The 69285-nt window shown below is 51.7% G+C and overlaps 4 protein-coding genes, 1 non-coding gene and 1 pseudogene across 7 annotated transcripts; 3 read left to right on the top strand and 3 right to left on the bottom strand.

Annotated features, from left to right (window-relative positions):
- Positions 1–445: 445 nt before the first annotated feature.
- Positions 446–6397, top strand: NLRP6 (NLR family pyrin domain containing 6). Its single transcript, XM_075546165.1, has 8 exons — positions 446–474; positions 1182–1462; positions 1821–1859; positions 2044–3814; positions 4606–4701; positions 5467–5637; positions 5719–5886; positions 6259–6397. Exons 1-8 carry the CDS (start codon positions 446–448, stop codon positions 6395–6397), a joined length of 2694 nt encoding a protein of 897 aa, XP_075402280.1.
- A 2492-nt stretch (positions 6398–8889) lies between these two features.
- PGGHG (protein-glucosylgalactosylhydroxylysine glucosidase) lies at positions 8890–14348 on the top strand. Of its 3 annotated transcripts, XM_075545117.1 has the most exons (14): positions 8890–9034; positions 9580–9855; positions 10166–10376; positions 10670–11105; positions 11605–11724; positions 11982–12113; positions 12280–12391; positions 12474–12546; positions 12734–12870; positions 13037–13170; positions 13263–13358; positions 13453–13550; positions 13623–13834; positions 13913–14348. In XM_075545117.1, exons 2-14 carry the CDS (start codon positions 9597–9599, stop codon positions 14068–14070), a joined length of 2178 nt encoding a protein of 725 aa, XP_075401232.1. In that variant the 5' UTR covers positions 8890–9034; positions 9580–9596; the 3' UTR covers positions 14071–14348. The 3 variants fall into 3 exon arrangements, with proteins under 3 accessions (XP_075401232.1, XP_075401234.1, XP_075401233.1); XM_075545119.1 differs by lacking the exon at positions 9580–9855 and having other exon boundaries at positions 8891–9034; XM_075545118.1 differs by lacking the exon at positions 8890–9034 and having other exon boundaries at positions 9584–9719.
- Positions 14349–15176: 828 nt separating this feature from the next.
- Positions 15177–16411, bottom strand: IFITM5 (interferon induced transmembrane protein 5). The gene is given in 6 exon segments (XM_075546173.1): positions 15177–15511; positions 15513–15547; positions 15832–15881; positions 15884–15962; positions 16109–16140; positions 16327–16411. Coding segments are annotated over 6 exon segments (453 nt in total). The 3' UTR covers positions 15177–15339.
- A 6394-nt stretch (positions 16412–22805) lies between these two features.
- Positions 22806–24171, bottom strand: LOC142444325 (interferon-induced transmembrane protein 1-like). The gene is made up of 2 exons (XM_075545120.1): positions 23797–24171; positions 22806–23128 (listed from the first exon to the last, which is right to left on the bottom strand). The coding sequence occupies exons 1-2, from the start codon at positions 23983–23985 to the stop codon at positions 22940–22942; spliced, it is 378 nt and encodes a 125-aa protein (XP_075401235.1). The 5' UTR covers positions 23986–24171; the 3' UTR covers positions 22806–22939.
- A 20231-nt stretch (positions 24172–44402) lies between these two features.
- LOC142446195 (alpha-enolase-like) lies at positions 44403–46226 on the top strand (annotated as a pseudogene).
- Positions 46227–49408: 3182 nt separating this feature from the next.
- On the bottom strand, positions 49409–49540 carry LOC142447673 (small nucleolar RNA SNORA42/SNORA80 family). Its single transcript, XR_012784336.1, has one exon. It is a non-coding gene; the product is annotated as a small nucleolar RNA SNORA42/SNORA80 family (small nucleolar RNA).
- Between the last annotated feature and the right edge of the window lie 19745 nt (positions 49541–69285).

The following is a 69285-nucleotide window of genomic DNA, read 5'->3' on the forward strand; positions in this document are numbered from 1 at the left end:
GAGCCCCCCTTGTGGTTGCTCCATCCCCAGGGGGAAGCACTCCTTTCTCTGACAAGACCACACATGTCCCCCGTTATTCTCAGTGCTTCCACCAGCTGGAAAGCCCCTCCTCTACCCTGTCATCAGAGCTTTGAAGGCCTTGTTCTGGGCCAGCCACCTCCTCCAGGTAGCACTGTCTACCCACAGCCACACCTATGGGTTCCCAGGGAACTTTAACCAAGTAGAGGAATCTATAAATCATCAAAGGTCACCACTGGCGCTCTGAGGAGTGGGTGGAGCCTGAGCCCTGGGCCAGTTTGAGAGACTGGGCACTTTGCTAGGTGGCTGGCAGGAAACCCAGGCCTGAGGCAGGACAGAGCTGCATGGCCTCCAGGCCAGCCCAGCAAGTGGCTGGTGTGTCCCACCTGGCCTCTGGCCCTGAGTGCTGACCACAGAGCAGGTCCCCATGGAGGAGCCTACGGCCTCTAGCTCCCGGTGAGTGCCCCCCAAGGAGATGCCTCCTGGACTATTTGGGTGTTCTTGGGCTTGGGCTCCTCCTCCCCCCAAGGACCCCTCAGTTTACACCCTTGGTCCATGGTCTCCCCAAGAACTTTGAAGGCCCTTCCCCAGGCTCAGCCCAAGGAAAGTTCTACTCCGGGTGCAGAGTCAAAGCCCTGGGCCTGGGCCCCCAGGCTGGACCCACCCAGGGAAGGTGAAGGAGGCGACAGAGCTTGTGGAGAGTGAGGGAGGAGCAGAGCTCTTGGAGGTGCCCTTAGCAGTGGTTCTCAGCCTTCCTAATGCTGAGACCCTTTCAGTTCCTCATGTGGTGCTGACCCCAACCATCAAATTATTTTTGTTGCTACTTCATAACTGTAATTTTGGTGTTATGAATCGGGCGACTCCTGACCCCCAAATGGGGTCGCGACCCACAGGTTGAGAACCACTGCCTTAGGAGTTGATTTGACAGGCAAGTATGTGGAAGGGAGAAAGCAAAGGGGAAGTCTCTGGGGAAACTGGTCAGTCCTGGGTCAACGACCAACGGAGGGGGACCCCCTTCAACCCCCAAGAAGAGGTAGTGATGTTGCCGGCATGGCTGGGCCAGAGGCCGGAGGGTGCTCCCAGGATTCCTGGCAAAGCAGACTCTCCAGACAGACCCAGGGGCGGGTAGCCGGTTGTCCTGCTGACGCGGTTACTTTCCCCAGAGCGGAGCACCGCGCTGCGGTGGCCCGCGACCTGCTCCTGGCAGCACTGGAGGACCTGAGCCAGGAGCAGCTGAAGCGCTTCCGCCACAAGCTGCGGCACGCCAGCGAGGGCAGCCGCAGCATCCCGTGGAGCCGTCTGGAGCGAGCCGACGCCCTGGACTTGCTTGAACGGTTGGTTGAGTTCTACGGGCCAGAGCCTGCGCTGGAGGTGGCCCGCAAGGCCCTGAAGCGGTCAGACGTGCGTGATGTGGCCACTCGACTCAAGGAGCAGCGGCTACAGCGTGAGCACCGGTGGGGGCTGGGGGTGGGCAGGTGGACCCGGCGCAGCTGGCCGCCCACACCTCCTTTCCACTCTCTGGGAAGTGCGGTTGCAAACTCCCAGGGGCTGGGTGGGCCTTGAGGGCTCCTAGGTAGGCGCCCTGAGGTTGTTGGGGTTACGAATTGGGCTGCCATCCGCATGGTCAGCAGTTCGAAGCCACCAGCAGCTCCGAGGGAGAACTACTGGGCTCTTTATTCCGGTAAACAGTTACAGTCTTCGAAATCCACTGGGGGGTCACGCCCTGGTGAGTCAACAGTGACATCCGTGTCACGCCCCCTCCCCGAGCGCCAGGCAAGGCCTCACAGCACTCTCCCTTCCAGGCCTCGGCCCGGGCCCCGGGGCAGAGCTCTCTGTGTCTGGTAGGTACGGCCTAGCCCATCAGGGTGGCAGGGCCAGACTCCATCGGGGAGTCCGGACAGCTTGTCTCAGGGCGGAGGCTGGGGAGACTGAGCTGACAGCGGGGCGGGGAGTGGGATTCAGCGACTGACCCGGTGCTCCTGCCCTCCCCCCACCCCTCCCCCGCCCCCTGCCCCTGCTTCCCAGAATACAAGAGGACTTACAGGGCACATGTGCTGCTGCTGCACGCCAAGGTGAAGGAGAGGAACGCCCGCTCTGTCAAGATCACCAAGCGCTTCACCAAGCTCCTCATCGCGCCCGAGAGCACGGAGGCCGACGCCTACACCGAGGCCCACGAGCTGCTGCCGCCTGAGGAGCCCGTGCCCAGGCGCGCGCGCCGCTCCAACACCGACACCTTCAACCGGCTGTTCGGCCGCGATGACGAGGGTGAGCGGCCCCTGACCGTAGTGCTGCAGGGCCCGGCGGGCATCGGCAAGACCATGGCGGCCAAGAAGATCCTGTACGACTGGGCGGCGGGCAAGCTGTACCACGGCCAGGTTGACTTCGCCTTCTTCCTGTGCTGCCACGAGCTGCTCGAGCAAGCCTGTGCGCGCAGCTTGGGCGACCTGGTCCTGGAGCAGTGCCGGGACCGTCGCGCGCCCGTGCGCCAGATCCTGGCGCAACCCGAGCGGCTGCTGTTCATCCTGGACGGCGCGGATGAGCTCCTGGCGGCTGGGTCCGCCGAGGCGGCTGGGTCCACCGAGGCGGCGCCCTGCACCGACCCCTTCGAGGCGGTGAGCGGCGCGCGGCTGCTGGGGGCCCTGCTGAGCAAGGCGCTGCTGCCCCCGGCCCGCCTGCTGGTGACGACGCGCGCTGCCCTGCCTGCGCAGCTGCAGGGCCACCTGCGCTCGCCGCAGTGCGCCGAGGTGCGGGGCTTCTCGGACAAGGACAAGAAGAAGTACTTCTACAAGTTCTTCCCGGACGAGCGCACGGCCGAGCGCACCTACCGCTTCGTGAAGGAGAACGAGACGCTGTTCGCGCTGTGCTTCGTGCCCTTCGTGAGCTGGATCGTGTGCTCCGTGCTGCGCCAGCAGCTGGAGCGCGGCCAGGACCTCTCGCGCACCTCCAAGACCACCACGTCCGTCTACCTGCTCTTCCTCATCAGCCTGCTGAGCTCGGCGCCCCCCGCCAAGGAGGCCGGGCTGCAGGGCGAGCTGCGCAAGCTGTGCCGCCTAGCCCGCGAGGGCGTCCTGGGACGCCGCGCACAGTTCACCGAGCAGGACCTGGCGCGCCAGGAGCTGCGCGGCTCCAAAGTGCAGGGACTGTTCCTCAGCCAGAAGGAGATGCCGGGCTTGCTGGAGGCCGAGGTCGCCTACCAGTTCACCGACCACAGCTTCCAGGAGTTCTTCGCCGCGCTGTCTTACCTGCTGGAGGAGGACGCGGGCCGCGAGGTCCCGGCCAGCAGCGTCGCGGAGCTCCTACGCGGCGACGCGGAGCTGCGCGGCCACCTGACGCTCACCACGCGCTTCCTTTTCGGGCTGCTGAGCGAGGAGCGCATGGGCGACATCGAGCGCCACTTCGGCTGCGTTGTCTCCAAGCGGGTGAAGCAAGACGCCTTGCAGTGGGTGCTGGGGCAGGGCCGCCCCGCGGCGACGCCCGAGGGCGCCGAGGGGCTGCAGGGGCCAGAGGAGCCTGAAGAGGAGGAGGAGGACGAGGAGGCCAACTACCCGCTGGAGTTACTGTACTGCCTCTATGAGACGCAGGAGGCTGAGTTCGTGCACCAGGCCCTGCACGGCCTGCCTGAGCTGACGCTGGAGCGCGTGCGACTCAGCCGCACCGACGTGGCCGTCCTGAGCTACTGCGTGCAGCACTGCCCGCGCGGCCAGGCCTTGCGGCTGCGGGGGTGTGGGCTGAGCGTGGTGCGGGAGAAGAAGAGGAAGAGCCTGGTGAAGCGACTTCAGAACAGCCTGGGCGGCAGGTGAGTCCACTGGGCAGGGCGGGCAGGGGCTGCTGAGCGCCCACCTGGGCCTTGGAGTGTGTACACACTCGAGGGACCGCCCCGAGGGCTGGCGGGACCCCAGGGCTGCCTTTGCCCGGTCCCTTACCAAGCGGCCCAGCTCGGGCAGATTAGCTTGGGGGATTAGCGGATAAACTTTGTTGATTTCCTAATCTGCTGCATTAGCTTGTCTCACAAGCTGTCACCACACCAAGGACAGTGAAGTGTTTGCTGCAGATTAGTCAGCACGTGTAAAACTGTGTTTACCTTGCTCTTTCCCCAGGGGCTCTCCTGTGCCTACCCCTCCAGCCAGGGCTTTGGCCCCTCCCCCTTCTCCACCCTGCCTTTTGAGAGCATGGAGTTGGGAGGGTGGGGTGCCTGGCCTATCTGGCCCTTCCCTCTACCCACAGCAGGCTTAGCTGCTGGTGTCCCAGCTGGCCTGGGACCACTGACCCCAGAAACACCCCATTCTCCTCCAGTAGACTCTCAGTACCCCACGGCAAGGCCCCAGCCCTTTCTAACCTGAGCAGGTGTGCAACATGTGAGAGGATGGTGTGAGCTCGTGGCCAAGGCGGAGAGAGACAGACCCACATGTGCTGTGGAGAGCAGAAAATGCATCTTTCTGGGTCCTGGTTGGGGACGGTGGGGGTGGGGGGGCAGTGACAGGGCATTCCAGGATCAAGTAAAGTGTCCTGGCTCCCCCTGGGGCACAGTCCTTTCTTGGAGGGAAGGACTGGGAGGGAGCCGCCCGATCACCTCCCTCTCTCCCCCAGGAATTCTCAATCCGGCCAGAAACAACGGCAAGTCTCCCTGCTGAGGCCGCTGTGTGAGGCCATGGTTGACCAGCACTGTGGTCTGGGCAGCCTGATGTGAGTGACCATGCCCCAGCCAGGGCCTCCCAGGGAGGGGACTCGGAGCTGGGGACAGCCACGCCTTCTAGGGAGGGGTAAGCTTAGTGTGTTGCACTCCTCAAGGTGAGGCTGCTATGTGCAAGGGGTTCCTCTGGGTTCTTGGAAACAATGGTGGAAGGTGTTCAGTGGGAAGGGTCCCAGCCCAATGGCCTGGGACCTCGGGTGCCACTGTGCAAGTCAGCCACCTTCCCCCAGCCTCCAGTTCCCCTTCGGTAAAGTGGGGCCAGAGACACCATGTCTGAGAGCCGGGTCCACAGTTCAGACACTGGGCCAAGCACACAGGGGTCCCTGTGCTGCATGGCCAGTCCAGCCCCGCTTGCCGACTCACAGAGACCCTAGGGATTGATGACAGGAGCCTGAGGGCTTCCAACTTCAGCTGCTAACTGGAAGGTCAGCAGTTCAAGCCCCTGAGCCCTTCCATGCAGACCCCAGCCCGCCAGCCATGGGGACCGAGGGGGAAGTCCTGAATGAAGTCGACAGCAAAGGGACGGGTTAGGTGTCAACCCCTAAGGGTGTGGACAGCAGGTCTGTGTGGGCCGACAAAAGGCCAGCAGTCCAGTGTCCTGGAGGAGGAGGGGACTCGGACTCCAGGGTGGCGGGGCCTCCGTGGGTCCAGGGCAGCAGGTGTGGGGCAGCATGGGCCTCAAAGACTGGGGCAGGGTGTGCAGTTGGGGAGTCATGAAGTGTCAGGGCCACAGACGAGCCCCATGCTCTGGCTCCCAGGCTATCCCGTTGCAAGCTCCCAGACTCGGTCTGCAGGGACCTGGCCGAGGCCCTGCGGCTGGCCCCCGCCCTGACCGAGTTGGACCTCCAGCACAACAGTCTCAGCGAAACGGGCCTGAAGGTGCTGTGTGAAGGGCTAGCCTGGCCCAAGTGCCAAGTGCAGACACTCAGGTGAGGCCCTGCTGGGAGAGGTGGGAGCTGGGGGATCCCGGAAAGGGCCCCTCAGCCCCTCCTGAGACTGGCTCCTTGTAGGGTGCAGCAGCCCGGCCTTCAGGAAGGCCTGCAGTACGTGGTCAGCTTGCTCCAGCAGAGCTCGGCACTGGCCACACTGGACCTCTGCGGCTGCCAACTGCCAGAAGCCACTGTGAAGTACCTGTGTGCCACCCTGCAGCACCCGGCATGCAGCCTGCAAACCCTCAGGTACTGGCAGGGGCCATGTGTTGGGGATGCTACCTTCCACACTGGGGAACTGGGGACCCCGAAGGACCACGCTGAAACCAGCTGTTAGGCTAGCCACAGAGGTCCAGCCTCTGAAACCCAAGCCCCTAACGGGTCGGCCATCTCTCCACTGGGCCCTTTGGTCACAGCCTCAGCAATAGGTCCCTCCTCTGCTTCCCAGGCCTTGGTTCTCCACCCCACCCCTGCCCTCCCCTCATCTCTGCCTTCTGCTCTCCCATGGGATGTGGCCCCCTCCTCGAGCCTGGGCTCTGGGCCCCTCACCCTCCCTGCCCCCCACATGGCTGCCCAGGCCTGCGCCCCTTGACCACCCCTCTGTCCTCTGCTTGGCTGCAGCCTGGACTCCATGGAGCTGAGTGAGGACTCCCTGCAGGAGCTGCGGGCTGTGAAGGCGGCAAAGCCGAGTCTGGTCATCACACACGCTGGGCTAGACGACCTCCCAGAGCCCGTCAAGAGTGTCAGCAGTGCCTTCTGAGGGCCTGGAGCTTACCACTCACTGGGCAGCGAGGCTTCTCACAGCCCCAAAGAGGTCTTGGCTGGGAGACAGAGACATGGATGCGCAGGTGGGAGGCTCAGGCAGACGTGGCTCTCCCCAGCCGGACTTTCTCCCCCCCTGGGGGGCCTCCCGGCCATTGTCTGTTGAAGGATGGGGGTGTGGGTCCCTTTAATGGGCACCTCCACCGGTCTGCTCCAACACAGTGACTCCTCCGTGCGCTGACCTCACCCCATTCACCCTGTGACTGCAGTCCCCACAACTCCACCCCTGGCCTCAGTGTGGTCAGCAGGCAGCTCATGATCTCCCCCGCGGAAATCAGGCTCTGGCCTGAGGTTGGACCTGTGAGCAGCAAGGAGCCTTCAACCTCCCTCCTCGCCCTCATGAAAGTCAAGCTGAAGGAGAGCAGGGGAGAAGGTGGGCAGGGGCCCCAGCCCCAGTCACTGATAATAAAGGCCTGGAAATCCACTTCAGTCTGATAAGACATCTGGCAGGCACTCCTCATCTGTCTTTTGCCCCCAGATTCGACCAGGGTGAAAGCCATTGTCTCCACCATGCTCAGGGAGATCTAGGATGGTCCTTGAGTCTGCTGGCCCCTGTTGGGGGGGCTTCAGGCAGGGCAGTTCTTCCACTTACTGGGGGGATTTCCCTTCACAATCACCTTTCTAAATTCACCCATTCATGCAACCCACAAAACAGACAACATTTCTGCCCTCCTGGGCTGTGTGATCCATAAACATGTGCCACATGCATGATAGCACACATGATAGAATAAGTACCTATGTGATACCTAAGTAAGTACATGAAGAAATAGACCCTATGAGACTATAAGTACCTGTGTCGTGTATGAGCATGTGACACATGCTTGGGAACCCACATGGCACATATACAACACAAACAGGTATATGTAATGAAATGCTTAAAATAATAAGTACATGCATATGTGATACATAAGAAGGCTAATGTATAAATGTACCATCTCTCGCTGCCATCAAGTCAGTGCTGCCCCCTTGTGGGTGCCGGAGACTGTAACTGTTGACAGGACTAGAAGCCCTGTCTCCAGCCGAGCTGTTAGTGGTTTCAACTTGTAACCACTACGCTACCAGAGCTCTTTAGGAGGCAACGCCCGTACAAATGGAATACACAGACACATGTGCTACAGCCCAGAATAAAGTACATGCATGAGACACACACTCTGAATGTATATGTGTGACACCCAGACATGCAACACAATAAGTACGCATGTGACACCCTGGCATAAGTGATGCAAGCATATGATGCACTACATATGAGGCATGGACACATACAATACACATATGTGATACAGACACATAATTCAACATAAAGGCATGTGGTGCACAGACAGGCACGTGTGCTACATATTAAGTATACTGGACATATGTGATCCGATATAACTGCGATACACAAAACACATGATACACTACATACACAGGTGACACAATGCACACATGATTCAATTAGCACACACCTGATGATCAGCCACACTGACAATACACGTGTGCTACAGACCCATGAGACACAGTAAACACACACCACAAGACACAAATGGCACAATAAGTACACACCTGATACACAAACACGTGCAGCAGACACACGGGAAAGTGACACAGTAAGCACATGTGTGCTCCACAAAGAACCGGTCCAGCTTACAGTGGAAGTGTGATGAGGAGGTGGGGAAGCAGTGGGAACCAGAGGGCCTCCGCGTGGAGTGGGTCTGGGGCCGGATGAAGAAGGACATCTGAGACAGAAATGATGAGCAAGCTTGAGAGCCCCCGAGGCCAGTGTCCAGCACATGCATAGGATATGGGGGTGGGGGGGAGTGGGGGGCTCTTCCTGCAAGAGCTGGGCCCTGCAGAGGAGGCTGGTGTGGGAGGAGTAGGAGATGAAGGCAGCGCTCCAAGGCAGGGGCAGGAGGAGCTTGCTCTGCTGGACCGGACCCTCTGGTCACCTAGGCGTGAGTCTGCCTGAGAGCCGTAGCAGGGCGGGATTGGGGCAGAATGGACTCTGGCTGCAGAGGGAGCAGCTGGAGCTGCTGGGTGGGACTGATGCAGGACAGAGAGGGATGGTCTGAGGGCTGAGTGGAGGGCACCAGGGTTAGAGGTGAGGGGTGGGGTGGAACAGGGAGGAACAGGGAGGGTTTCCTGGGGGCTGGGTCGACTGGTGCTTCTGATTAGGGGTGAACAATAGTGAAGACAAAGCAGGCTGTGATTTGGGGCACCGTCAGAGGGCCCGAGGTTGCCCTCAAATTCCACCAGTAGAGTCACCTAACGAGCTTAAAGGTCACCCATCACCTCCCACCAGTTCTGGCCACAACATGCACCAGGTCCAACTGCCTGCCTCTCAGGCCTTCCCACTGTGGACCTTACACCCCCCCCCACCCCACCCCCCTCGGCAGCCTGTGCAGACATCCGGGTCTAGCCCTGCCCACTTCTTTCCCGGGGCCGCCTTCCGGGGGCGGGCACCTCAGGCCCTTCCTGGTGAAGTGAGTTAGCCGCCACCCTCTTCTCTCGATTCAGGCTCTGGATGGGCAGGGGTGTTTCCTGGCCCCTGGTCACCCCAGCCTCCCTCCCGGTGTCCACAGCAGGAGGCCAGCTGCGGGTGAGTCCCAGTCTCTGCCCTAGCCTGGCCTCCACCCTGAGTGACTCCAGCCCAGGGTCTCTCCCTTCTGTGGCCTGGTCCCTGTTACTCAAGAAAACCATAAACCTACCCCAGTCCCCAAGCCTGGCCCCCATCTGTCTCCCATCTGACCCTCCAGCCTTCCCTCCAACAGCAAGGCTGAAGGGTGGGGGATCAGGGCTCCTGGGCACAGCTTGAAGAGCCGTCAGAGGACCCCCAAAGGGGCTCACTCAGGGCCCTGCAGTGGGAGCTTGGGCAACAAGCAGAAAGCCTCAGTTCATCCTGGAGGTCAAGACCAGGAGGTTTGAGCAGTTCTTGGGGCTCAGGGTGGAAGCCAGGAAGCCTCTGGAAAGGGCCCCGGGGGCTGCAAGGTGTCTCCTGGGTCGGTGGGGGTAGAGAATGTGCTCAGGCTCTACTGTGTTGGAGACATCAGTCAGGTCTGAGGTGGATTTATTTGGGGGGTGGTCCATGGGTGCTGGAAGGGGAGGCCCAGTGGACTGGGGGTTCTGAGCCAGACCCTTCTGCAGGCCAGCTCCCTCCCTCCATGGATGGCACAGGAGAGGATGCCACCACATTCACTGCACGCGCTCTGCCCAGTGACCCCCGACTCTGGGCCCCGGTGACCAGCACGGACCTGGGCACACGCGTGTACCATGAAGTGCTGCATGTGAGCGGCGTGTACAATGGGGCTGGTGGGGACACGCACCGGGCCATTCTGCCTTGCCCCCTTAATGTCAGGCTGGAGGCCCCTGCAGAGCCAGGGGAGCAGCTGGATGAGACCTTCACCCTGGACACCAACACAGGTGGCCACTTCCTGCCCGTCCTCCTCCCCCTCTTAAGGGACTCCCATCCCAATACCTCCCAACTTTACCCACAGGGTCTCAGGACCCCAACTCTCAAGACAAAGGCAATTCTGAAGGCCCAGCTGGGGTGGGGCACGTGGGTCTAGTTCCCTTTCCCCTCTGTTCATTCTGGTCAGGTCCTGTGTGCAGCCCTCCGAACAGGGAAACTGAGTCTCAGAGGGATCGGAGTGGCAGTCAGGGGTAGGGGTGGCTGGCCCTGGTCTCCTGACCATCCACTTCTCCCCAGATGACCAAGGCCCCCACCCCACAGGCTCCTTTCTGCACACAGTGGAGTCGGCCAGCTTCCGAGCCTCACAGCGCATCTACATGCACCGCACGCTGCCCCGTGTCCTGGCCTTCAGCGTGTCCATTGAGCGAGTGGCTGCTGGGAGCCAGCCTGTCACAGTGTGCCTACGGGCAGCTTTCTCCCCAGACAGCCCAGACCTGGACCTGCACCTGGGCCCAGACTTTCTTGGAGCTCGGTCAGGGGGCAGGGGGCGGGGGGAGCACGGAGAGGTTGTAAGGGGCAGCAGGGCAGTAAGGGGGGAGCTCAGGGCAAGATGAGTGGGGAGAGCCCAGTGACAATGTAGGGGGCGCAGACATGTGGAGGGGACTTAAGAGGGTGCAGTGGGAGGGTTAGGGTGAGAGTGAGGAGCTACAGGGAATGCTCGGAGGATGGGGGGCAGGGGACAGAGGAGGGGGCTTGAGTGGGGTGGTGAAGGGGTCAGCCTGAGGGCAGAGGACCCTGTCCCTGACCCACCACCCATGCCCGTAGGTGCCTGTATGGGCGCACGCTCACCCCGGAGCAGCCTGGGGGGGCCCAGCAGGAGGTGCACATGATGTGGACGCCTGTGCCCGAGGCCCTGACCCTGGAGGAAGACGAAGAAGACAGGGTCTGGGAGTTCCTGACCACTGTGGGTGGCAGCCAGACAGAGGCCCGGGCTTTGCTTCAGGAGGCTCTGCGGCTGCGGGATGGGGGCCTGCTGTACAGGACCCATGCACAGGCCTGGGCCGGGCTCTGGGCAGGCTGCGGCCTGGATGTGGCAGGGCCCCTGCGGCTGCGCCAGGCCCTGCGAGGTGCCCTCTACTACCTGCTCAGCGCACTGCCCCAGCCCGGTGCCCCAGCGCCCATCTGCCATGGCCTCAGCCCTGGGGGCCTCTCCAACGGTAGCCGTGGCCAGTGCTACTGGGGCCACGTCTTCTGGGACCAGGTGAGCACCTTGTACCCCGACTGGGCAGGCAGAAAGCAGAAGGTTCCGGGGCCCAGACAGCTGACCTACCAGGCTGGGAGCCAGGTGGGGCCTCTCACATATCCAGGGGTGGGGCTCTCCTGAGAGCAGACTCCTCAGGACCTGGGGAGAGAGTCTGGTGCAGGGACCAGGGGAGCAGGGGTAATAAGGGCAACATCTGATAGGCAGAGGCACAAGACTGGGTGACCACTAGACTGGAACCTGGGTTACACCAACCCAGCGAGTTGACACTCTGGCCCCTCAGACTGCTTCAGGGAGAGTCCTCACCCCTCCTGGGTTCTGGCTGCACCCTGGGCAGATTCAGCTGCTAAGAGTAGCAGGAACAGTCTGGGTGGGTGTTAGGAAGCAGCTGGGAAAGCAAAGGTGGTGGGAGCTTGCTGCCCCTCCCTGCATGCACACTGACATTCAGCCAGGGCAGGTGGGGGTCCTTCCAGACTAAGGGCCCTCGGCCTGCCCTCAGGATCTCTGGATGTTCCCGAATGTCCTGGTGTTCCACCCTGAGGCTGCCAGGGCCATCCTGGAGTACCGCATCCGCACGCTGCCCGGGGCCCTGCAGAATGCCCTCAGCCTGGGCTACCAGGTGACAGGGGCAGGGCTGGGGGGCAGTATCACCACTAAGGGAGGAGGTGGGACCACAGCCCTCCCCTGCCCTCAGACCACCACCGTGTGGTGTAACTGGCACATGGGGGTGCTGGCAGGTAAGGATGCTGCACTCAGCACTTCAGCCTGCATGAGGGGCTCAGAGACGGGAGAACCCCCCTCCATCCAGCAAGTGGGGTGGTGATCCAGCAAGTCAGGTAGGGTGGGCCGCCCACTCAGGCTGGCGCCACTCTGCAGGGAGCCAAGTTTGCCTGGGAGAGTGCGGGCTCTGGCCTGGAGGTCTGTCCTGAAGACATTTATGGAGTCCAGGAGGTGCATGTCAATGGGGCTGTTGTGTTGGCCTTTGAACTGTACTACCACGCCACTCAGGTGAGCTGCCACCATGCTGCCCCCGAGGCTCAGCCTCCTGTGATATGACCAGGGCTTTCTGCTCCGTTTGGGGACGTGGGGGAAGGGAGCACTTGGGGAGTTCCGTGAATTGTGGCTGGAGCCCCAGGCCCTGGACCCCCGACCACTCTTGTCCCCCTGCCCCCAGGATAAGCAGCTCTTCCAGGATGCTGGGGGCTGGGAGCTGGTCAGTGCTGTGGCCGAGTTCTGGTGCAGCCGAGTGGAGTGGGTCCCTGAGGAGGACAAGTTCCACCTGAGGGGTGAGGGACATGGGCGAGGAGGTGGGCTCCAAGGTCGACTCCCCAGGCTCACCCTGAGGCCCTCTTGCGCTCCTGTGCCCAGGAGTCATGCCTCCGGATGAATTCCACTCAGGCGTTAACAACTCTGTGTACAGCAACGTCCTGGTCCAGAACAGGTCAGGCCCTGGGCCAACCTCCACCTGCCCCTTTACGAGGGCCCACCTCAACCTGCCCACCCCACAACAGCCCACCACCACCTGACACCCCCCCCAATGGCCCCCCTCCCCCTGCCCACCCCATAACGGCCCACCACCACCTGCTCCCCTCATGAAGGCCCCCCATTTAGATCTGTCTTCCCTTCAGCCTACGCTTTGCTGTCTCTCTGGCCGAGGACCTGGGTCTGCCTATCCCCGACCGATGGCTGATGGTGGCCAACAAAATCAAGGTGCCCTTTGACCCAGAGAGGAACTTCCACCCCGAGTTTGATGGGTACCAGCTTGGTGAGTAGACTCCGAGCCTCCCGACACCAGAGAAGGTGCAACTGAATCTCCCAGTGGCCTTGAGTCCTTTCTGAACGCCCCCTCCTCCCAGAACATCCCTGGTTCCTATCAGCAGCACCTGCCTGCCAGTGCCCCACTATCAGCCACCCCCACCCCTGCTTTGCAGGTGAGGAGGTGAAGCAGGCAGACGTTGTACTCCTGGGCTACCCTGTCCCCTTCTCCCTGAGCCCCAGTATCCGGAGGAGGAACCTGGAGGTGTATGAGGCTGTGACATCCCCCCAGGGCCCTGCCATGACCTGGGTGAGGAGGCTGGGGGTAGAAGCTGGATTCCCCCTCCCCGAGCAGCAGCCTCAGTCTGTGTCCTTTGTCCTGTGTCCTCCCAACACACACAGAGCATGTTTGCGGTGGGCTGGCTGGAGCTGAAGGAGCCGGCTCGGGGACAGCAGCTCCTGGAGAGGAGTTTCGCCAATATCACAGAGCCCTTCAAGGTAGGAGTGTGGGCCCAGTGGGGTCCCAGCCTGGCAGGTCCCCCAGCCTCAGGAGGTGCTGCCCTGGCTGGGCCTCACCAACGTGGCCTCACAGGTGTGGACCGAGAATGCCGACGGGTCTGGAGCCGTGAACTTCCTGACGGGCATCGGGGGCTTTCTGCAGGCGGCCCTCTTTGGGTTCACGGGACTCAGGTGGGTACAGTGGCAGCCAAGTGGTCTCCCTGCCCCAGCTGCACCCCCTCACAGAAACCCCCTTGTCCCCAGGTTCACCAGGGCAGGGCTAGCCTTTGACCCTGTGTGTCCGACGGAGGTTTCTGGTGTTTTCGTCTCTGGCCTCTGCTACCAGGGTAGCAGGCTTGACTTCTCCTTCTCCGAGGGCTGTGTGACACTCGAGGTCACGGCTCGCACTGGGCCCTGGGCGCCACCCCTGGAGGCCGAGCTGAGCCCAACCCAGGCTCGGCTAGCCCTGCCCCCAGGTAGGTGGCTCCCTGTCCCCAAACTGGCCTCTGGGTGGGTGGCCCCAGGGCTTGGCCCCATGTTCCTCTCTCCTCCAGGCCACAAGGTCTCCTTTCCTCGATCCGCTGGCCGGATACAAAGATGTTCCTGCAGCTGCCCTGCTCCAGGAGGGGAGGCTCCGGCTGGGATTCCAGGAGGCCCCATTGGAGATACCAGGGTGCCTCCACCCCAGGCCCTCTCCCAGGTGCTGCCCTGAGAAGTTTCTGGGAATCCCTGTGCTCATCCCCTGCCCCTGTCTTTCCCAGAGCCCCCTGGCCTGCCAAGCCCACTCCAGCCCTCCTGCCTTGTCCCTGCTCCGTCAGCCACCTGACCCTCCAGGCTGGTGGTGTATCTGTCCAACACCTTGCCCTCCCCAAGGGCTGCTTCTCATATTCCCCGCCCCCGCCCCTCCAAGGAATCAACCAGCAAAGTGGGACGTGGGAAGTGGGTCCGTGTGGGGGCATCCCTCAGACTGGTACAGCCGGCTTCACCATAGCAGGTCGTTGGTGTCATGCTTTCTGGGGTCAGGCCAGCCCCTCGGCTGGGGCTGCATCCTGAGAGGCCAGGGGCCGGGGATACAGGAAAGGAGGCACCCTGGGTGTGGTGCTCAGTGGTGGCTGAGGCCTCACACGGGGGTGGGGGGGCAGGGACATGTTTGACCCCCTCTGCCAGGCTCTGTCAGTTGTAGGGGCCAGGGGGACACATAGGAGGACATGCACTCACGCCTCGGATGCTGAGAAATGCCCCCTCTCCCCGACCCCCTCCTCCCTATCTGCCTCTGCATGTGTGTGAGAGACACAGAGACAGGAGAGTGGGAGACAGAGCTGTATGCCTCCAGTGTGTGCTTGGGAGGAGTGGATGTGGGCATGAGTGGACACAAGCCTGGAGGTCAACACATGTGTAATCCCCTTCTTTTCCCTGGCCCCCACCCTGCGCCTGCTTCCCTCAAGCACCCTGCAGGGCCCGGCTGTGGGGCTGGGTTTCTCCAAATGGAAGGTCCTCTGCCCTGGAGATGGTGGTCCAGGGTGCAGGCCTATGCACACAGTTACCTGCCACACAAAGACACTGGTGTACTTGTATGCACAGGGACAGGAATGCAGCCCATGGAATCAGCCCCTTCCCGGACCCCACCCCTGTTCTGGAGGGGACACCACTAGCTGCATCTAGCCCAGCAAGTGGTCTACACCTGAGCTCCTAGCAGCTGCCCAGCGCTTGGGGGACTCCCCACCAAAGGCAGCGCTGGAGGCTCCCCTCCTTCACGCAGCCAGGAAGGACACGCTTTGCAGAGCCAGGCTTTTAATTCTGACATGAGCCTGAAGGGAGGGGAAGGAAGGCACTACAGTTAGGGACCCTAGGGTGAGCAGAGGCCATAGGTCCAAATGGGTGGGTCTTCAGCATGGGGGTAGGGAGCTGACCGAGTAGTGACTGGTGCCAACCCAAGGCTTCAAGGTGAGTCATTGGGGCCACAGGACCCCTGGCGGGAGGCTCAGTTGTAGTCTGCATCCTCGTCAGACTTGGTGCTAAAGAAGGCGGCAGAGTCCTTGGCTAGCTGAGATAGGTGCAGGGCACCTGCCACCACCAGGGCCAGCAGCAGCAGCAGCAGAGGCATCAGTGTCCACACGGTGGCCAGGATGTTGTAGCACTTGGCCGTGGAGCCCAGCTTCCAGGTCCCCAGCCACCTTCTGGTCCTGGGCCTGTGGACAGGCACTGTGGGCTGGAGACCTGGGCATCTCTGCCTCCCCACCCTGGCAGCCTGATGGAGGACCGTGGCCTCAGGGACACACAGGGTTCCCCAGCCCAGGTCCTCTCTGAGTGAGAGTTGAGACACACACATACCCCAGGACCCTAGGAGTCGGAGAGATACCAGCATAATCAAAGGCCTGGTGTGGAAGATGCCCCCTGGGCTTCACCCCCTCACCCAGGCATTGGCTGGGGAAGCTCCGTGGAGCCTCCCCCACCGGGGCCCCCAGCACCTCACTTTGACAGAGCAGGGCAGAGCCAGGAAGCCCAAGCAGCACAGGTTAAGACGGACCAGGTCAGGTGGTCTGCTGGTGGAGAGTGCAGCGCCCCCAGCGCAAGGGCTACGTGGGCAGTGCCATCCCATGGGGCCTGGGAGTCTTTGCGAAGCTATGCCTATCAATGGGTTCTGGGGCAGTCTCCTCATCGATGCCAGCTTCCAGGGTGGGCACTCTGGTCGGCTCTTATAGGCCCAGCCAATCCTCTGTCGCCACCTACTACATATAACAACAAATTACAGTCTGGAACCTCGGAGGCTCTGCATCAAAGGCTGGAGGGGAAGGGGCATGCAGAGGCTGCAGACCTCCCAGCTGAGCCTGCTCCCCTGCCCCACTCCACTCCACCAGGGAAACCCGGGCCAAAAGCTCCACTTCCAGCCTGTGTGCCGCAGCCTCCCCATCCCCTCCCTCAGGCCAAGAGTTCCCCGGCCCTTCAGAGTCCAGGCTGGGCCCCTCACCTATGGAGGAGTGAGGCACCTCCCAGAAGGGGTGTTCAGGCCTTGTCCAGACCGCAAGCTCCTGCATGAGCCCCACTGTCCCCATGGTCCCCAGCACCAAGTGTGAGACCCAGCCCCACACCCCACTGGTTCCTCCCTGAGACCTTGAACTTCACCTTCCCCTTCTGTAAAACTGGTAGCAATGTGACCACTTGTCCATGCAACCACTGGCTGGGCACCAGCCCTGCAGGCCCTTCAAGCACAGCGGCTGGGGCTCCTGGCGAAGAGCAGAAAGACCCAGCCCGGAGCACAAGCCCCCGAGTCTACAAGAAGGAAAGCAGCTTGTTCTCAAACAACCAGAATGCCACATGTCCGCAAAGGCAGTGAGAGTGGACCCTTCCAGCCCTGCAGTGGAGGTGGCCCGCCCACCGGTCCTCATCCCCGTCTTCAGTGTCGGTGTGGAGGGAGGCTGCCTTGGGCTCTTGGAGCTGAGGTGGCCCCAAGACTCCAACGTGTATCAGAGACGTGGAGAGGGGCACATTTCTTAAGTTGGTTCTGAGAGAAGGGGGTGTCCTCCTCCTTAAGTTGATCTATTTTATTCTATTTTTAAGAGAACAGTTGTTATCTTACACAGGACAAGGGGAAGACAAAGACAAATGTATCCAGATGGGGAGGCCACGCCTGTAGGGGAAGAGGATTGGTGGCAGATCAATACACCCCAGTGACAGATGGATCGGACCGTGGCTGGGTCAAGTACATTGTATTGGACAGAGGGTTTGCAAGGGTGGTTCAGGACCCTCTGACCAGGGCAGTCAGGATATGACCTTACGATTGGTGCTCAGTGCCGCCGTGGAGTCGCGTCTGAGTCACAGCAGCCCCAGGTCCCAGAGCAGCACGACACGGCGCCTCTCCACAATGAGACCCTCGCACTCCAATTTCCATTAGGGCACACCCAAGCAAATCCAGGGCTGGCCGGCTTCTCCTGAACTGGCGAGGGGACCCAGAGGCACCTGCTGTCTGCCGGAGGGCAGAACGATGCTGCTGCTGCTAGGGGTCTGAGAGGTTGGAGACAGATAGAATTTAGGCAGGAATGTGGAGTTGAAAAAGATTTTATTGAGCCCCCAGGCGCTTCTGAGGCCCAAGACCCAGTCCCGAGAGTCGGTGAGGTGGTGGGAGATATATAGGGCTCAAGCTAAGGAAGTATACGTTGACAGAAGGAAGGGAGAGATTTTATTGCTTGCAGTTGCAGGGCCTTGAGTCAGGGTGCGACCTGTGGGAAGTCATCTCGTTGTTGGCAAACCTGCTCTCTGGAGTGCTGGGAAAGGGGCTACACAAACCCGCCCTGGAGAGATAAGCTCTTTGGGGTGTTGGGGCAGGAGTTGCATAGTTCAATAGGTCATCCATCTTCCCAAGAGGCTGGGAATGGGGGTTTGGAGTTTTCAACTTCCTGAGGAGCCAGAGAGGAGGTGGGGGCTGCCCGGTCCTGGCTTGGCCCAAACAAGGTCTTTGTGGGACTCCCAAACGGAGCCGCTCTCCCACAGCCCTCCTGTCGCAAAGAGAACATGACCCTCTCCTGATGTCCCATTGCCCAGTCTACCCAGTCAGGCAAGAGTTTAGCTGCTCAGGACCAAAGCCTCTTCATATACACACACCCCACACCTAGCCTGTCTACACAGCCTGTTGGCACCCCCTTCTGTGTGCATACTGACAAGCCCTCTCTAACCCTCCCCACTGTGCCCCGCCTTCCCTTCCAAGACCACCAGAACCCTCCTGAGTTCTGCAGCTGAGTGACTGATAACGAGACAGGTCACCCCCATCTTCTACGTGGCTCTGTGCCAGGGGTAACCCGCCTGGGCTGAGGCAGTTGCTGTAGCCTGCACAGTGTGTGGCATGGCTGCTGGGGTGTGGGTCTCACAATCCCATTCCATGAGGGAGGTTGGTCTGTTAGCCAGGCTCTTGTGTGGGCCCTGTGTGAGGTAGCAGAAGAAACTGGTTTTCCCTGCAGGCCCAGAAGACTGGTCCACTGGAGGGACAGCCCTGAGGCTAGCAGACTTGGGTGGTGAGGACCCAGGCCACGGCCACCCAACACTGGCCACACTTCAGAGGCTGGGCCCTTGGAGGAGCCTCGACACTGAGTGAGGCATGTCAGCGCAGGTAGCTACTGAGAGCCTTCTCTGCCCACCCTCCCAGCAACTGGCATGGCATCCTCCGTCCCTGCGGGGCCATCTCAGGTCTGTAGCAGTCCAGCCCTGACCCACACTGACTGGCCTCTTGAAGAGAGCCTGGGGGCAGCCCCACAGGGCTTCTCCTTGCTGGGAAGCTCAGGGGACTGGGTCTTACCCCAACCCTTGCAACCAGCTCAGGCCTCAGCGGGGCTCTCTCACCATCTCACCTCTCTGAGTCTCTTTGCCCTTGGCCTGTCCTTCTCTGCTCCTGGTGGCTTAGAACCAGCCTCTGGGCAGCCTCGCCACAGTCCTCGGTGGGGTGAAGATTGGCCCAAGATTGCCACACCTCTTGTCCACCACCCCAGACGCCATTTCTCTGCCTTCCTGGGCCACATGGTGCCCATATACAGATGGCCAGGTGTCCTGCTTGCGGCTCTGCCTCTCCAGGGTCCTAAGACCACCCCTGAGGGATGCAGTCAGTGTACTGCAGCCGGCCCCCACCCCCATGTCCTCCTGCACCCACCTACTGATTGACCCTCAAGAACTAGGGCTGGGTTGCCAAGGAGATCCCCTGCAGCCCTGGGACCCCAGGGCTGACGGGAGCAGAGGCAGCAGCAGGAGAAAGATGGGGTCAGTGCACTGGCCGGTCAGTCCTACATGTTCTGCTCCCAGCCATGGGCACGCGAACTCTGTGGGTCTGAAGGATCCTGGCCATGGTGACAGTTCTGCACAGAGCAGGGCCCTTGGTGGCCCACGTCTGCCTCTGCCAGGGCAAAGGCCAGGTCTAATACCACCCAGGTATCGGTGCTGAGTAACCACAGGGCTAGCCGTGAACACCACTAGACCCTATTCTGACACCATGACTGACCATCTTGGGCCCCTAATGGATCTGTGCCCATTCCTGCTTTGGCCGCACTGCCCCGCACCCCCCTGCCCCCCGCATCACCCATGCTTCCTGTCCTTGGGGCGTTGGGCTCCCTGTCTTTGGGGCTCCGGCCCAATGAATGGTCATTTGCTCTTGGAGGCTGAGCACGGGACTCTACAGGGCCTGCAGACCACCAGTTCTCGTGTTCCAGGCTGCAAGAGACGCCAAATCGCAAACATAATTTAAGGAGAACCTTTGCTCCATCTCGAACAGGACAAAGACGCCTCCTTGGATGAGGAAGGCCATTAGCAGGAGGTCCCAATGGCATCCAAGGACTCACAGCCACATGGCCACTTCAACAGGACATGGAGAATACAGGCCACGGTCGTGCCTGCAGAGAGTCAGCAGAGCACAGTCACAGTTGGGGCTACGGGAGCGGGAGGAGAGGCAGCTGGGGACAGGGGCATAAGTCACACAGAAGAGCTTCAAGATGGGTCAAGAGCCTGCTGGCTAAGGCAGGCAGGACAGGACTCATGACTGGCTCGTCCCCCAGTACTGAGACTCCATAAGGACACACCCAGGCAAGCCCCTAAGAGCGACTAGACACTGCCCCTCCCTGGGCTGGCTGGGGGAGGAAGGTAAGCCACTTTCCCCTGCACTCTGCCCTAGGCCAGGACTGCCCACATCCCAGTCAATGGTCAGAGACCATTCCACGGACGCTGAAGATCTACAAAGGGCTCAGCGTGTGGATTTGGGCCTTTCAGTATCTTCCTTTGCCCTCTGCCAAGGGGGTGCTCAGAACTGAAGCTCCGAGAGGCTGTGGGGCCCTGGAACCATGACCATCTGTGTCACTCAGCAGGTCCATGTGACCTCGCTCTGCCCAGTGCAGAGAGAAGACCCTAGAAACCCGCGGGGTGCCAGAGGCCAGCTTTCCCCAGGAAGCAAGGGGGGCGCATTGGCACGTGCTCCCACGTGCCATGCAAGGATGGCCCAGCCTGGCTCCCGTCTCCAAGCTGCTAGGATGGGGCAGCTTTACCTACGAGTCAGGGTTCAGAGGTTAGCGCAGGGCTTGCTGTGGGCCACTCTCTGAATATGCCTCCCAGCAAAGCTGAAGAGGGACACTGCCACAAATCCAGCCTCAGCCGCGTGGGCACGCCCAACGCGAGGTGCTGTGTCTGCACGTGGACATGCGGGGGCAGTACAGGTTCAGGCAAAACACTGACCAGCCAGGGAGCAGGTCTGAGGTCCCCTCTGCTTCCTTGGGGGAGACCAGAGGATGCTGTTACCACCTTGAGCTAATGGCCTCCCTCAGAGGGGACATCAGACCTGCCTCCCAAGGGCCTGGTCAGAGCAGCTCATGTGCACAGGCACCAGGACCAGCAGGGGCAAGGCCTCAATGGCCAGGGAGGAGCTTGCCCTCCTGCCTGGCGGCCATCTGGGCCCTCCCAGTGTGGTGGATGGGGGCTCCAATACTCCTCCTGGAGAGCAGCTGGGGAGATGGGGCCAGCTCCCTGAAACTGTTCCACTGTGCCAGAGAGGTCAGGGATTGGTGTCACCAGGGCAGGAGCTGGTAAATCCCCTGCCCCTCCCCTCCCCACACTGAGACACCTTACACTGTACAAAGGATAGTGCCAGGGAGAACTGGCAGGCCCTGACCATGAGGGATAACACCACAATGGGATTGGGTGGTGCCATGATTACTGCCCCCTTCCCACCATGGAGTGCTGCAGGCTGGGCGCTGCCTGAAGAGGTTAAAGGTAGGGTCAGGGTGTGCTTCACATGCTCCCCCAATAAACTGGGGAAACACATGGTGGCAAAGGACCTGCCATTGGGCACCCAGATACGCCAGAACTCCCCAAAGGCTCCACCCCAGAGCACATCCTACCAGTGGCCGCCAGGGGACGTTGCTTCTCTGCTCACCAAACAGTGAGCCCTTGCTTTCCTCCCCACTGCAGGCCCAGGAGTGCCTCTGGGCAGCCAACCCACCAGACCTGGAGCTGGGATAGGGTGAATGGTCCCACTGGGCAAGGGGTCACAGATGTGCCCTGGAATTCCGCCCCAGAGACAAGCCTGGAGCTTGCACAGACTGGATCTGCTGTCCATTGCCCGCACTCAGACACATCCAGCTCCCTCAAACCTGGAGATCAGCCAGGAGGCCTGTCATGGGGAGGGTCCCCATGGGCTAGGGTCCCCAGATATCTGACCACCTCCCCCGGGAGCCTGCCCTCCAATCTGCTGATACTGAAGGAGGCTGAGGCCCCTTTGCCTGTTTGCCTGCGCCCCACCCAGCAGGCCAGCTCCCCACCCTTTGCCCTATCACCTCAAGTTCTGCCAAAGGGACCTGCAACAAGCAACAACACACAATCACACCATGTCCTCCATGAGCTGAGACTTGCCTCCAGGAAATAGTCCCTCAACCCCAGGGTTTCTCAGGATCAGGGTCATGTGGAGGTTGGATTTCAGAGCACTGACCACAGCCTCCACTGACCCCTTCTGACCACTCACCACCACCAGCAGCAGCGCGGCCAGAGACCCAGGCTAGAGGATGGCCAGCTACCAGAGAGCCAGCTACCAGAGTCCAGGGAGAAGCGGCACAGCCCTCAGGGACTGACCCGGGAGGTCCCCTGACTGCAACTGGATGCCTGGGTCGGAGGGCCCTGGACCGAGCTTGTGAGCATTTCTGTCCAACATGATGCGCTCGACCCAGTCATGCCCCAGTCTGTAGCCCCGCCTGTAACTGGGGTGCACTGATCTGCCTCCAATCCTGCTGTGTGACAGCTTCCTTTGTCCTCTGGGTCCTTGTGAAGCCTGGGGACCTCTGCCCACCTTGGACACCGTTACCACAGTGAGCTAATGGTCTCCCTCAGCTTTGCCCTGTCTAAGGCTTACCGGGTGTTCTCCTTGAATTATATTTGAGATTTGGGGTCCTTTTTGTACCCTAAAACAGGCCTCAGCCCCTCCGGTTCTGACCACTGAGGGTGGTGGTCTCCACCAGGCCCTGCCTGCCCCTCACAGGACAGGAAGAGCAGTTGTGTCCTCAGGAGGCAGCAGGTCACCGGGGGCAGTGAGGGGCAGGCACAGGCAGTTCTCTGCACCTCCAGACACAGGGTCCCCATGCCCTTGGGGTGGGGCTGGAATTCCTCCTCCCGGAGTCCAGGTGGCTACCACCAGCTGAGACCAGGGGTGGGTCTTAGGGTCAGGGGGTTCTGCACCCAGGACCACTCCCAACAAGCCTACTACTCTACATCAGACCTCAGGGTTGGAGGGACACCCACCACCACCGCACCACCCCAACTCCCACAGGACCCAATCAGCTGAGCCCCTCCTGAGGCCAGCACCACCCAGACCTGAGGGTGTGCCCTGCTCTCTCAGCCAGCCTAGCAGTAGGGCAGGATGAGGGCAGCCAGGCTCACCACCAGGTGGGCTGGGGACTCGGATCAGGAGCACTCCCCTGGCCATGTCACTGCACCTTTACACACCAGGGCGCTTTATTGAGCTTGCTGAGAGATGGAGATACATGCACAGGAGCGGCAGCAGGCAGGCCAGGGGTCAGGTCGTCCAGCAGGACAGGGCTAAGGGCTCGGGACACTGCATCATGCAGCAGCTAGTAGCCATGCCGACCCATCATCTGTGACAGGCTGTGTAGGCTGATCACCGTGCCCATGGCAAGAAGAACGATGAGCCCGATGGTCAGCAAGAGGCCGATGACCAGGGCACAGATGTTCAGGCACTTGGCGGTGGACGCGTAGCTCTGGGCCCCAATCATGTCGCCCACCATCTTCCGGTCCCTGGACTGGGGGAGACAAGATGTGGAGGTTACCTGGGAGGGACCTGCTGGGATTCTGGAGCTGATGGTGGCACCCAGGAAGCCCCCCCCCCCGGTCCTCTGCCCTAAATGCAGCCTCCCCAGGCTTTCCCCTCCATGGGGACCCCCACTGCACCCTGGAGCCCCAGCAGGACAGTTCTACCCCTACTCCTCCCAGCCCTTCAGTGCCAGCCTGGAGCTATGGGCTTGTCTCCCTCTGCTGAGGTCCTAGTGCTGCCCCACCACCGCCACCGCCCCACCACCCAGGTCCCCGAGTGAGAGTACTGGGTGTTAAACCAGGTGAGCACCTGTCCGATGTCTCTCTCAGGTTGGGAGGAGGGAGAATGCCTTGGGGAAGAGACTAAGTTTGGCCAACCTCAGGCAGGCAGGTGACCACAGACAGGAGCTGAGGGGCCCTTCCCAAGACCCACGCACACAGGAGCCAGACAGGCAACACAGAAGTCTGCAGTATGCCGCACACACAGATGCACACACGCAGTCACACGCAGGGCATCTACACACGGGACACACGCAGGCTGCACACACACACACGGGGACACACAGTCTGTTGCTTGCCCCTGCCACCTGCGTCCAGGGCACCGTGAAGACATGCTGGGTCCCCAGTGGAGAAGCTGCTCCCACACCCACGCCCGCACCTTCACGGAGTAGGCGTAAGCCACGAAGCCCAGGCAGCACCAGTTGAGGAAGAGCGTGTTGAAGAGGGACCAGACAACGTGGTCAGGCACGCAGGTGTCGCTGCTGCGGATGTTGATCACGGTGGACTGCATGGGGGCGGCGTTGTAGGGGGGCCCCAGCACAGCCACCTCGTGCTCCTCCTTGACCATCTTCGGGGGTAGGTAGCTGGCTCCTGTGCGTGTGTAGAAGCCGTGGGATCCGAAGGCCAGTGGTTAAGGAGGCCCAGATGCTGGTGATAGCTCCCAGCACCCTCCCTTTCCAGAGTCAGTTGCAGTTTTCCTAAGTTTCTGTTTTGTACACTGACAAGTTGACCAGGAACTGAACAAATTCCTGAGGCTAAAATTACTCCCAGGGAGGGTGAGAGGAGGGGCTGAGGGGTGGGGGCAGGGTAAGAGGAGGGGCTGAGGGCTGGGGGCAGGCCAGGATCCTGGGTCAGGAAGTTGTCTAACTGTCTCCAGATGCCTATTTAACTGTGAGTGAACCCTGGGCACATGTTGTTGGACTGGAGGTCACCCTAGTCCACTTCTCATCATCTGCAGGCCTCTGCAAATGGATGCCAGAGGGAGCTGGACCCTTAAAGACACTGAGCCCCTAGAGAGAGGTCAGCCCTAGGCCAGGGACCCCATCTCCCTCTTGGGTCCACGTCTCTTTAGGGCCCACCTCCTCAGGGCACCTGGAGGGAGTGGGCCTGTCAGCGTCCCTGTCCAGGGACTGAGAGCACGGCAGAAGCTGGGGGACAAAGGGAAGTAGATTAGGGCGACCTCCCAAGCCCACAGTCACCTGGCTCAGGTCTCTTCTGCTTAAACCTACTGTCCTTCCCTGGGGCCAGAGGCCATGCTTCAGGTGGGCTCTCGGGTATCCTAACTCCAAGTCAGGCTCATATGACCAAGGCTGGCTTCCCCGCAGGAGCCTCCAGCCTGCTCACAACGTTCCCAGGAGGAGCTGTGGGGAGAGGGAGGGCAGAGCAGGGGAGCACAGGTATGTGGTGGTGTGCTCTGTGAACCTTAGGAAGGTGTATCAGCTCACAGCCAGGTCAGCCGCACCTAGCCACCAAGAGGGCCAGATTGTTGCTGTGTTGTCTGCGCCTTAGGTTTACAGTTGGTGTTAGGGTTACGGTTACATTTAGGTTTGGGGTGTGAGTTAGGTTTAGACATAGGGTTGGTTTAAGGTTTGGTTTGGTGTTTTTGTTAGGAATGGAGTTAGGGTGAGGGTTAAGGTTAAGCATAGGGTTAGGCTTACATTTCGGTTTAGGGCTAGGCTTAGGGTTATGGTTATGGTTAGGGTTAGACTGAGGGTTAGGTTTAAGATTCGGTATAGGTTTAGGTGTAGGGTTTAGGGTTAGCGTTATGTTTAGTTTCAAGTTTAGGGTTAGGGTTAGACATAGGGTGATTGTTAGTGTTAGGGTTATGTTTAGGATTTGGGTTAGGGTTAGGGATAGACTGAGGTTTAGGGTTAAGATTAGGGTTTTGGTTAGGGCAGATTTTAACATTGGTAAAGTGGGACACCAGCGGGACACCATTGATAAAACTCATATCCTGGCGAAATAGCCACATGGCAGCTGAAAACCATATACCCTAGATTGTCGTGCATTCTTTCCAAAAATCGGAATTTTTAAAAAAATGCCGCAGGACACGGGACAAATTGTTAGAAATCGGGACTGTCCTGCCAAAAGTGGGATGTCTGGTCATCAAGAGGGGGCTCTGGGAGCTTGGGATCCTGACTGGAGTTGATGTGAGCAGAGCAGGGTGCTGAGGGAGAGAACTTGCTACTGCCCCACCTGTCATGGGTGCAATCAGAGAGAGCCAGGGACCAAGCCTGGGGGAGAGTGAAGTCTTGGTGCTCTGCAGTTGTTGATTCCCATGGATTTATCTTCTGCCTGGTTTTCTGCTTCTATTCATTGGCCTCACAGCCAATCCAATGGGACACTGGGAGAGCCTGAAAGCTGCACCTCCAGAGTGGGCAGCCCATCTGAGCCCCCTCCTGGGCTTGTCCTTCCTACCTGCTTGGTAGATGGGAGAATGTCGTGGAGCAAGCACAAACCTGGGGGGGGGGAGGGGTTATCCCCTTGCAGCCTGCTGGAGCCAAGGACATGAGCTGAGTTTCTCCGGAGGAGCATCCCTGGGCAAGCCCAGCGCAGTCTGTGTCTGTTTCGCTGTGTTACCAGGGCTTGTTGGTGAGGCAACATTATTGCACAATAGCTTGGTAAAACCACATGGTGTTTAAGAGATACAGGATAGAGGTGTCACAGCAGGGAAAACATCTTAGAAGAACAGGGGGGATCTGCTATTTATAGCAGTAGCTACATTAAATGTCATCAAGACTACAGTTTCAAGGCACAGACACAGAAAAGGAATGGATTCAAAAATGGATAAAACAGCAATCATAGTGCAGGAATTTAACACAAATCTCTCAGAAGTCGATAAAACCAACCTCATAGAATAAAGACATTTTTAAATTGGTAAGAAGCAGTATATTTGAACAAAACAATAATGTGATTGATCTGCTTGCTTTTATCTGTGGCAGTTTCATAATTTCCTGTTAACTTGAGGAAGGGGTGGGGTCTAGCCTGTCAATCAGGTCCTAGTTAATGAGGCCTCTGTGTGGGCATGGACTTCTCCTGAGGATTCTGAGAACTCCTGGCTTGCTCAGTGGAGGCGGGGCACACACTCTTTTTGGTTCACATTCCTGTTGACAAGTCACATGGAGCTGCGCTGATGGAGCCAGAGCCCTGGAGCTGGAGGAGCCACGTGGAGACCCACGCCAGCACTGAGATGCTTCCACCGCTGGATCTACGAGACTTCCCACCCACTGGCCTGTGATCTTCCAGCATTTGGTGTCATTGCATGTTTTGCGTAAGTCTAAAGAGGAATTTATAGACTGGTATTGGGCTGGTAAGGGCTAATATCAGACTTATGGACTTGATCTGGACTAGGCTAGGATGTTTTCTCAATATACAATTGCTCTTTTAGATAAAACTCTTTCTTATACAAATATGAGTGTGTATGAATTTGTTTCTCTAGTCAATCCAAACACATTAGCCAACAGTGAATTTTGTGGTAAATATACCAAATTTTGTTGGGTGTGTTAATAGTATAAATGTATGATATGTTTTAGATGCTTACAGAATGCTTATGAGGGCATATTTGCTAGTTGGTAAATCTAAATTTTAAATGATCTGAATAAATCATGGGATGTTCTATGATTGGAGTGGTACTTCTGTAGAAATCTATGACGAAAGATAACCAAATATATAACAATATATACATATATATGTTTAGTCATTTTATTGGGAGCTCATACAACTCATCACAATCCATCCATCCATCCATCCATCCATCCGTCCATCCATTGTGTCAAGTACATTTGTACATTTGTTGCCATCATCATTCTCAAAACATTTTCTTTTCTACATGAGGCCTTGGTATCAGCTCCTCTTTTTTTTCCCTCCCTCCTGACTGCCCCTCCTTCACGAATCCTTGATAATTTATAAATTATTATTATTTTGTCATGTCTTACACTGTCCAACGTCTCCCTTCACCCACTCTTCTGTTGTCTGTCTCCCAAGGAAGGAGTTATATGTAGATCCTTGTAATCAGCTCCCATAACAATATAGTTCTACACATCCAGTTGTTGATTGAAAAATCAAGAAAAATTATGAAATGTAGAGCTCCAAGCAAACGGAATATAAGCAAGATGTGCATAAGTGAAAGAAGAAAGTGATTAGGTAAAAATTAATCAATAATGAGATTTGAAGTTTCACAGGTACTCCAACTTGAATGGGAAAGACAATTCAATTCTAACTTGTACTGAAAAGGAGCAGGATCTCATTCGAGCAGTTCGAGAGATGTCCTGGATGAAAGCACTGTAAGAGACAGGATAATGTCCACGTGGCCACAAGGAAGACCAGCCCATGCGACCATTATTCAAATTTACACAGGAGCCAGAAATACCAGCGATGAAACTTTCAGTTGTTTCTTTTTATTTTTTTTATTTTAATAGTTTTATTGACATCTAATTCACCTATTATACAATCAAATTATTAAGTATATTAAAGGGAGTTGTCCATTCATCACCCTGATCTTAGAACATTTTCTTCTTTCCTGCATTCATGATTATTAGCAGTTCATGGTTTGTTTTTTTTAACTTCAACTTTTCTTTTTTTGTTTTTCTTTTTATACATTTTATTAGGGGCTCATACAACTCTTATCACAATCCACACATAGTTGTTTCTTCTTTTATAAACCAACTTCAGTGTTGGGGACCAGCCTCCGAATGGGTCCGAGGGGCAGTTTTGTAATCAAGGGGTAAATTAAAGAGAAATCAGACAAGGGTCGTCTTCCATGAGGACTGGGACCAGAATGAGACAGTCTTGGGCAAGCAAGCCTCAGTAAGCACAGATGTAGCAGGAAAGGGCAAACATGCAATAGGAAGGGGAGGCACTAAAGGTACACATGTGACAGGAAGGCACCTGCATATCAGGATGGCCAGATTCTACAAGAGTCAAGATGGTAGCCTAACCTGGATTGTTTCTGAGCTGGCGTGACCTTAGATGTCTGTGAGCTCTTCTCCAGGAGAACAGCCATTATCCTTCTCAGAAGTACTTAGGGTGGGGCAGACAATAGGGTCGGATTGCCTCGGACGGCAGCCAACCTTCAGGGCCTTCAAGCAGTTGACCTTCAAGAGGTCCCATGTGTTTGTACAGTACCTTAGGTTTGGCATTATTATGGGGGACAATGAGGGGATAGCTTCTGTTTAGGAGCAGGTGAATGGGATTCATCTCCTACCACAGACAAGCTTCCCTCGGGGGGAGCCCTGGCTTCCCATACTTCTTGATGCAGGAACAGTGAGAGCCCGCCTGTGTACACTATCTTCCCAGTTCTGTTTGCACACGTCAGCGCTTTAGAACTGATCAAAATGTAATCTAAAGGAATGCAGGAATCATCAAGCAATAGCATTTACACAAAAGTAATTATGCTGATGATAATTCAAAAACAGTTTGCTGCAGGACATTTGAGGCAAACTGACCAAATGGTGCCGATTTGTCGAGTGCTGCATGACCTGCCTCCTTCCCCTCCCATCTCAGAAAGTCCCACTAATGTTTGATTTTAGAATGGACTCTGGTGTTCCGGGATCAGTACGTTGTAATGAATAATAGCGTTCCTTTTGATATCGTAATGTGGATCTTACTATTCTTATTTTACTAACCAGGATGTTATAATCAATCTTGTACCCTATAATGCTCACTAACTCTAAAGAATGTTAACATTAGTTTTGCTTTCTACTTTTGTCATATGCTTGCTTGAGTTTCTGATAAATGAGTTTTTTTCTTTATAAACTCACAGAGATGTGATTCTGGACTGCAATCTAAAGAATCACTTTTATATTCTAGCAGTCCGGTTATAACTGAATAAAGGACTCGTCTAAATTTCAAGCCATTGTAGTGGCTGTCATGCATTTGCACCCGTATATTTTGGTGTGTTAGCCAGGAAGTCACTGTCCTGAAGCCTCTGCCCAGCAGCTAGTCCTGGAGGTGTGGGGTGCGTAGGGTTGGCACTGCCTGATAAAAAGTTTCAGGGATCCAGACACACACTCTCACAGTTGAGCAGCTGCCTGGGGATGCTGGAATTCAGCTTGAGTCCTCTGCCTGAAACCTCAGGAGGTGGATCTGTGAGGTATCTTTTGGCTAAGATGTGTATGTTGGGGGTGGGGGTGGGCGCATATGCAACCCTAACTCTCCTCAGCCTCTTCTCCCTGGGACACTGATGGAGAAGTCTGGTACCTTGTTAAGTTGGATGCTTGTCTTTACAAACCACTGCTAACAAGTGTGATAAATCTGGTAAGCTGGTTGCCTTGGCTGCATGTCTTCTGGGTAACTTGACTGCTTATTTTCTGTGTAGCTTGGGTGTTTGTCTTTTTGTGTGAAACCTGGCTAGCCTGTTGGTTGTCTTTTGGATGTGTATGCCCGTAGGTCTCCCCTCAAGTGCTCTGTCATTTTATTTTCTTCCTCTGCTCCCTTTGGGAGACTGGATTGCTGGCTCTTAGCCTCACAGTCAACTGACTGGATGTCGGCCCAAAACACCAAAAACTTCTTTTGGTTGTTATATTTGTGCTTTCTAACTGGCAGGTTTAAATGAATTTTAATCAGAACAAAACTTTTTTGTTTTATAAATCTAAAACCATTGTATGGTATTTTTTTAAAGAACATTGAGTGGTTATATACACAAACCTGGGATTCGGACGGATTGAGTGAATGAATTATTAATCTAACCAACCAGGGCATTTTGTAGGAGTTTGAGCCTTGGAAAGTAAATTTCTTTGTGTTTGTGCTTTTGTTTTTATTGTAAAAATGCATAACTCTAGCAGGCAGGAAAAGACTCCCCTTCGATGTACCCTGGACAATTCAAGAGCGGCCTTTATGGGAGAAGTCTGGCTTAGCTTTCATTCTCCTGGTGTGGTGTTCTTTGGACTATCCTTATTGCCTCTGAAGATCACAGTTTTATCTGCTTTGCTGTGTTGTTTAAAATACACAGGCTGTCAAGCTCTGTGTCTTTGTTGCAGAACTTGAAGTTTCGCCCAGAGGTTTGGGAACTGGAATGTGTTTTTGAATGGGTAATTAATCTTTGTTTCCAAGAAGCACATTGTGAGTTCAGCCCATAGAAAGTGTTTTTTCCTCCCTCTTTACTTTTGTTTATTTTTCTGATAACTGTCAGTTTATAATTTCCTTCCTTCGGAAGGGAATTAATGGTTTCAAATTCAGAAAAATTGTGTAGGTGTGCATTCGTGTCTAATTAAAGCTCTAACCTGCAGGTGGGGTGAGCACCTGAAGTGTCTCACGGAAAGTGGAACTCCCCTCCTATTTGTCGGCATCAGACGAAGTCTGTGACTCAGAGGGCTAAAAAACCAGCTCAAATAACCACCTTTAGAGGCCTGACCTCCCCAGGGAATGCGGTCTCATTAGTCTTTGGTTAATGGTTTACTGCCCCTAAGGAGAGGACTCCTTTCTGAAAGCTCTCTCTTGGTTTGGCTTCTCAAACAAACAAACAAAGAACCCCAAAATGCCTTGCCTAAATCTGTCTGCTGTGGCCTCTGTCCCTGATACCCTGCAGGCAGTGGCTGCTCCCCTCCCCTGCCCTCTCCCTGCCACCACACCCCCAGCAGAGTGGTTGCTAGGTGCCTGCTCACCACTGTGAGGAGCCGAACTGGTCCCTGCGCTTCCTTCCCTCTAAATCCAACGCCCCACTTGGAATGACTGCCAGCAAATGTTGGTTGTGCTTTTCATGTCAAAGGGGCACAGCCATATTCACCACAACCCCCCTCCCCCAATGTGTCGGGCCTCGGTAGGGAAATAGAAACAAATTAGACAAAAGCCTATTGGGACCCAGACCCTTCAAGAGGCTGCACACCTTCAGTAGTATTTACCAGCAGAGATTAGGTGGGCTACCTGTAGGCCCATAAATGAGTCCCCACTGCCTTTGTACTTTTAGGGAAATGGCTCCATGGCCACTGGCCCTATTCTCCCATAGACCCGGAGGCCCTGCGAACTTCAAACCAGTCCATTTGGCTTTTGTAACTCCGTTTGTCCCAAACATAAAAATTAAATCACAAAAGTTAAAAGGGTTTAAATTTTTTAAAAAGTTTGGAAAAAGTCTACGATGTCAAAAATAAATGTAATGAATGTAAATATTAAGCTAAGGGGGCCAAAAAGTCCCTTAAGCCTCTCTGACCGAGACCATGCTGCCTAGTCAGAATGACTAACAACAAAAGTGAAAATGGCTGACAGAAAGCCCAGTCCTGACTTCATGCGCTCGGGCACCTGAAGTCATATTTCGTGTCAATGAAATAGTTTAAATAAGGATTAAGATAAAATAAATAAAAATTAAATTGGACTGTTTAAGTATTGAGTTTATGAACTGGCTTTACTAGGTCTATCCTGTTTCTTTTAACGATTGTTATTAATACAGTGATTGATTTTTAAAAGTTACTGGAAAGTAAAAAGAAAATAGAAAGTTTGTAAGTCTACTTGCTTTCAGCCATCTATTTGAATGTAAAGTGGGTATAGGACACACCTGCAAAGAAGTCTCTGAAAAGGTGAGCCCCACCCCGTGCTTTGAGGGCTCTGGACATTTGTAGACACTGGGGGAGATTGCTGTTGGCAGACTGAAGGGGAAAAAAGAGAGGAAGCATTTGGCTTTTAAAATTTTTAACTAGTTATTTGTGCCTGAAGCTAGACAAAAATGCATATATATGTACGAAGCCATAAAGAAACAACCCCGCTCTAGAATGGAGCGTGAAGGAGAGCCTGGAAGCAGCCTGAAATGCTTGTTGGGGGACCACCTGGATCCACTTGTTGCATGGACTTGCAAAGAAATGCAGCAATACAGAAATGGGTTAAGTCTGGCCATTAACATTTGTAGACCTGGTTCACAGAAACTAGGGAAGAAGATGAAAGATGGTTGGCTGGTCTGAAGTTCATGACCTATCCCAAGGGACTAAAGTTGTTAAAAAGTTGTGAATGGACCCATGGTCAACAGGGAAGGCAACCAAAGGGCACCCCGGAGGGGACTAGCGAGGCAGCCACATTAAGCTAACCAGAACCCCACCAGATAAAACTAGAAAATTTCCGCCTGTGAATTGGCAGTGCATGTTGCTGCTGACTCGATTGACCTGGCTTTTGGATGTGGAGTTGGAATGAAGATTCTTCAGGCGCAGTATGGGAATGAGAGCATGAGGAAACTCGCTCACAAACTTTCACAGATAAAAACGTGAACTATTTTTGTTTTGGTCACTTATAAAATATTGTGTTTAAATAAGGCTGGCACATTTTAAGCTGTATATTTTCTGGTTTTACCTTGTTAGGGCTGTTGTCCTTGCTCCATTCATACAACTGCCTTTAGATCCATGTACAAGTTTCTCATGAGCACAAGGAAGTGCCTTGCAATTCCCGTTCATCTCAAGGCTGCCCATAGTTTGTTATGGTCCACACAGTGGAATGCCTTTGCAGAGTCAGTAAGACACAAGTGAACATCTTTCTGGTGTGCCCTGCCTTCAGCAATGAAATCCCTTTTCTCGTGACTTGTGTATGGCTAAAATATTGTGTAAGGGTGTCAAGTTGATCTGACAACAACCCCTTCATTGTTTCAAGGACACCTGCAGGCAGAGATTCATGATTGTAATTTGCTTAAGTCCCTGCAGCCCTGACAGAGTGTCCAGCACCAACTCCACAAGTTCTTGAGGAAGGCAGTCCCCCGCCACCAGCGAGCAGCCTGCCTGTGCACCACTCCAGCCTGGTGACTCTGTCCTCCTCAAGCGACTCATGCCCACTGGACTGACACCACGTTGATAGAGGCTCTGTGACATCATGCTCACAACTCCAACCACGGTCAAGGTGAACGGACTTGTTGCCTGAATTCACTGCTCACAAGGCTGTCCTGCTCAAGCCAGAACGAAAGACCCCTTAAGCGTAGACTATCTCGGGTTTCTTAATATTGTTATCTTTCTCTAGGTTTTCTGCATAGTGTAGTCAAACTATTAAAATGTGTTACATTAGGTCACAAGTGTATTTTAAGGCTTTCCAAAAAAAAAAAAGTGGTTTTCTTGCTCTTCGAATGCCTTACCACCTGCCCGTCAACTTACAGGTTTCATTGCAGGTTCCGCAGCCACAGCTGTCGCTGCATTCACACCCAGAGTCATGGCCTGGAAGGCCTCTCCAGGATAATTAATGTGAATATTAATGGGTGCAAAGCCACCATGTTAAAATTGTCAGAACCAATTTAGTCCTTAGCTGAAGTAGCCTTGCAGAACAGCGGAGGTCTGAATTTGCTATTCCTTAAACAAGGTAAACTATACACTGCACTTAAAAACCAAATGTTTTTAGGCAAAGAAAACTGGAATTGTATGAGAAACTCCTTTTAGTCCACAAACATGTAAAAAAAAGATCATGAAAAATAGAATTTACAGACAACAGGTATCAAAAATTGTTTAATTGGTCTCCTTGAGTCACGACCTTAATTACTGACCTTGCTGGTCCCCTATTATTAAAACCGAAACTTTTTATTGGACCATGCATTATTAATGCATTTATAAAAGTTTATCCAAAACTGTATAGGAGCGGCTAAGCTTAGACATTAAAAACTCAGTTTCCAGAAGAAGTTGCTGATGAATCAAAGATTTGATTCCCAAATGAAAAGAGTGGGGAATGAGGCAAACTGACCAAAGTGATGTCATTTTGTTGACTGCGGAATGACCTGCCTCCTTCCCCTCCCATCTCAGAAAGTTCCGCTAGTGATTGATTTTAGAACGCGCTCTGATTTTCCCGGGATCAGAACATTGTAATGAATAATATTGTTCCTTTTGATATTGTAGCCAGGATCTTACTACTCTTATTTTATTAACCAGGATGTTATAATAAATCCTGTACCCTATAACGCTCACTAACTCTAACGAATGTTAGCATTAGCTTTGTTTTCTACTTTTGTCATATGCTTGCTTGAGTTTCTGATAAGTGATAAATGAGTTTTTGCCTTTAAAACCTCACAGAGATGTGGACTCTGGACTGCAATCTAAAGAATCACTTTTATTTTCTAGCAGTCTGGTTATAAATGAATACAAGACTCTTCTAAATTTCAAGCCATTGTAGTGGCTGTCATTCATTTGAACCTGAAGCACATTGACTGGAAGGAAGCTTCTAGAAACGCAAGCTTCTATCAGACAGAGCATGGGTGAAAGCAGCTGTTGTTAGCTGTCCTTGACTCAGTTCCGAGTCCCAGCAGCCTTCTATACAACAGAACAAAGCTTTGCCCAGTCCGGCCTCACCCTCATAACGGTTGCTGTGCTTGGACCCATTGTTGCGGCCATTGTGTCACTTCATCGTGCCAAGCTCTTCCTCGACTCTACCAAGAAGGTCCTTCTCCGGAACGAATCTCTGCTGATAACACGTTCCAAGTATGAAGATGAACTCCATGCTCTTAAAACCAAAAAGAGGTCTTGTGCAGTCTATTTGCCCAGTGGGATGTGTCCTTTGATCGCTTGGCTGCTGCTTCCAGGAGCATTGATTATAGAGTCAAGGAAGACAAAATCCTTAACAACTTCAACCTTTCTTCCATTTATCATGATTCACCTGCTGGGCAGGTTGTGAGGAGTTTGGTCTCCTTTCCATCGCGTCACAATCCATACAGAAGGCTGCAGAACTTCATCTTCTTCAGTAAGTGCTTCAACTCCCTCCCGGGCAGCAAGCAAAGTTGTGTCCACAGCACATTGCAGGTTGTTAACAAGCCTTCCTCTAATCCAGATGCCACATTCTTCTTCATAGAATCCAGCTTCTCTGAGGACTTGCTCAGCATACAGATGGAGTAAGGATGGTGAGAGGATACAACCCTGTCACACACTTTTCCTGTGTTAAACTATGCGGTATTCCCTTGTTCCATTCATACAACTGCCTCCAGCTCCATATCCAAGTTCCTCATTAGCACAAGGAAGTGTCTTGCAATTCCTGTTCATCTCAAGGCTGCCCATAGTTTGTTATGATCCACACAGTAGAATGCCTTTGCAGAGTCAATAAAACACAAGTGAACATCTTTCTGGTATGCCCTGCCTTCAGCAATGATATCCCTTGTCCAATGAATTGTTCTGAATCCAGCCTGAACCTCTTAGGGTTCTCTGTCAATGGATTGCTGAAACCATTGTTGATGATCTTCATCAAAATTTTACTTGCATGTGGTAACAATGATATCCTTCTAGAGTTTGGACATTCTGCTGGATCACCTTCTTCCTGTTAGTTGGCCAAGTAGTTGTTTTCCACATTTCCTGGCACAGACAAGTGAGCACTTCCAGTGCTTTATCAGCCTGTTGAAACATTTCTATTGGTATTCCATCCATTCCTGAAGCCTAGTTTTTGCCAAGATTTTCAGTGCAACTTGAATTTCTTCCTTCAGCACCATAGGTTCTTGCTAATATACTATCTCCTTAAATGGTTGAATGCTGACCAGTTATTTTGATACAGTGACTCTGTGTATTCTTTCTATTTTATTTTTAGCCTTTAAAAAAGTTTTATTGGCACTCCTTCCACATATCATGCAATTCAACAGTTCCACCATAATCTTCCAATATTGCCATTTGAACTTTGAACTTGTTCTTCAGTTCTTCAGTTTAAGATATGCTAAGTGCATAAGGCAAAGAAAATACATCAAAGGTATTCATCTGGGGAAGGATGAGGTGAAATTATGGTTATTTGCAGATGATATGATTTAATATATGGAAAATCGCCAAAGTTCCACAAAGGGAGTACTGGAAGCAATAGAGGAGTTTGGCAGAGTGGCAGGATACAAGATCAACAAACAGAAGTCCATCGGACTGTTATACACATCAGATAAGACCACAGAAGAGGAGATAAAGAAAGGTGGTACCCTTCACAATAGCCAAATACAAATTGAAGTATCTAGGGATACACCTCACTCAAAGAACAAACTATCTATATGAGGAAAACTACACAACACTATTACAAGAAACCAAGAGCGACCTCAACAAATGGAAGAACATCTCATGCTCGTGGATGGGAAGACTCAATATAGTCAAGATGTCAGTTCTGCCAAAGGCACTACATAAACTTAATGCAATTCTGATACATTAACCTCATCTTTCTTCAAAGAAATGGAAAAACTGATTTCCAACACCATATGGAGAGGGAAGAAGCCCAGAATTGGTAGAGAACACCTCAAGAAGTAGGACACAGTAGGAGGGTTTGTGTTACCTGACTTTAGTACATACTATACAGCCACAGTTGTCAAAAATGCACGGTATAGGTACAATGACAGATACTCAGACCAACGGAAAAGAACTGAAACCCCAGAAATAAAAGTATCAGCATACAGACAACTGATCTTTGATAAGGGCCCAAAGAATATCCAATGGGAAGCAGATGCCCTCTTTAACAAGTGGTGCTGGGAAAAATAGATATTTACCTGCAGAAAAATGAAGCAAGACCCTTATCTCACTCCATGCACAAGAATAAACTCAAGGTGAATCACAGACCTTGAAGTTAAACCCCAAACTATTAGTGCCATCAATGAGGGAATTGGGACCAACTTGAGAACTTTGGCACAGGGAATACATACGCTATCAGAAATAGGGAAGGACACAAACACAGAGGAGGCACACACTTACAAATGGGATATACTGAAGATAAAACACCTGTGTACATCGAAAGAATTCATCAAGAGAGTTCACGGATTGGGAAAACCTCTTTAGCAATGATACATCAGACAAAGGCCTTATTACTAAAATCTACAATACTCTGCTAGATTCCAAAAAGAAAAAAAATGAATTGCCCACTGAGCAGTTGGGCAAAGGACCTGAACAGAAGTTTCACAGGGGCAGAAATCCAAATGGCTAACAAAAATATGAGAAAATGTTCCCGATCTTTAGCCATAAGAGAAATGCAAATTAAAACAACAATGAGGTACAACCTAACACCCTCAAAGGTAGCCCAATTCAAAAAATCAGGAAGCAACAAGTGTTGGAGGAGCTGTGGGGAGACAGGAACTCTCATCCACCGCTGATGGACCTGTAAGTATGTACAGCCACTATGGAAATCAATCTGGCGATATCTAAAACAGATGGAAATAGACCCAGCAATCCCCTTACTGGGCATATACCCAGAAGAGGCAAGAACCAAACCAAGGCCAGACATCTGTGCGTCAATGTTCATTGTGGCACAGTTCACAATTGCAAAGAATTGGAAGCAACCCAAATTTCCATCAATTGATGATTAGATTAAAAAGCTGTGATATATACATACAATGGAGTATTACACACCACTAAAAAGCAGTGATGAACCTATGAAGCACATCGCCGCATGGGAAGAACTGGAGGAAATCATGCTAAGCAAAGTAAGTCAAGTACAAAAGGACAAGTACAACATGAGTCCACTGAGGTAAGCTTTAAGAAAGAATGCAAAAGGGGTATAGGGAAGAAAGCTACGGTATACAAACATTCCTGGGATGAGGACCAGGTAATGTGGCAGGCACAAGACCAAATACAGGCATACATATGGTAGACAATTGAAAAGGAGGTAGGGCAAGGAAAAAAATAATAAAAAAGAAATGGGTAGCAGGGGCACAGGGCACTAACCCACCCAAGGGGAAGGTATTGTTTGTGTCTCCACAGGGAAAGAGGGACCAGACTTCAACCCAGTGCTCCAAGATGTGAATGCAACATGCCGGCGTGGAACAGGGAACCCATGAAGAGGTCTGGGGGGCCGGCCCAAACCCCAACTACTAAGTGGACACCTGCGTCTCTACCCAGAAAAATTTATTTCAAAGGACAGCATTGAATCTGCAGCTCTGGGAGAGGGACATATCTGATCAGAGCACACGGGAGCAGATGAAGGGGGAGGAGGAGAGAGTGGAACATATCCTGGCCCACCAGGCCATGGGGACGATATTCCCAATTAGAGCAGCCAGTCCACAGGGAGGATCACATGGCCTCCCCCACTATGAGACATGCCTCGCACTGACCCATAGCCCTACAGGGGAAAACACCAGACACAGTGTGGGAATTGCGCCCGATTGGATCCCGCCACACCGAGGCAAAACACTAAGGGGTGCAACAGAACAGCAAGGGAATGGAGCGGCGTTGTCCCCCAGGGAATGCTGAAGATGGACTTTGGGGCCAGGGTATGGTGCCCCAACAGACTAGACTGGAAAACACTCCTAAAGGCCAACAAACAGTCCTTGAGCTAACTACAAGCTTTTCTTTCTTGTGTTTTGTTTTGTTTGTTTTTTGTCATTGGTTTGCTGTTGTTTGGTTGTATATTGTTGCTTGGTTTTGCTCTGTCTTGTTTTTGTGCATGTTATTATCTCCACAGGTCTGTCTAAATAAGATAGGCTGGATAAACAGTATGGAGGAGAAAACAATGGGACCGATTGCTCCGGGGGGGGGGGACATGGGAGAGAGAGAGGTGGGTGAAAGATAGTGATGTTAACAAACCCAGGAACAAGGGAACAACAAGTGATCCAAATCAGTGGTGAGAAGGGTGTGGGAGGCCTGGTAGGACATGATCAAGGGCAATGTAACCAAGAGAAATTGCTGAAACCGTGGTGGGGATTGAGCATGTTAGTGGGACAGGAGGAAAGTCAAAGGAAATAGAGGAAAGAGCTGGGAGGAAAAGGGCATTTATAGAGGTCTAGATAAAAACATGTACATATGCAAATATATTTATATATGAGGATGGGGAAATAGATCTATGTGCATATATTTATAGGTTTAGTATTAAGGTAGCAGAAGGACATTGAGCCTCTACTTAAGTACTCCCTCAATGCAAGAATACTTTCTTTTATTAAATTGGCATTCTATGATGCTCACCTTCCCGACACAACCACTGAAGACAAATGGGTGCATAAGCAAATGTGGTGAAGAAAGCTGATGGTCCCAGCTATCAAAAGATATAGCATCTGGGGTCTTAAAAGCTTGAAGGTAAACAAGCAGCCATCTAGCTCAGAAGCAACAAAGCCCATATGGAAGAAGCACACTAGCCTGTGTGATCACGAGGTGTCTAAGGGATCAGGTATTAGGCATTATCAGAACAAAAAAATCTTACCATAGTGAATGAGGGGGGTAGTACGGAGTGGAGAACCAAAGCCCATTTGTAGGCCACTGGACATCCCCTTACAGAAGGGTATGGGGAGGAGATGAGCCAGTCAGAGTGTGATGTAGCAATGATGAAAAATACAACTTTCCTCTAGTTCCTAAATGCTCCTCCCCTCCCCCCGCCCCGCCCCACTATCATGATCCCAATTCTACCTTGCAAGTGTGTCTAGACCAGAGGATGTACACTGGTACACATAGGAACTGGAAACACAGGGAATTCAGGGCGGCTGATCCCTTCAGGATCAGTGGTGTAAGTGACGATACTGGAAGGGTAGAGGGAGGGTGGATTGGAAAGGAGGAACCAATTACAAGGCATGTGTCCTCTTCCCTGGGGGACGGACAACAGAAAACTGGGTGAAGGGAGATGTCAGACAGGGCAAGATATGATAAAATAATAATTTATAAATTATCAAGGATTCATGAGGGAGGGGGGAAGGGGGAGCGGGGAGGGAAGGAAAAAATGAGGAGCTGATGGCAGGGGTTTAAGTGAAGAGCAAATGTTTTGAGAATGATGAGGGCAGTGAATGTACCAATGTGCTTTACACAATTGATATATGTATGGATTGTGATAAGAGTTGTATGCGCCGCTAATAAAATGATTAAGATTAATTAATTTCTTAAAAGATATGCTAACTGTGTTTTTCCCCTTTGGTTTCTGAACTCTAAGTCTTTGCACATTTCTTTAAAATATTTGACTTTGTCTACTCAAGCTGCCCTTGGACATGTTCTGTTTAGCCTCTTGAGTTCATCATTCCTTCCATTTGTCGTAGCTGCTCTCTGATTGGGAGCAAGTTCCAGAGCCTTTTCTGATGGGCATTTTGATCTTCTCTTCCTTTCTGGGCTTTTTAATGGCCTTCTGTTTCTTCATGAATGCTGTTCTTGATGTCTTCCCACGGCTCATCAGGTCTTCTGTCATTGGTGGTCAATGCATCCAATCTGTTTTTAAACTCTTCTCAAATTTCAGGAGGAATATCAGGATACAAGAACAGCATACACAAATCCGTTGGATGTTGATGAAATGACACTGAAAATATATTAAAAGAAATCTGACCATAGTAACAAAAGATCCAGACAAAGTAAACTGCAAAACATGCCTACAAGAAACCAAAAGAGACTTACCTAAATAGGAAACGCTACCAGGCTTCTGTATAGGCCGACAAAATGCAGTGAGAATGTCAGTATTGCCAAACACTTCACAAATCCAACACGGTTCCTATCCAAATACCAGCACAATTCTTCAGAGAAATGGAAAATTTACCTACTAACTTTATATGGAAAGGAACGGAACCCAGGATAAATAAAACACGGTTATAAAATAAAAACAAAACAGGAGACTTTTCCCTCGCAGACATTAAATCCTGTCACATAGCTATGGCAAGCAGAGCGGCTTGGTGGCAGTTTAAGAACAGACGGGAAGACCAATGGATTAGGATGGAGAATGCAGGCATACAAGCAAGTACCTACTGACAGTTGATTTTTGATAATGGATTACTGGGGGAAGGGGTAGTCTTTACAATAAATGGTGCTGGAAACATGGAATCTTCACCTGCAAAACAAGAACGAGAAACAAGACCTGTGTCTCATACCATGTACAAAATGAATGGGTCAAAGACCTCCATATAAGCCCCAGAGCCATAAGGACCATCAACAGAGAAAGAGCAATAAGCTGAAGGGCCCAATATAAGGCATAGATGCACTACAGAACATGATGGGGGAAACCAAGTATAGAAGACAAAACAAAGGACTGGAGCCTTCTGAAAATACCACATTGGTGCACATCCAAAAACTTCATAAAGAGTTAAAACAGAACCCCAGATTGGGAAACTATTTAGTAATGAAGGGCTAATTTCAAAAACATATAGAAAACCTCAACACCTTTATTTTTTTTAAACATTTTATTAGGGGCTCATACAACTCTTATCACAATCCACACATATACATACATCAATTGTATAAAGCACATCTGTACATTCGTTGCCCTAATTCTTTTCTTTTTTTACATTTTAGTAGGGGCTCATACAACTCTTATCACAATCCACAAAAACTCAACACCTTAATAAGAAAAATACAAGTAACTGAATCAGAAATGGGAACAGGACATGAGTAGATAGTTTACCAAACACGACCTCGAAGTGGCCAACAAACATATGAAGAAATGCTCGTGTTTATTAGCAATAAGAGAATACAAATTTAAACAACAATGAAATGCTACCTAACACCAGCACTCTTAGCAAAAAAAAAAAGTTTTCAAAGCAGAAAATAATAAATGCAGGAGAGGATGTGTCGAGATTAAAACACTCATACATTGCTAGTAGAGTGGACAATCACCATGGAAACTGGCACGGTGCTTCCTTAAACAAATGCAACTTAATGAAGTTGGTTAATCCTCTAAAGATAAACATTTAATGATACCATTATTACTAAAAAATGAAAAGAAAAGAAAATGGTTCTCTCATTGAAATATAAGACTTTGTGGACTATGAAGAGACCAGGGACAGTGGTGAGGGCAGTGGAAGGGGAGAGACAGGAAATTAGGGAGAAGAGTGGGAGGAGGAGGAAACTGAGTAAAAATACATTTATGAGGGTTAAATGGGATGTTATTGCTGATTTGATGAGCCTGGCTGTGCAACTACACCTAATATGCTTTTCTTAAAAAAAAGAACAAAATAAATAAAGCTTGAGAGAGAGAGGACGCACAGCCTTAAAACGCTTCCAGGTTCCTTAGCCTCCGGATCCGAACGCTAGTCAGAGTGGCTGCGAAAGGAGGCAAAGGAAAACTGAAGCGCACTTGGATTCTTCAGTGACAGACAAGCTCATTTAAAACAAAAAGAACAACTAGAAGAGGTCAAGGGAAAAATCAAATACATGAAATTGAAGTAGAACCCACTTAAAAACTACTGGGCAATTAAAGAAATGAGGAGTGAAAATTTAAAATTCCATGAGAATGAAAATGCAATATTTCTAAACTGGAGTACAGCAAAAATAGTACTTAGAGCATAACTTACAGCAATAAAGAACCAAAATCACCACCTTAACCTCACAACTTTAGCAATTAGAACAAGTGCAGCAAAGTAAGCCTTTAGCTACCAAAAGAAAAGAAAAAGCAAAGATTAGAGAAGAAATAAATCAATCAGAAAACAGGAGAAAATATCAACAATATAGGAAGTTAGTTCTTTGAAAAGCTTAACAAAATTGACAAACCACTGGCAAACTTGACAAAGGTAAAGGAGAAGTTGTAATCATCATGAATAAGATCATTGAAAACAAAACAAAATGGGCAACATGACAACAGAATCAACTGCAATAAAAAATCATGATGCAATACTATGAAAGACTGTATTCCAACAAATTTGAAAACTTGGAAGAAATGGACAAATTCCTAGGATCATACTACCGACCTAAAATAACACAGACTGATACAGAAAACTCCAACAGATTCACAACAAAGGAAGAGAGGAATCAGGTCATTAAGAAACTCCCAAACACAACAAGAACAACAAAAGTCCAGGCCCGATGGCTTCTCTACCAAGCTTTCAGAGGAGAGTTGACATCATCTTATTCAAACTACTCCAGCGGCTAGGAAAGATGGCAAACTACCAAACTCAATTTATGAAGGGGGGCACAACCCTGATTCCAAAGCCAGGAGAAGGCCCCACTACAATAGGGAATCACCAGTCAGTACTGTAAGGAATTTTGGGGTGCGAAACAGAACCAAAGATCCAATCGGCAAAATTTAGAAGCAGGCTTTATTGAGAGGCTTGCGGGCAGATTCAGCAACTCAGGGGTTTGAGCTATTGAAACCACACTTTGGGAAATTTAGGCTGCGGTTTTTATACCCCTGCTGGCAGGCACAGCTGGGAAGGGTCCAAGCTGGGGAGGATCTGTGCACACAGGTGCTTCAGAAGGGAGAAGGTCTTTGACCTTATCTATATGCCAAGGATGGCTAGAGTGGAGCGTGCTTATCCTCAGAAAACATTCCGGCTCCGGGAGGAGCCGGCTTCAGGAATTTGAAGGTTGAGCAGGGGAGGGGGAGATCGGTGAGAGAGGGAGGTCAGTGAAAGGGAGGTCTATGAGAGGTGAATTCTGAGAGCCAAGCTGAAGGCACCGGATTCAAAATGGAGTCCCTTTTGCCAAGACCAGGCAAGTACCACGTATGAACATGGATGCAAAAATTCTCAATACAATCCTAGCTAAGAGAATCCAACAAGCCATCAAGAGAGACTACGCCATGGTCAAAGAGGATTCATACCAGGTACACAGGGATGGTTCAGCATCAGAAAATCAATCCACGGAATCTACCATATAAATAAAACAAAGAAAGAGAATGGCATGATCATTTAAATGGGTGCAGGAAAGGCATTTGACAAAATCCAATTCCTTTTCCTGATAAAAAGCATTCAACAAAATAGGAATAGATGAGAAATTCCTCAACGTAATAGCTGCCAACATCTAGTTCAAGGGTAGACAATGTCAGGTCATATAAGGTCCATGAAATCATCTGTACCAGCTCATATCACACGCCTCACCAAAGAGAAGCACTTCGAACCATCACCTTAGGGGTGAGTTAATTACATGCTTGATCAAATAGTGCAGGTTATTTGATAATTTTATGTAACTTATGAATGATGTTGTCTACATGGTCCTTTGTGAAAATAAACCCCCCACCCCTGCTATAGCTCAATGGGGAGAAACTGAACACATTCAACTTGGGGATCCTCCTGACACCCCTCTCAGTCAGTACTGTGCCGAAAGGCTTGGTCACAGCCATTCGACAGCAACAACGAAATTGGCACCAAAAAAAAAAAAAAAGAAGTAAAAATCTATATGCAGAGTTTCTCGGGCAGTCGCAGCGTCTGCCCTCTGCTGACCCAACACCCGTCTCGGTGTCTGCAGCCTCCTCCACTTCCTTCCTGGGCGACGAGAACCAGCGGCCAGAAATCCATCATGTCTATCCTCAAGGTTCACACCAGAGAGATCTTCGACTCCCGTGGAAATCCCACCGTTGAGGTCGATCTTTACCCCGCCAAAGGGCTCTTCAGAGCTGCCGTGCCCAGTGGTGCCTCGCCTGGGATCTGTGAGGCCCTGGAGCCCCAGGACAATGATAAGAAACCGGTATCTGGGCAAAGGTGTCTCAGAGGCTGTTGAGCACATCAATGAAACAATTGTGCCTGCCCTGGTTAGCAAGAAGCTGAACGTTACGGAACAGGAAGAGATCGACAAGCTGATGATTGAGATGGAGGGAACTGAGAATGAATCAAAATTTGGTGCAAATGCCATTCTGGGGTGTCCCTCGCTGTGTGCAAGGCCGGAGCTGTTGAGAAGGGAGTCTCCCTATACCGTCACATTGCTGACTTGGCTGGCAATTCCGAAGTTATCCTGCCCGTTCCTGCTTTCAATGTGATCAACAGCGGCTCCCATGCCGGCAACAAGCTGGCCATGCAGGAGTTCATGATCCTCCCGTCGGAGCAGCCAACTTCAAGGAGGCCATGCGCATCGGGGCCGAGGTGTACCACAACCTGAAGAACGTCATCAAGGAGAAGCGTAGGGAACTGCGTGTCCCCCCACCCTGGATTTAAGCCATGTACGACCTTAATGAATTTACTTTCAGTTTCCTGCCATACAAACTGCCCTGAGGTTTTATTGCCCTTTGTTTCTTTCCCGCCAGAGGGTGGCTGCCTTGACCCTTGCTAGGATTGGTGCTCTTTCACTAGCAGCTGCTATGTTCATTGGTCAATACACGACTGATGGCATCCCCCCTCCCCCACCCAGGCACCAGAAATGCTTCCTTAGCTTACTTACCTGTTTGCCTTATTTGGAGATGCACGACTATTGGCTACCTCAGTTGTACCGTACTTTACATGGGATGTAATGGTGCCCGCCCTTCGCTGGCTATTTAAACTTCTGCTCTCAACTCAATAAATCAGGCTTGATCAGATTCCTGTCTTGCCTCCAACTCTCCGCGCCCTTACCCATCTTCATTCCCAGTCCCTCTTTCAGATACCCACGTTGTTGATGTCCCGTGGGACGGGACAGAGAAGTACGGCAAGGATGCCACCAATGTCGGAGATGAAGGCGGATTTGTCCCCAACATCTTGGAGAACAAAGAAGCCCTGGAACTGCTGAAGAACACTTTTGGGAAAGCTGGTTACACCGAAAAGGTGGTGATTGGCATGGACGTTCTTCAGGTCTGGGAAATACGACCTAGATTTCAAGTCTCCTGATGACCCCAGCTGGTACATCTCACCTGACCAACTGGCAGACCTGTACAAGTCCTTCATCATGAACTACCCAGTGGTGTCTATCAAAGACCCCTTCGACCAGGATGACTAGGACGCTTGGGCAAAATTCACTGCCAGTTCTGGGATCCAGGTGGTAGGGGACGATCTCACAGTGACCAACCTGAAGCAAATCACCAAGGCCGTGGATGAGAAGTCATGCAACTGCCTCCTGCTCAAAGTGAACCAGATCGGCTCCGTGACCGAGTCTCTGCAGGCATGCAAGCTGGCCCAGTCCAATTGGTGGGGCGTTATGGTGTCTCATCGTTTTGGAGAGACCGAGGATACTTTCATTGCTGACCTGGTGGTGGGACTCTGCACTGGACAGATCAAGACTGGTGCGCTGTGCTGATCTGAGTGCCTGGCCAAGTACAACCAGATCCCCAGAATTGAAGAGGAGCTGGGCAGCAAGGCCAAGTTTGCTGGCCAGAAGTTCAGAAATCCCCTCGCCAAATAAGCTGGGCAGGCAGACTCTGGTATCCCCTCCATGAGCTTGTCGGCGTTCTCTCCGCTTCCCTAGAGCTGCCCTGCAGCCAAGCCAGACCAGCTGATACCTGTTGGAACCCCAGCTTTGTGACCCTGTGACTCAACTCCTCGCCCTTCTCAAGAGCTTCCCACCAAGTGTCCCAGTGTCATCCCGAGGTGTCAACAGGCAACATCCCCAGTGGTTTTGTTTGCAAAATAAACATCAGTGACCCCTAAAAAATCTATATGCAGATGATATGATTTCATACATAGAAGACTCAACAATAAAACTTGTTGGAATAAAGGAAAGATTCAGTAATGTGGCAGGGTAGAAGAGCAACGTAACAATATGACCCAGAGCTGTGTATACGAATGCATGAAGAACTCTAAATAGGGAATAAAGAATGGAACACCAAGGAGCTGACGCCAAGGGCTCAGGTAGAAAGCAAAGGTTTTGAGAATGATGGTGGCAACAAATGTACAAATGTGCTTGACACAATGGATGGATGGATGGATTGTGATAAGAGTTGTATGAGCCCCCAACAAAATAATTTTTTTAAATGAATGGAATACCATTCACTACAGTCATCCAAAGGATTAAATACTTAGGAATAAACCCAACCAGAGAAATAAGAGATTTGTGCAAAGAAAAGTACAAAAGACGATTACAAGAAACCAAGAGAGACCTGCGCAAAGGGAAGAGTGTTCCATAGTCACAAATAGGAAGACTTAACAGTGTGAAAATGTCAACACTACCCAAAGTAATCTATAGATATACGCATAATGCATTTCTGAGTCAGGTCCCAGCATTATTCTTTAAAGAAATGCAAACACGGGGCCAGGGGGAGCTGATGGTACTGGGGGAGTAGGGCACTAATCCACCCAGGGGGAGGGTATTGTTTATGTCTCCACAGAAATGGGAGTGTAAGTGCAGACTCCACCACAGTGTGACAAACCTTGAGCGCAACATAACCACATGGAACAGCTCGTGAACAGAGGTCTACAGGGCTGGCCCCAATCAGAGTCAAACTGACACTCCCCACCTCCCTGGAAGTATGCGCTACAGAGGACAACATGCAGGTTGGGGAGAGCAGCTGGCCTGTCACCTCCATACAGAAGCAAACCAAGAAGGAAACAGAGAGAGCAAGGGACTAGACCCCACAGTGGCACACCAAGCCCTGAGGATGACATCCTGACAGCGTGCTGCTAAGGCACAGAGAGGACTGGAGGAATGACCACAACTTGAGACATGATGTCCATCACTGGAGCATACCTCGATAGGGGACACATAGTGGCAGGGAGTGTGTCTGGTCTGAGCACCGCCACAGCAGGGCGAACCAAGAAGGAACATAGCAGATAAAGAAGGGAACATAACATGGGAAAGAGCAAAGCCACAACCCCCTGAGGAGCCCCCAAAATAGACTTTAGGTTAGGAGGGGCAGTTCCCAGAATGCCCCAGGACTGGTGGGGAGATAGCCATAACTTAGGTCAGCAGACAGACCTAGAATTATGTATGCTTTTTCATTTCTGTTTTTGCTATTTTTCCCCTTGATTGTTTGTTTCCCTTTTTATTCAATCTTTTGTTTTCTTTTTGCTTTGTTGTTTTGCCTACCTATATAAGATAGGCATGGGGAAAAAGCCTGAGGAGAAAGCAATGGGACCGAAGGTTCCAGATGGACCTTGGGGAGGAGGAGGTGGGAGAAAGGAGTGGGGAGCAAACAACACCACAGACAGGGGAACAACTCGGGAATTAATAGCAATAATGAGGAGGAAGTAGAGATCCCAGTGCTGTTAGAGCAAGAGCAATCTAGCTGAGAGGAATTACCCAGAGGCAGAAGAAGGGTGAGCATGATGATGGGGCAGGAGAAAGGTAAAGAGAAACAGAAAAGATCTAGGAAGCAAAGCTATGGGTAGAGATATAAACACAGGTGTGCACTTATGTAAGTATATTAATTAATAAAAGTAGAGGTATTGGCCCATGTACATATATTTCTATGGCAATACATTGAGGAATTGGACGGACTTTGGGCCTCTGCTCAACGTCTCCCTCAATGCAAGGATACTTTGTTCTAACAACCTGGCATTCTGTAATGCTCACTCTCCCAACATGATCACTAAAGGCAAAATGGGTGCATAAGCAAATGTGGTAAGTGATGGTTCCCGGCTATCAAAAGATATAGCATCTGGGGTCTTAAAGGCTTGAAGATAAACAAGCAGCCATCTAGCAGAGAAGCAACAAGCCCACATGTTAGAAGCACACCAGCCTGTGTGATCATGAGGTGTCGACAGACTCAGGCAACAGGCACCAGAAGACCCAAAACAAGCATATTGTTGAAAATGAGGGAGGTCAGAGCAGAGATCCAAAACCCATCTGTAGACAATAGGATATCTCCTCACAGAAGGGTCACAGGAAGGAATGAGTCAACCAGGGCGCAGTACAGCGCTGCTGAAAGACACAGCATTCTTCTGGTTTCTCAAGACTACCTTACTTCTCCCTATCATGATCCCAGTCCTGCCTTTCAGCTCTGGCTAGAATGGAGCATGTACACTGGTACAGCGATGGGATTCAGGTCAAATAAACCACTCAAGAACAGAAATGGGAGTAGTGATACTAGGAGGGCAGGGGGAAGGTAATGGGAGGGTGAGGGGGGTGGGATGGAGGAAGGAGGAACCCATCACAATGATCTAATTAGAATCTCCTTGGTGGTCATCTCCCTGAGGCACTTGGCTACCTCATGGCAGACTCCCAGCTCTGCAGTAGCTGGGATGGAAGTGTAGAGGGGCAACAGGGTCGTAATTCTAAGGGACCAGACTGGGACTGGGGCAAATAAAAAAACAAATTGCTTTTGGATCTCTGCCCAGACCAGAAGGCATCTAGTGGACACCTCATAGCCAGGGCTCCCCAAAAGTAGGGACAAACACAGCCGATCAAACCACATGGGGTCTGCATAAGGACGGGAATAGACACACCTGTACATTACTTTCCGTCTTTTCCTTCCGCCTTAATGTGTTCATTTTCTGGTCCCCTAACACACCACCTAGCCGGAAGTTAGCACCCACAGCAGAGCCGGAGCTCCTGGGCAAAGCTTAAAGCATGGGCACACATGTCCACAGCTCTCCTGTGTCTTACTTACTCTAGTATCGTTTTTCCTATTACCATTCTTTTTCATTTTTATCATCTTTTTTATTTCACTGTGCAACCTGCTTCAGTGCCGGCAGCCCACGGGGTAAAGGCAGGCAATGGTAGGGGTACAGTTTGCTCTGGCATGGGACACTGTGAGGGGCCCATAGGATCGGACCTGCCATCAAGCCAAACCCAGGCACCCCGATTCTCATTTTGGAAACGGTCATCTCTGACCCTTTCCTTTACGTCTCCTTTCTTCAATCTAAAGTTGCCCCAACTTGCACAGCAAGGCAGAGAACACTGAAAGTGGGGGCAGGGATGCAAGACAGAGGAACAGAGACAAAATGGGACGGGAGGTTGGACCAGAGATCAGCCCCAAACAACTTGATTGCAAAACTTATACACAACCTGTATGAGGAACTTGGCAGGCAAAGCATCCCTTTGCATCTAAAGCAGTGCCTTCTAAGCACTGCTTTGTTCACCTGGCCTGCAGATATTGTGAAGGTAACACAAAGCCTCGGGCCCGCCCAGGTCCCTTGTGGGGAACTGCATGTCCCTCAGCCTTGGATCAAAGCCAAATACAACCTTCATGTATTTACTCTCAGTTTCCTGTCATATAAATTGTGCCCAGTGGTCTTCCTGCCTTTGTTTCACCTGCAGTTATTAGTTACTTGACCTTTGCTAGGATTGGTGCTCAATTGCTAGCAGCCACTCTGCTCATTGGACAACACACACCTGGCGGCACTTCCGCCAGGAGCCCGGTATGCCTCATTAGCATGTGGACCTGTTTGAGCACAATCGCCCGCCATTTATTCCTTATTTGGTAGGTGCGTGACTATTGGCTACCCTAGCTATACCTTATTTCCATGTGACGGAATGGTGCCCGCCCTTCGCTGGCTATTTAAGCCTCTGCCTTTTGCTCAATAAACGAGACTTGATCAGATTCCTGTCTTGTCTCCATTCCTTGCGTCTCTTGCCCATCTTCATTCCCAGTCCCTCTTTCAGGTCCACGTTGCTGATGACCCGCGGGACGGGTCAGTCCCTGACTTCCGGGCGGACCCACCAGGCCTTGTCACCTTGGCAGCGGGTGTTTTACTTCCTTACTTAGTTTCACTTTTCTCGTCAAACCTTTTCCTTGCACCTTCATAAACCCAACGTGGACACTAGTACTACCTCTTTTAAAACACTTTTTTCCTATCAAATACTAGCACCCACAAATCAAGCACTTTGGGGGCCTAATGGTGGCCCTTCCTCTGACCGACCGAATAACACTCCCTGGTCCCGCCCACTTTTTTTAACCTACCGCTCCTTTCTTTCACTCTTTCCCTCTCCCTCCCCAGTTTTAGATCGCTTCCCTAACACCTAACACTCCTCCAGACACTTCATAGAAATTGCTCACCCCTCTCCAATGCACCTCACAGAATTAACCACCCCCCAAAACTCCGCCTAACCTAACACCCTTAACAGAGACTCCAAGATGTCACAGAAATGACAGAAGAGATCGGAGCGCACGCAAACACACACACACACACACACACACACACGAGAAACAAATAAATCACTGAATACCAACCAGACCTAAATGTAATGCCTGAAATGGAGCAGGCTGTGGGTTTAGCAGAGAAAAGAAAGTAAAAGAATGATGATCGCCCTGGTGGAACAATTGGAGGAAGGGTCTGAGGGGAAGTGAAACAACAAAGGCTAGGGACCTCCCTAGAGAAACGCCGAACTCAAACCCTCCCGCAGCAGGACTGACAGCACGATCAAGCAACAGCACAGGCTGAAAAGGAACAGAGGAACAAGTGTGACGAGATGCGTCCCTAAAACAGTGACGGAACACCGCGCGACACGGAGGGACCTGGAAACCATTGCGCCGAGGGAAGGAAGGCAGTCACAAACGGACAAGCAGTACAGCGTCCACTGCTATAAGGAGAAAACACCAATGAAACAAATCCTAGGGACCAATCCCTGAACCAGCGGAGAGAAGGCTACCTATCGGCCGTGGAGCACACCCCACCTCCCTACCACGCACCTCACAAGAGCCATTTGGAAGGAGGAGACCTCAGGTCTGGGGCCACTCCTTCAAAAGGGGGAGACGGCAGAGGACCATCCACTTGAGGTTCTGCAACATCGAGACAAGGCCTGGGCAAATTGCGGGAAAATCAAGTCAAGCCCAGGGGAGAGGAGCATGCACAATTTGGAGGAGATGCTGATAGCTTTGTGGTGAGTGTGGGCAGGGGTGAGGGGGAACAGGGGTGGGGATTGGGGGAACCTAGGGGTCAATGATCCGGATTTATGTTCCTGGGTCAGTAAGACACACCATGATGACCGTGGACCTGACCTCAGGGCAGCATGGCATAACCCCGGTCATCAAGCAGCCATCTCAGTGAGGCGTCAGCTAAGGCCACAGGGAAGGGGCACAGCAGCTTCAAAGACAATTACAAAATTCAAATATGAAAAAGGGAACCGCATCGGAGCCTAAGTTGCGAACACCCCATTTGTAGAGGGCGGTGGGGGCCCCAAGCCCATCTGCAGAGTCTCAAGTCAGATTAAGACCATGGCAGGGCCCCCAGCCACAGGCAAGGGTCTCCGACAGCTTTCCTATCCCACAGAGAGCATTTTCATAGTGATCAGACTGGATCGAACTGGATGCTGTGTCAGCTGACCTCCCCCATGGCCCTAGCTGAAATTCTTCTGGGCACAAGTATTTCTTTTCTGGTTTCATGGCAAACAATTTCTTCCCTGGCCTTTTAAATATTCACGGTGATCTTTTCCTTCATATTCACTATTTGTATTTTTATCCTTGTATTATTCTTATTTTACCCTTACCACGTTATTTTGTTTCTGTCTTTCATTGTTTCTGTTGGGTTTTCCAGTGTGAGAAGGGCAGAAGGAGTAGAGACATGGAGATAAGAAGGGGCGCACAGGTTTACAGGGGAGGGGGGGGCGAGGGGGGGAGGTGGGAGGGGGGGAGCGTGCACTGGAACTGATGATGATTACACAGCTCACTTTAAACTCAATTCAACCACGGGGAGAAAAAGAGAACATGTGCTAAGATGGATTGTGGTAATGACTGTACAATTCTCCCCGGTGGAACTATTGAACTGTGTGATCTGTGGATTAAGTGCCAATAAAACTGTTAAAAAAATAGAAGTGGCCCAGCAAATTGTAGAAACAACAACAAAAAGTAGAACAGTCGCCTCTTGGGAGGGAGGCAAATCGGATTTCCAGAGTTGCCACATTATGCCATTTTAATGTCCACCTCTCAACCACAGCTTGGAGGTGTGTAAACAAAGAAGAAACTGGGGACAAACAGTCGATAGGAACTGTCACCAAGACGGCGGAGACTCCCTAGTAACCACAGACACTACCTCGGTTACTTACAACACACATCCACTCAAAGAAGCAAAAAGAAATGGAGCCTAATAAATGAAAGGCAGCCAGAAGAAAAGCGTTTCTCCACACAGAAAATCTCCTTACAGAGAGAGGAATTGTAAAGGGAAAACCAATAAACATTCAGGCATGAAATGAAAAGTTTACCGAGGAGCTCAACAAATTTGAAAATTTGAAAGGATGAGGAATTGGGTTGTAGGTCACATGGTCTGATCCACTTTCATGAGCAGAGAGAAAAAAGAAGGAAGGAAAACAGCAGAGCCTCTGGCCCCCCCTCAAGCCCAGCAACCACTGTCCGTGCGCTGGACGTCAGCAGGAGTATGGGATATCGGTTGGAATGTGTCAGCACATAGATGAAGCACTCTCTTGTTTACGCCAGGACATGTGGAAGGCCGCTGCTCTGTTAACTGACTGGAAGCAATCTATATTGGTGCCCATTCCAAGGAAAGGCGTCTCAACACATTCCATTGACATCACATACAAGTAGATTTGTGCCGAAGATTGTCCAACAACAGTTACAACAGTGCATTGACGGGGAGCTGCCAGAGATCCCGGAGGGACTCAGAACAAGATGTGGAACGAGCGATGTCATGGCTGCTGTCACATGGGTCCTGGCTCAAAGCAGAGAACACCAGAAAGATGTTTGCTTGTGTTTTATCAGCTATGCAAAGACATCCACTGGTGGAACACAAAAAGCTACGAATAATGTCGAGAATGGGATTCTAGAACATTTCATTGTGCTCCTGAAGAACTTGTCCAGGGATCAAGCGGAACAGGGGAGTGCTGCATGGCTTAAACCAGGGAAGGTGTGAGTCAGGGTTGTCTGCTTTCACCGCACTTGCTGCGCAAAGCCTCAGACGAGCTGGCCTATGCGAAGAAGAGGGCAGTGCAGGATGGAGGGAGGCTTGTTAACCTGCGATGTGCTGATGACACAACTTTGCTTGCTTGAACGGGAGGAGGAATTGAAGCATTTGCTGACGAGGATCGAGGATTGAAGCCTTCAGTGTGGCTGATGACTCAATGGAAAGAAGACCAAACTCCTCACAACCTGCCCAGCAGGTGACATCATGGTCAGTGGAGAACAGGTTGAAGCTGTGGAGGGAGGAGTTCTCTCTTGCTTTCATCCACCATCGCTGTTCAGGGCAGCAGCGGCAAGAGAGCAAACGGGCACTGCATTTGGGTCACCCTGCTGCGCAAGACCTCTTTCAGGTATTGAAGAGCAAGCATGTTGCTTTGAGGACTCAGATGTGCCCTGGTGGTGTCCATGGCCTCCTATGCAAGTGAAAGTTGGATGTCACACATGGAAGACTGGAGGAGAATGGACACGCTCGCACTGTGGTGCTGGCGAAGAGCGGCGAAGGCACCACGGACTGCTGAACGGACCAACCCATCTGTCCTGGAAGAACAACAACCAGACTGCTCCTTAGAAGCAAGGATGGTGCGACTTCCTCTTACAGACTTGGGACAAGTTGACAGGAGAGACCAACCCCGAAAGAAGGACGTCATGCTTGGTCCAGTAGAGGGGCAGGGAGACCCTTGATGAGACTGACTGACACAGAGGACCGCGGGCGGCTCGGACCGGGTAGTTTTCTGTTCTGTTGTGCGTGCAGTTGCTATGGCTTGGAACCGACTCCACAGCCCCTGCCAACACCAACAACAGGAAGAGGAGGAGGAGAAAGGACTGAGAGAGTATTTGAAAAATATATATTTGAAAACTTACCAAATAGGATGAAAAACTAATATTACTCTATGCATCCATAAACCTCAGCAAGCTCCTAGAGAGGCAAATGCAAAGAGAGCTACACCTGGATACGTCATAATCAAGTTGTTCAAATTAAAGCCAAACAGACTGTTGAGGGCAGCCAGGCCCAAAGGACTCCCAATAAGATGGTGGAGGCTACAGGGCAGTGCGGGACATGTGCAGTGAGGGACGGAGCAAAGAGGAGCCTCCGTCTGTCACTCTGGACCCAGCAAAACGACCCTTCAAAGACACCCCAGGGAGGAAGACACTTCCAGCTGAACAAAAGCTTCACGCACTCCGGGACAGCAGAAGGGGTAGGAGCCGGACAGAGGGGTGCTTTCTGCAACCAAAGGACAGCCCAGAGAGGGACTGGGACTCACAGGAAGACAAGGTAAGTTCGAATGTAACCGCAAATGCCAACATGCGCTTTATCTAAGTCTGTTTTCGCTCAACTAATTTAAAAGACACCTAACATATATACTCAAGTATAAGCCGAGGCACCTAATTTTACCATAAAAAACTGGGGGGCTTTCGCAGCATAAAAAATGTGCTGGAGAACCTCGGCTTATATGGTACATAAGGAAATATTATAAATCTGGGCTGATGGGCCCACAATGTCTAATCTGGAATAACAAGGAATCCACTGTCATCCAGTCTGTACTGTGAATGATGACAGTGGGGCCTCTAGGTGGTGCAGATGGACATGTGCTTCACCTCCACCAACCAGCTGCATCTCAAAGGGTCCAAAAGTGCCTTGGAGGAAAGCCAGAGGTCACAGAGGGGAGCCCCCCACCCCCACCCCCCACCACGGCTCACACTGTGACTCTCAGGGGTCCTGTGAGTCAGAATCACCTCACTGGCAGCCAGCTGGACTTTGGGGTTTTGTTCTTTTACTGATTTTTGATTCTGTTGTGATGTCCAAAGGCTCAGAAGGTGGAGCCGTCAGTGAAGCTGCATAGGGCTACGTCTTTGTGTGCTATTGAAATTAGGGTGGGATGACTCTGACCTAGACCATAACAAATTAAAATAATAATATTGATCCCTAAGGCAACCACTGACTAGGTCACACAAAAAGGCAATAACCCACCACCATCAAGCTGATCGCAACTCGGAGTGACCGCACTGGAGGCTTCTGAGGCAGGAAATCTTTCAGGAGCAGTCAGCCTCGTCTTCCCCCCAAGAGCAGCTGATGGGTTTGAACCGCTGGCCTTGAGATGATCAGTCTGATGCTTACCTCACAGCACCACTGGGGCTTCTCAATAGGAGAACAGGGAACTAAGAAGACATGATACATGTAGAAACAACTAGGAAAGTTAAAGACATCAATCCTACAGCATCGGTTATTAGATTAAATGAAAATGGATTAAACACTCCAAACAAAGATTTACACATTGACAGTACCAACAGAACCCTTCCTCTGGCTGTCTGCAGCCCACACGCAACACCCTCTCCATCCAACAGGAGGTAGAGCAGGTGGCAGTCAAAGCAAGGAGGTGGGCTCAAGCTGTGCCAGGGGACAGAGCTGTGACTGGGCTAAACTAAGAGACCCCGTGGGGCGGAAGGCAAACACGGTGACTAGATCGAATGAAGAACATTTTGTATTTATAAAAGAATCAACTGCTCCACAAGGTTTAAACCTTCTGGCCATATAAACGCTTATCAGTCAAGTCCCGACACAGAAGCAGCAAAGCCTGAGAGAACTGCAGGTGGAAGCAGATAATTCAACACCCACCTTCGACGTCCTCAGCACCCCGCTTTCCCTAACAAATAGCAGTGGACACGCAAACTTCGGGAAAGCAGACCCAGGGAAGAATCTGTCAGTCTCCCGCTCAGGCTGAGGAAAGGTGATTCCAAACCCTGGAGCTCAACCTTCCTGCAGGTCGGGGTCAAACCAGTGTGGGAGGCCTCTGCCCTGACCCACCCCTATGCACCCCAAACCACAGGACCAAAGCTCCCCCCACCCTTCATTCCATGCTCTCTCAAGGAACTTCCAAACCTGCTTGGGAGCCTCCCTTCTCTCCCCAGAGCCTTGTCATGTGAATAACAAGCCTCCCACAGCCCTTTGGGAACAAGTGTGGACATCTGAACCCAGTGCTGGGAGGGCGGCCATCCTGCTCCTGTGGAGACGTGTACACAACAACTACAAATCAACCAGACTTCACGTTCTTAAAGGGATGTGAAATATCTGTGAGGACATAAATCAATTCTCAACAAATGTAAAACTATTGAAGTCACACAAAATGTTTCAACTCAGCTCACTACACCCCCAGAGTTCCTTGTTACTCAACCACTGTGAAATAAATTTAAAAATTCATAACAGAGGTAAACCAGCAGCCATCTAGCTCAGAAGCAACAAAGCCCACATGGAAGAAGCACACCAGCCTGTGCGATCACGAGGTGTCAAAGGGATCAGGTATCAGGCATCATCAGAACAAAAAATCATATAGTGAATGAGGGGGCGAGTGCAGAGTGGAGACCCAAAGCCCATTTGTAGGCCACTGAATATCCCCTTACAGGAGGGTCTCCGGGAGGAGACAAGCCAGTCAGGGTGCGATGTAGCAACAATGAAAAATACAACTATCCTCTAGCTCCTAAATACTTCCTCCTCCCCCACTATCATGATCCCAATTTTACCTTACAAATCTGGCTAGACCAGATGATGTACACTGGTACAAATAGGAACTGGAAACACAGGGAATCCAGGACGGATGATCCCTTCAGGACCAGTGGTGAGAGTGGCGATATTGGGAGGGTAGAGGGTGAGTGGGTTGGAAAGAGGGAACCGATTACAAGGAGCTACATGTGACCTCCTCCCTGGGGGACAGACAACAGAAAAGGGGGTGAAGGGAGACGTCAGACAGGGCAAGATAAGACAAAATAATAATTTATAAATTATCAAGGGTTCATGAGGGAGGGGGAGCAGGGAGGGAGGAGAAAAATGAGGCCCTGATGCCAGGGGCTTAGGTGGAGAGCAAATGTTTTGAGAATGATGAGGGCAATGAATGTACAAATGTGCTTTATGTCCGGAGCCATGAGGCCCGGCCATTACTTGGAATTCATTAGCCTGAGCTCTGGGCATTCTTCTACCCCAGCCTACAGCACTGCAGCTGTAAAGCTTGAGCAAACAAGGTGTGATGCTCTTTAGATAAGCACCTGTGTCCTGCATCCCCTTGATTGGGTAAAAGATTGTCCTCCCCTGTGCTTGATTTGCATAAACATGCCACTCCATTCCTACCTAATTGAAGACTGTAAGCCCTTACTGACTCATGGGCAGGGCACGCTCCCCTGAACTCCCTGATTGGCCTATTGCCAAAGTAGCCTAATTTGCATGTGTGGCGGATGCTTCCCCCCCCTTGCTGGCCGATATAAGCTGTAACTCTTTGTTCATTAAAACAAGATTTGATCAGGATACTGTCTTGTCTTCATTCTCCGTGCCTCTTGTCCCCCCAATCCCCACTCTCTCCTCCGGGATCCACGTTGAATGTCCCGCGGGATGGGACAGCTTTACACAATTGATGTATGGATGGATTGTGATGAGAGTTGTATGAGCCCCTAATAAAATGATTTTTTTTTAAATTCATTACAGAAGGAAGGTGAACACCGCCCCCCTTCCAATAGGTTTAAATTAAACAATATACTTCTCAGTAGCCTGTGGGTAGAAAGAGAAATCAGAAGATAATTAGAGATAAATGAGAATGAAGCAAGACACACGCAAAGTTATGGGATGCATTAAAAGTGGCTCTTACAGGAAGATGGGTAGCTGTCAACCTCGATGTTAACAAATGGAGGTGACAGAGATTAGATCACAAACACGTGGCACGGAGAGCAGCAAATCCGCCACTGACAATGGCAGGCGCTGGCCCTTTGAAAAGCACCACGTTGGCAAATCTTTGCACATCACTTGACCCATAACAAGGGAAACAATGCAAATCTCTAATATCAGAAGGGAAAGAGGCAACATTACTCCCAATCTCACAGAAATAAAAAGGATTAGGAAAGTATACTACGAACAATTGCCCATCAAGAAACCAGATGCCATCAAAGAAATGGAGCAATTCCTAGAAAAACACACACTACAACTGACAACAGAAACATCTGGAACGATGGCCAGGCCAGCAGCCAGTGATTGACTCTGTGATCAGGAAAAATCCCTAAAAGTCCAAGTCAGAGAAACTTCACTGGTGAATTCTAAAACTGTTTCATTAAGGACTAACTGGAAGTATTTATAAACTGTTGGGAGGGGGGATATATATATATATGTGGCTAGAAAAAAAAGTGGGGGAAAAGTAAGACTGAAATGGATTTGGAGGGTTTTTTCTTTTTCATTCTTTCTTTTTTTCTTTTTTCAGTCTTTAATGACAAACAAGTTCATATGAAAAAAAAAAGATGAACCAAGTTCAAACTAACCCCATGAAGTCCACAGGTGTTTGTCTGGATAGACTAGAGAAACAAATTCATAAACACTCATATGTATATAGGAAAGAGCAATTGCACATTAGGAAAACATCCCAGCCCAGTCCAGATCAAGTCCATAAGTCTGATATTACCCCATATGTCAATATTAATCCATAAATTCCGGTTTAGACTCACACAGCCATACAATGACATCAAATCAGGAAGATCACAGGCCAGTGGGTGGAAAGTCTCGTGGATCCAGTGGCGGTGGAAGCATCTCAGCACTGGCGAGGGTCTCCGCATCGCTACTGCAGCTCCAGGGCTCTGACTCCATCAGCGAAGCTCCATCAGGCTTGTCATCAGGAATGCTTCAAATGGAAGTGTCTTTGTGTGTCCTGCCTCCAATGACCTATTTATCCCTGGGGTGCCTCCAAATTAGGCCATCAAGCTGTGACCTGATTGGCAGGCTAGACTCCACCCCTTCACAAATTGACACCAGATTATGTAACTGCCACACCATATATATGTAAAGAATAATGCAACTCAATAATAGACAAATAAGGCAGCTAAAACGTGCAAAGATTTGAGTAGATATTTCTTCAGGGAAGATGTGCACAAGCCAAGAAGTCCATGAAAAACATGTCCAACATAGATAGATAATGGGGGTGATGCCAAGGAAACCCACCATGAGATACCACTTAAAACCCTCTGGGATGGTATTTATTTCGTGGTAGATATTGATATTTTCCTTAATAAATTTGGGGTTTAGAATCATTTTTGTTGTTGTCAGGTGCCATCAAGTCAGTTCCAACCCACACCAACCCCCTGCACAACAGAGGGAAGGCCTGCCGGGTCTGAAGCCGTCCTCACCACTGTTCCAGGGTCTGAGCCCATGGGTGCAGCCATGGTGTCCAGCCGTCTTGTCAAGGGCCTTCCTCTTTTGCTGCCTCCCTACTTGACAAAATCTGCTGTTCTTCCCCAGGGACTCACCTCTCCCATTAACACATCCAAAGTATGTAAGAGGAAGTCTCACCAACCCCCTTTGAAGGAGCAATCTGGCTGGACTTCTTCCAAGGTAGATGGTTGGTTCCTTTACCAATCATGGTACTTTCCATCTGCTTCTGCAACATCTCCACTCAGCCACTGACTCTTCTCTGGTCTTCCTTTTCCAATGTCCAAGCTTCACAAGCATGCGAGGCGATTGAAAATACCATGGCTTGGGTCAGGCGCAAGTTAGCCCTCACCTTAAAGAGGTCTTTGCAGCAGATTTGCCCCAAGGAGCCTACCTTTTGATCTCTGGACGGCTGCTTCCATGAGCATTCATGGTGGACTCCAGCAACGTCAATCTTTTCTCCATTGATCGTGTTACCTGCTAGTCCGGCTGTGAGGATTTTGGAGTGTTGCCAAGATCGTGCATGTTTCCATGAACTTCACAGTCTTGGTTCCCCATGTCTGGCATGGCACATTTGTGTCCGGTGTGTCTGGTCCCATCCAGTCCTGTTCATGGAAGCCTGTGTTTTGTTTTGATTCCCAGAGGGGGTCCTAGTGCTGGCCATGTGTCTCAGGACCCTGTCCTGGACACAAACACCACATTGCCTGTTCTTGCCCCCAGGGCCCCCTGACTGTGACAGCGCCCAGAGGTGCCTTTTAGCAAGTGCACCGCCTGAGGTTCCTTCCAGCTCTTCCAGTGGAACCCCCAGCCACCCTTCAAGGGCACTATCTCACAGCTTTGCCCAGCCTTACCTAACCTGCCCTGGGTCACTAATGACACTGAGCCAAGTGTGCCACCCTCAGGATCGCCAGTGCCTGGACACCTCAACCCCCTCCACCGTGGGTCCCTACGTGGACAACCCCTCCCAACCGAGTAGGAAGGGTGAGGGAAGACTTAAACTGAGCGTGCACAGACTAGGAGCCTCTAGCACAGGTGAAACTGTTAGGTAGCTTAGCCTAGGGACTGGGAAGTCCATTACGCATGCCCAGGAGAGCCAGCAAAGGACAAAGCTGGATCTTCCCGCAGGTGGGCCCAGATGGGCGTTACACCTGGAGCAGCCCACCTGGGCCAGGTGGCTGCAATTCAGCCAATGGGATCGACCTGGGGTCGTTCACCACGCCTCCCCCGGGAACCCTTGAAAAGGCAGGGGCCAAGAGGGAGAGGGGCTTGCTTGGGTGGTCTGGTCGTCTTTGTGGGAGGAGAGAGATCCTTGCGTGACCTGGGGCAGTCTCTGCCAGGCTGCACGGTCAAAGAAACCCTATGGGTGCCGCGTAAAACCTGAAGCTTCTTTTAACTCTCATTAAATTCACTTGGATCACAAGCCCGGCTTCGGCGTGAGATCTTTCTCGCGCGGAGCCAAGGGCCGAGGCTGAAATCTAGTCCCGGAGAAAGAGACCTAACAAAACCTAAAGTCTAGCTTTCACCTAGGACCAAGACATCAAACAGGTGGGCCTAATTCAGCCAATGAGGTCAACCAATACCTTCAACCAGGATTTCACAGGCAGAGGCATTACATATCCCAGCTGCTGGCAAGACCGGCTGTCTTTTGCTCTGGTCTTGATGCAGGTTGGAGGGGATGGGGGGGGTGGCACACTTGGCCCCTTAGGGCCTGCTCTGAGCCTATCTGGGACCCACTTGTGCTTGGGCTCTTACACTTTTGGTCTCTGAACCTCTTGTTCTTTGGACATTCCCTAGTTCCATAAGTGTGGGTGTCCTTTCCCACATGGCTTTGTTAGGTCGCAAGACAGGGGTTGTGCCTCTCCATGCCTAGGGGCCCTACAGGAAGTTGGAAACCAATAAAGGCTAAAGGGCATGTGCAAATTCAGGCACTCGAGCCAGAGGGTGGTACACCTGGATAGGTGGTATACCTGGATGGGTCCCAGTCTTGTTGAGGTGGGCTTAATTCAGTCAATGGGACCAACCAGTACTCTCAACCATGCCTCTCAGCCACAGGCCCCTCAACGGGTACAACCTCCTCTTTCTAGTAGCTCCTCCAAGATTCCGTCCCTCTCTCTGGCCTCAGGCTGCCTATGCAGGTGTGCAGTTTGCCTTACCGCCTGAAACAGCTCTAACCTTTATGAAAACTTACTGGAACACAAACTAGGCTTTAGCGTGAATTCTTTCTCGTGCGAAGCCAAGGACTAAGGTATCTCCCACCTGAGAGATTTAACAGTTGTTCTTGCCCAGTTGTGGCTTCTCTGCAGCTTGGCATGCATGTGCCAAATAGCGTGTACCTCTTTTGAGCCTCTGCATCCTGCAACTTTTCCGTTCCTTCATAAAAACTCACTTGGATTCCATAATGTGATTCGGTGTGGATTCTTTCAGCATGTGACCCCAAGAACAGAGGTGTCACCTGAGATGTGAAAATGGAGGTGCAAAAAGGAGAAAGGATTGGGTCAGGAATGAGAAGTAAGGAAAGGCTTTATTAAGGCAAGGAAGAACTCCCAGGCAGATTCCACAACCTAACCAGCTAGATGCTTTGAGCCAAGGACTTAAGTGTTGATGAAGGGAAGGGAGACTCTTAGTCCTGCAGCTGCAGGAGTTCAATCAGAACGACTGTGAGTAAATTATCTTGCTAATTGCAAACTTGCTTTTTGGAATGCTGGGAGATGGGGTTAGGTGGACCCTGTGCAGAGAGAGAAGCTCCTTGGAAAGCTGGATTCATCACTATGTTTTAATGCAGGGGCTGCAAAGTCGGGCAGGTTATCCATCTTTCTGAGATGCTGGGGAAGGGACTACCTTGTCTGGATCCAGCCCAAACATCACCCACTCCAGAAGCCTAACAGGCCCACCGAGTCCACGTGGAAGGAGCCAGTTTCCTCCCTGAGAGGGACAACAGGAAGGAGGGGCTTTAAACTCTCCTCCCAGGCTTCAAATGAGGCGCCTCAGATATTGGACAACTGTGCTGACCAAGTGGGCCTTGCTGAGTTGTCCCTGCATTTTCACCAGAAGTGTTCCACCCGCTTTGCAGTAGTCTACAAGCTAGGACACTGGCTCTCAGCTTCCTAATGCTGCAGCCCTTTAATACAGTGCCCCATGTGGTGAAGACCGCCCAGCCATAACATTATTTTGTTGCTACTTCATAACTGTCATCTTGCTACTCTTATGAATTGTCATGTAAATATCGAATATGCTCATGTATTTTCATTGTTACACGTTGAACATAATTAAAGCATAGAGATTAATCACAAAACAAACTGTAACTATATATTGTGAAATATTTATTTCTAATGCCAAAGAAATGAAATTTTGTCTTGCAGCATGGTGTGGCATGGGTACTCCTTTGTGGGCGTATCTGCATGTGGGCGGACCTACCTGCTGACAGGTAGAGGAGCTGTGTCTCTGTGCCTAAGATCATCCGAAATATGTTTTCCCATGGCCTTAGGCAACCCCTGTGAAAGGGTCGATTGACCACCCGAGGGGTCAAGGCCCATAGGTTGAGAACTGCTGTGCTGGGGGCTCTGGCAGGATAGTGCTGACTGCTGGCCCATGGGGCTGTTCACTGCAAAGCCAGCGGTTCAAAACCAGCAGTTATTCCTCTGCAGAAAGATGAGGCTTTACTTATGTGTTGGCATCGACTCGAGGGCAGTGGTCGGTTTGGTCTTTTTGGTACACAGCAGAGGAGCCTGTAACCCCACAAACAGTTTCTCATTTTCTAACTTGCTTTTTCTAAGGTTCTGAGAGTTCACGAGCCAGTTCCATCACGGCCTTCAACTGCATTGCTTGCTAACTTAGAGCCTTCTATTTGGGAAGAAAAGCCCAGGTCAGGCTCAACGCTGCCACCACACACGCTCCACATTCAATCCTGAAGGTTCAAGAATCTCTCCCTATGAAGCTGTGGGGTCCAGCCCCCGACAGTCAACACGTGCAATTGTGGAAAATGAAGAAGACTGGCAAGTGGGGCACAGGGGGCTGATGTCACTCTCTTGGGAAGCAAAGGGGGTGGGGAGTCCAGAGTTTATTCAACAATAGTGTTAGAGGCCTGCAAGCCTCCTGTTACACATACACGTTAAAATGGGCAAGGCGCGCAACTTGACTATCCCAAGCCCCCAAGGGGAATACCTCTGAGGAAGTACCAGGTATGCAAGAGACAGGAGGAGGGAGTCCCTTCTTCAGAATAAAGGACAAAGGGAGCAGATGCTCTGGAGATAAGCACTCAATAAACTGCGTTTGTTCCAGAGGAGCCAGGCGCCAGTAGGAGCCAGCTTCACATTAGCATTTTAATAGGGTAGGTGTGCCCTGGAACCCGGAATGGGTGAGTTCAGGCTCTTCTCTCATCTCAGCATGAGGAGATTTGCCTCCGGGAGCCCTTCCCGCAGGCCCAGGAAGACAGTACCTGGGGAGCCCTTCTAGCAGGCCCCACGGAGCTAGGACACCCGAGAGCCCCCCTGAAGCACGGCCGCTGGCCATGGGGTCCACCGTCCTGGAAGATGCCTCACCAGGGTCCACTTCCTTCGTGGTACCTGGCATTCGGGACCTGACAGAGGCTCTCACTGCAAGGGGGTGGGGAAGGACCTGCAGCAGGTGCTCCTGATCCGAGTCCCGAGGCTGGGCTGAGAGAGCAGGGCACACCCTCAGGTCTGGGTGGTGCGGGGCTCAGCTGGACTGGGTCCTGTGGAAGCTGGGTGGGTGTCTCTCCAACCCTGACGTCTGATGTAGAGTAGGCTTGTTGGGTGTGGCCCTGGGTGCAGAACCCCCTGACCCTAAGGCACACCCCTGGTCTCACCTGGTGGTAGCCACCTGGACTCCGGGAGGAGGAATTCCAGCCCCACCCCAAGGGCATGGGGACCCTGTGTCTGGAGGTGCAGAGAACTGCCTGTGCCTGCCCCTCACTGCCCCCGGTGACCTGCTGCCTCCTGAGGACACAACTGCTCTTCCTGTCCTGTGAGGGGCAGGCAGGGCCTGGTGGAGACCACCACCCTCAGTGGTCAGAACCGGAGGGGCTGAGGCCTGTTTTAGGGTAAAAAAGGACCCCAAATCTCAAATATAATTCAAGGAGAACACCCGGTAAGCCTTAGACAGGGCAAAGCTGAGGGAGACCATTAGCTCGCGGTGGTAACAGTGTCCAAGGTGGACAGAGGTCCCCAGGCTTCACAAGGACCCAGAAGACAAAGGAAGCTGTCACACAGCAGGATTGGAGGCAGATCAGTGCACCCCAGTTACAGGCGGGGCTACAGACTGGGGCATGACTGGGTCGAGCGCATCATGTTGGACAGAAATGCTCACAAGCTCGATCCAGGGCCCTCCGACCCAGGCAGGCATCTCAGCATCCAGTTGCAGTCAGGGGACCTCCCGGGTCAGTCCCTGAGGGTGAGGGCTGTGCGGCTTCTCCCTGGACTGCTCAGGCTCTCTGGTAGCTTGCCATCCTCTAGCCTGGGTCTCTGGCCGTGCTGCTGCTGCTGGTGGTGAGTGGTCAGAAGGGGTCAGTGGAGGCTGAGTTCAAGTGGAGGTCAAATGGATTTTTGGCTTTGTTTAGAGCTTACATTCTGAGCACCCCATTCACCAGGGCCTTGATGGCAGGGACAGCCCCCAGTCCATCTTCACAGTCCTGCCAGATTGTCTCCCTTGAATTCTTCCTGATCATTAAGCAGGGACAGAGATAATGTCCTTAGGCAGAGTGCCTCCCCTCCATTGTGTGTGTGTGTGTGTGCAATCTCCTAGGGACTTGCCTGGGTGTGTCCTTGATGGAGGGGTAGTACAAGAGTCACACAGTCCAGAGTCATGCCCTGCCAGTCTCCTGACTGTTAGAAGTCCCTGGAGCGATCTTGTAAGTCCTGTCTGTTAGGCAGCTACATATGAATAAAGGGTGTTGTCCCTCAGATGCCTACAAAGGGCCATGCTGGGCATTGGAGAGGAAGCAGACAGCTACCGGACACCAATGTGGAAATCCAGAACTGGGCAGGTGCAAACTAAGTTACACTTGTAACTTAAGCCTAGGCCCTTAACATCACACAGGTGTGCCTGAACTCAGCTAATGGATTGGGTCAACACCTGCTGCTACTTCTCCCCCACCCCTGGGGGCGGGATAGAATAAAGGTAGGGAGCATGACGCAGGAAGGTCTGGTTCCCCGGGAATTCCCCAGTTCCGCACCTGTGGGTCTTCTTTTCTGAGGGGTTGTTTGTGCCCAGAAATAGCGTGTACCCTTTTGAGACAATAAAATCTGAAACTTTTCCTGTCCTTCATAAACAGTCACTTAGATTACAAAAGTGCTTCCCCACGACTTCTCTCGGGGCTGGGTAGCAAGAAGGGAGGTTGACCCCACTCCAGAGACCCAACACATCTAACAACATTGTGTCCCTCTCCTGCTTCTGTTCCGCTTCTCTAGTCCCACCTGTACCTGTGAGCACTGGCCTGCCAGTCAGTCTTGGACAGGTTCCTTGTTTCCACGCCCTGCCTTTCATGGACACCCTTTGGACCTTGTGTTAACTACAGCCTCCCTTGGCTGGATGATGTGTGTCTTTGTCTCTCTGAGACCTAATAAACACTCTCATTGGGTTATATCTGTTCCCTTTGTCCCCTAAAGCATCTTCCACTGTGAACTGCAACCTTTTGCAAATTCAGTGCTTGGAAGCATAAGCTATGGTACAGCTTTCCCGTGGGGATGACCCTAATGGGATTACCTGGTCCAGAGCAGTCCTTCCCATTTCCCGGGAGCAGAAGGTCCAGGTTTGTTACTGGAGCGAAGTGTGTGGACGGCAGGTGAGGGCATCTCTCTCCAGATAATGGTGGTACGTGGCTCGGGTTTCATTGGGTTACAAGCTGCGGATGGTGAGTCTGTAGTCTGTCAGGTCCCCATGGAATTGACTGGTGGAATTTTCATGGATTAGAACGTGTTAGCCAAGTCTATAACTCTAAAACATTTGTCCATGTTATTCTTCATGCCACCCATGAAGGCAATGATAGCAGGTCCCCAACCCAGCGCTGTTGAGTAGGTTGTGACTCACGAGAATGTCTCTGGGGTGCTGCTGTTGCCACTGTCAGGTGCCATTGAGTCTGTTCCGATGCATCCAGACCCTGTGCACCACAGAACAAAACACTGCACAGTCCTGCGCCAGGCTCACAAATGCTCCTCTGTCCGATCCCATCGTTGCAGCCACTGTGTCCGTCCATCACCTTAAGGGCCTTCCTCTTTCGCATTGCCCCTCCACTTGGCCGAGCCTGACACGTCCTCCTGCAGGGACTGGTCACTGTGGGAAACATGGTTCAAAGCAGAGCATGCCAGAAAGCTGTTCACTTGTGTTGTGTCGGCCACGCCAGGCATGGGACTCTGTGGGCATAGCACACTATGAAGGGCCCTGAGAAGAACGGGGATTCCAGACACTGCATCACAATCCTGAGGGACTTGTCCGCGGATCCAGAGGCAGACGTGTGAACAGACAAGGGCAGCCGCGTGGTTTAAAGCAGGAAAGGGCAGGGGCAGGGATGTCTCCTCTCACCAGACTTAGGTTGTAGGTTCCAATAAATGGCAGCCACTATCATGTCCTGAAAATGTAGACGAGTCTTTATTCGGCTCTAGCCAGGCTGCAAGGGAACAGAAAGCTTTCCCACGCTGCAGCGGCCAGTGAAATTAAGAGTGATCTTATAATGACAGAACCACAAAAAACTGTTTGGCTCATTTGATAGGGGTTTAAGCAAGCATTTGACAGAAGCAGAAAGCAAAATTAACGGAAGCATCAGAAAAGGAACAATATTGAAGGATAACCAGATTAATTACACTGTCCTAAGTCCAGGTATCTAGAAGTACATTCTGAAATCAAGCACCAGCAGGGCTTTCTGAGATGAGAGGGGGAAGCAGGCAGGTCATCTAGCAGTCAACCAAACGATACTGGTTAGCTTGCCTCATTTATTTAATTTGTATGCTGAGCACATCCTCAGAGAAGAATGATGGCCTTACAGGCCACAAAGCTACTTAGAAGCAAGGATGGCAAGACTTAGGCTCACACAGTTGCGACGTGTTGTCCCCGGAGAAGGACATCCTGCTTGGTAAAGTGGAGGGGCATCGAAAAGGAAGGTGTCTGCCATCTAGGACAGTCAGACTGAAAGGTGGGGTTGTCTCCCCAGCGCCTGCAAAGGCCCACATACAGGGGTTGGAAAGAAACCAGGCACCCTGTTAGACACCTATGGGAAAAATCCACACCGAGCATACTCAGACACAATCCCCCTGAGCCCAAGAGGGAGGTGCACCTGAGTGCACAGACTAGGCCCAGGCTCATGACATACCCAGGGGTGCCTAAACTAAGCCAATGGGGTCAATCGACAGATAACTTCAACCATGCCTCCTCAGTCACAGGTGTTAAATACCCCGGCTGCAGAAAGGCCAGGTCTCTTTTTATTCTTACCCTGGTATAGGGTGCAGGTGGAGGGTGTGGGTCTCTCCCACGTGTTCAGTGCTTAGGAGCCTCTTGGCCCTCCTGGGCTATTGGCCTCTTGGTCCCCAGGGATTCCGTAACTCCACAGGTGTGAGTGTTCTTTTCTATGTGATTTTTCTTGCCCAGTTGTGAGCACCAGTGTGGCTTCTGCAAGGCTTGATACACTTTCTAAAAGTAGTGTGAACCCTTTTGAGACTAAACCCTGAAACTTTCCCTTTCCTTCATAAAAACGCACTTGGACTACAAAAACGCTTCTGAGATGTGTGAATTTGTTAGGTGGCTAGATTTAGGGGCAGGGGGTTGTCCCTCTCATGACTGCCAAGGCCCCCATAAAAGGAGGTTGAAAAGAAATCAGGTGACAATTAGAGACCTATGAAGACCCCAAACTAAGCATGGTCCTATCAGCCCCTGAGCCAGGTGGGAGGTTCACCTGGGAGGTCCAAGCTATCCCAGGTTTATGACATCACCCAGGTGGGCTCAACCCAGCTAGTGGGGTCAAACAATACCTTCAACTACACCTCCCCAGCAAGAGGCTGGCAATAGCCTGACTGTGGGCAGGCTGCCCTCCTTACCCTGCTCCTGGTCAGCGGCAGGTCAGAGGGTGGGGGCGCACATGGACTGCCTGGGCATGCCCCCTTGGGGCCTGTTCAGGGCCCATAGCCTCTGGCCCCCTTGCTCTCTGGCCCCCATTCTGCACGTGTGGGTGCCCAGTTGTGAACCCCCTTGAAACTAAAACCTGAAACTTGTCCCATCCTTCATAAAATCCCACTAGGATTACAAAACGGGCTTCCACGTGAATTCTTTCCTCGTGAGGAACCAAGAACCAAGATCTTACCCACTCGAGAGAAGCCTCACAACTTCATTGAGCCACGTGTAGTTAAGTAACATTTGCATAGATAAGAGTTTAGTAATGTTTTTAAGTTCTTTGATGTTTGTTTTGTAATCAATCCCTTGTAAGAAGAGTATAAAAACCAAGCTTCGAATATACTCCGTACTTCAGTCCATCAGATTGAAGTCCTCCTGATCCCATGCTTTGTACATATCTCTTTCTTT

The sequence above is a fragment of the Tenrec ecaudatus genome, chromosome 4, assembly GCF_050624435.1.
Source record: "Tenrec ecaudatus isolate mTenEca1 chromosome 4, mTenEca1.hap1, whole genome shotgun sequence".
Classification (NCBI taxonomy): domain Eukaryota; kingdom Metazoa; phylum Chordata; class Mammalia; order Afrosoricida; family Tenrecidae; genus Tenrec; species Tenrec ecaudatus.

Excerpts from the sequence above, each read along its gene's own strand:
- PGGHG (XM_075545117.1), top strand. The coding sequence starts at position 9,597 with ATGGATGGCACAGGAGAGGATGCCACCACATTCACTGCACGCGCTCTG. Across the intron at positions 11,725-11,981 it reads CCCTCAGCCTGGGCTACCAG|GGAGCCAAGTTTGCCTGGGA; the intron begins GTGACAGGGGCA and ends GCCACTCTGCAG. Across the intron at positions 12,114-12,279 it reads TGTACTACCACGCCACTCAG|GATAAGCAGCTCTTCCAGGA; the intron begins GTGAGCTGCCAC and ends CCCTGCCCCCAG.
- LOC142444325 (XM_075545120.1), bottom strand. The coding sequence starts at position 23,985 with ATGGTCAAGGAGGAGCACGAGGTGGCTGTGCTGGGGCCCCCCTACAAC. Across the intron at positions 23,129-23,796 it reads CTTACGCCTACTCCGTGAAG|TCCAGGGACCGGAAGATGGT; the intron begins GTGCGGGCGTGG and ends TGTCTCCCCCAG.
- NLRP6 (XM_075546165.1), top strand. The coding sequence starts at position 446 with ATGGAGGAGCCTACGGCCTCTAGCTCCCG. Across the intron at positions 1,463-1,820 it reads CAAGGAGCAGCGGCTACAGC|GCCTCGGCCCGGGCCCCGGG; the intron begins GTGAGCACCGGT and ends TCTCCCTTCCAG. Across the intron at positions 5,638-5,718 it reads TGCCAAGTGCAGACACTCAG|GGTGCAGCAGCCCGGCCTTC; the intron begins GTGAGGCCCTGC and ends GGCTCCTTGTAG.